This window comes from Hevea brasiliensis, chromosome 11 (assembly GCF_030052815.1).
Source record: "Hevea brasiliensis isolate MT/VB/25A 57/8 chromosome 11, ASM3005281v1, whole genome shotgun sequence".
Taxonomy (NCBI): domain Eukaryota; kingdom Viridiplantae; phylum Streptophyta; class Magnoliopsida; order Malpighiales; family Euphorbiaceae; genus Hevea; species Hevea brasiliensis.
The window spans coordinates 75,225,098-75,297,186 of record NC_079503.1 but is presented as its reverse complement, the minus strand read 5'-3'; the positions used below and the strand labels follow the sequence as shown (position 1 = coordinate 75,297,186).

Below are 72,089 nucleotides of genomic sequence, written 5' to 3'. Positions count from 1 at the left end.
AATTGAAGTAAACAGTGAAATTTCTTGTTTCTGTCCTTTGACGGCATTCCTTTTCTAAACATAAATATTGTGGCAAATTATTTGACAGTCTCGGTCTAATGTGGCCATTGATTTGGGCTTTTCACTCCTTTGTTAATTAAGTCAATTCCTTAAAGTTAAAATCAAATAAAATTTATTACAATTTAAGATGTTATATTGATGCATACATATTATGTAAGATACAATGGTGTGAAAATTAAAATTTATATAGATTTTTTAAATTATTTATAAAAAATTATTTATATTTTAAATTATATAAAATTGAGAATTAAGATGAAAGAATATTAGAATTAAATAAGATAATTTCTTTTGATTTATTTATAATGGATGTTAGAATTTTATTGAAATATAACAGATGTAAATTAAGATATAAATAAGGTTTGTTCAATTTCTTATAAATGAAATTATTTTATGGATTGTGTTTTTAATTAATTAATGGATGGCCAATTTTTAATAATTATTAGATATCTGGATACGACATTATTTTATTAAAAATGAATTTTTCATTTTTTATTTGTAATTTTATTGAAGTTAAATTTTTTGAAGAATGTTATTCAAAATTCATAACTGAATTAGAATTGAAGCTTGACCAGAACTATCTTAAAGCGTAAGACCGAGGCTTAATTGGAACTGTACCCATCAAAAATTAAAACTAGAACCGCTTCAAAACCATACCGGAACCATCCTAAGACCATAATTAAATGGGAACCAATTTGAACTATCTAAATCCGAGTCGGTTCCAACTTAAATCTCCAAGGATCAAGGAATCATAAGTTTTGCTCTGAAACTAGACTAGAACCTGCCCTTGGCTAATACTAATCAAAATTCAAATATCAATTACGAAAATTTCCTTCAAAGTCTATTTGTGAATCGAATTTTTAATTAATTGAATTGTCAACTGACTTTAAAATTATTAACCAAACCAAAATTAAGAGAAAATAAATTAACTAAAATTGAAAATATTCAATAAGTTATAGTTATAACGGAAGTAATAAAAAAATTATATATATATTATCAATTAATTAATTAAATATTGAAAAATATATTTATAATTTTTTATTTGAGAAAATATGATTTAATATTAATAAAATAATAATTATAAATTAAATATTATTATAAAATAATAAAAATATAATTATAAATAATACATTATTAATAAAATTCTAATTAATATATTAATTAATAAAAATTTATTTATTTTGATTAATTTAATTATGGAAACAAAGGTAAAAAAATTTTTATTATTACTAATCAAAAATCAACAAAATTTACTATTTCACTAAAATAATCAAATTTTACCATTCAATTATATTATTCAATTATAATCAAATAATGTAAACCATATTCATCATGAGTGTTTAAATTAATATACGCTTAAGTAATTTTCTTTTTTTTACGTGCACAACGTTACACTGTTTATTTATTTTCATATTTTATAACTTTATTCAAAAAAAAATTTCATACATTATTTTCTATTAATTATTACTTATATATATATATATATATATATAAAAGGGAGATTGAGGTGGTTTGAACATGTGAAACGTAGACATATAGAGACTCTAGCTAGATAAGTAGAGCACATTAGATTAGATGATGGAAAGAAAAGAAGCGATAAATCTAAACTGACTTGGAAGAGAGTAGTACAACATAACACATTCCGGAGGGCTTAAATTAAAATCGTTTAAAGTGAAAAAAGATAATCATATAATCTATTTCAAATGTTTGAGGTAAAAGTTTAATTGAGTCCCATAAGACTTAGTTGGGTTGAGTTTATTACTTTATATATATATACACATATATATAATTAAATTTAAAATTTAAATCTCGCAGCATAGCGTGGGCAGTTACCCAAAAATAAAATAATTTCAAGACAAATCCTCCAAATCCTAATAACATATTTATAAGTTTACAACTATTAAAATTTTGAAATAAGTAATTACATGAATAAAACTAAGCAACACACAGTCTTCAATCTTCTCCGCACCTTCAAGCATCATCACCATCACCTTTGAAATCATCTTCGTTCTACCTGGTAATCGTTTGTGAGGAGAAAAGCGAGATTAAGCTATCACATCCTTTGTAAGTTAAATCTAACATCAAGCATAATTTTCACTTAATCCACTACCTATCATATTATTACAAATATTTGAATAAAAGTTTGAACAAAAACTTCCTTACTATTATTCATGTTACAAAGAAAGTGTATCAGAGTCCACTTACTTTTTCTTGCTTCTAAACAATCTAAGAGAATTCAAAACCAAGTTTAGAGACCTAAACAGTAAGCATAGCATAAATTAAAATGGATTATAAGAATTATTTCAACAAATCAGTACGCAATTGAGAGAACATGAGCTTTACCCACTATCCTCTCTGGAAGTCTCCGACAATATGGCTATGCATGTTGGGCATTTTGAGGTCCAGTGGCTACCTGGGTTTAAAGCTCCAGACGGTGTTTTAGCAAAGCTTGTTGGCTCTTGTAGCTGTGGAAGCATCCGTTGTCTTCTTTCATAGTTACCATTCCAGCTTCGGCTATTAGGAGGTCCCGCGGCGCTGCATGTTTTTGGTATCTGTGTTATTTCGGTTTCCTTGGGCTACCTCTGTTATGGGGATAGGGTTTTCTTGTTTGGGCAGGACATCTCGGCCTCAAAGCCTTTCCTATTATTTGCAAAGATCCAGTGTAATGTTGCCCATTGGACCTTCTAATGCATTAATGAAAGAAAAAAAAAAAAATCAGTAGCCATGCACGGCCCACTATTAAATAACTATAACCCTCTATGCAACACTTGAATTTTTTATCCGATTGCACCCAAAGAAATTGGACTCGACCACCCTTCTATCGATATATTTGAATTTGGAAACTGTTTGTTGCATTAGAAAATAGTTTTAACAAGCTTTCAAATGTGATAGAATACTCATGCAAAAATTTAGACTTGGACACAATTTGGTTCAAATCATGAATTGGATTGAAATTAGCCTGAGTCGAATCCGGAACTAAATTAGGTTAACAATCTTGATACTTGAACCAAATTTAAACTAGTCTAGGGAGGCCATTTATGTAATACCCTTTACCCGTCTACAGTGTAGTCGAGTAAGGTGTATCACATTCGATGTTGGAGCATCCTATTTTGTCTTGTTATGTATATTATTAATTTAATGTTAATTGATTTATATTATCCTATGTGTAGAAAATATCTTTTTTTTTTATATGGAGACCCAAACAGAGTCTCCTCTGTTTTATTAATGAATGGCGGGTTTCACTATACACATGTTAAAACCATTTATATCAATTTCAAATGTCTATATATCACATCATTGTTCATATCAATTTCCTATACATCATATCATACCATTGCTTATATAATTTTCAAGAAAACATATTTCATTCATTCATATAAAATTTATATACAATGATTTACAAATTATGTATAATCTCAAATTTTAATTACATGTCTCAAAATGATTTACATCATTTACTTATATACAATTATCAAAATACAAAATCTAAATATACATGAGCCCTACCAAAATGGACTGCTGAGGTGACACCAACACTATAGCAGATCTGATCAACTCTCTATCTGTGCACTACCGCTACTGTTGCTGCTGGTGGTCTCCAGTACCTACGTAATGAAACAATCCATTGACTAAGCATTTATGCTTAGTGGTGTAATAATTTGAAATAAAAATAACTAAATAATTTAAATAATTATTCCACGTATAACTTTATAAAGAAATATAGTTTTCATAAATTTGAAGTCTTTTACATGTTTATAAAACTTTGGGAGCAATTAAGTTAATCAGGATATTTTCTGTTCATTTATTCCATGTTCAGTCTTATTATTCATATCTGTGATATCTTCATGTGATTATTTAAATTTAAGGCTTATTACTCATATCTGTGCCCAAATAACCTATGACAGACTATAGAAACTGGATACACGGGAGTATACAAGTTAGACATCTATATGTCTATCATATATACATCGGTCATGTCAGGCACAAGGCCAGCGGGCAGCTATGAAGCCAGAAATCATATCAGGCACAATGGCCAACGGCAGGCATGAAGCCCGAAGAACAATCATATCAGAGATATGTTGTCTATCAATGATCATTCCTGTGGCCAGTACTATAATCTGTAGTCCCTAATTGGTATACCAATCGATCCAAGCTATATACATAAGTCTAGGTATACTTTGGGCAAATTAGTATTATTAAGCACTTATAGTTTTATTATTTCATGCTATATATTATTAAGGGTTCATAATATGTTATTATTTCACTTCATGTACCATCTATGCTTTATACCATTTTCATGTCATTAAATGGGAACATAGGTCCCAAGTACATATTTATGTCATTTATAATGGGAATGTGAGTCCCAAGTATATTCATGTCATTTATCACTCTCATTATTTTATGTCATGTACTATACATATTTATATTATTGTCATTTTATGTATGATGGAAACATAGGTTCCAAGCATATTTTCATATGACTTGTGCATTTAGCAAACCATTTAGGTAAGTTACATTTTATGTATCAATGATTTCATGAACCTTTCTTTAGGTTCAAAACTAGTGCCTTAAATTTACCTATCAAATTGGCCAAGATGTAGTTACTGTGTGGCCACACTTCCTTCATGTAAGTTGTTCTTCTATATCTTATCTTTATTTTCCTTTTTGAATCATGTCATTTGGAGTTTCAGAACTCAAGTTATGGTCAAATTACCAAAACTGGTTCACTCAAGTTAGAACTCAAGCATGCTACAATCATTTTTAAGTCTAATGTCCTTCATATAAGTTGTTACTCTATGTCTTAGGGTCACTCTGGTTCAAGAATTACATTTTTTCAGGTTATGTAGAATGAGTTATGGCTAATTAACTGACTTGGACTCATAAGCCCTATGCCTTCAGGATTTCAGGTTCAAATCAGTGTCTTCAGTTCCCATTTTAGGGTTCTTACACTCAAAATTTGAGAAAGGTTCCTAAATCAAAGTTGGAGCCCTGTCTCTTATGTTTCTAGAACAGTTTGGCTCATCCCATTTGGAGTTTCCTAGTGGGAGATATAATATAAACACTGTTATGGGGTCAAGTGACTATTTGGTTAAATTTCAGGTTTTGGTATGCTGACATGTCCTAGTTATTGACCTAGTTCCATTGGGTTCTGGGTTTTGGTCAAAACATCAAAATTATAGTTTTAGGTTTTATAGAAAATTTGGCTTTGGTTTCACTGCATTTTCAGTTTTGTGGACTAAGTTATGACATTTTTGCCAAAACTAGTCAAGTAGGTCTAAGTCCAGAATTTTAGGTCAATTTTGGTTCTGGTCAGAATTGTTGACCTAATTTGTTCTAGCAAATTGGTTGGATTAAAGTTAGAACTGGGTTCTGTGTTCTTCATGAAAAATGTGCTCTTATGTCTAGCCTTTCTAATGGTTCAAGAATCAGGTCATTCTGACCTTCCTAGAGTGAGTTATGGCCATTTGAACATTTACTGTTCATATGGTCATTTTTCTAGGTCCAGCAATTGGTAACCCAGATTTAAGCCAATTTTAGGCCAAGTTAGGGTCAGTTTTTGGGCATGGTCTCTGCATGAAAAATGTGGCAAATTGTCCTAGGTTTCATCTCTAATTGGCCTCACATCAATTAGAGCAACATATTTCTACTTATGGCCTAAAAACCACACTGGACTCATAGGTCCGAAAATCCTGCATAGAAAATCAGCACTCCCAATATCAATTCCACCCAACTCCCAAACTTCAATTCAAATTTATAGTACTTCTAATAGTTAACAATTGATCTCAACATCATCAATTTTAAGTCATACACAAAATTCTCAAAATTAGGTCAAAACCCTAACTTCAATTTTCATAACTCATGCATAACACATGAAATTCACAATCTAACTTAAGTACACTCATCACACACCATCACTAACAAATTTAGAACAATTAAAATCATCAAATTCCCCTTATTCCCATGGCTGCTGAAAATTAGGGTCCTAATTACTCATGGTATTCTTTTCAATTTCATGAAATTTTAACTTAATTTTTACATGCTAATCATACTTAGAATAAGAAGAAAGCATAATTAGTGCACTAACCTCTTGTGACCCAAGTTGGACTTGCTAAAACTTCAATTCTTTCCCTTCTTGTTGCTACCACTAGCTTCCTCAAGGTGTGGGATTAATTTTTTTGTGAAGGGGTTTAGGGATTTTAGGGTGAGAATAGGAGAAAATTCAAGCTTAAAAAGCTTGAAAATGGAAGAAGTTTTCTCCCATGGTAAATCGGCCAAATAGAAAGAACAAGGGAGAAGAAGACCAAATTTGATAAGAATGCATTTATTAGACTTGTCTTGTGTATATCTATATGTCTTAATTTAATTGGGCTTTAAATTTTAATTATGTCATGCTTACATCATAAATGAGATTTTATTTCCTTTTCTTTCTTTTCTTTTTTTTTTCTTTTCTATTACACAAATTCAAAATTTTCATTTATTTTATGTATTTTAATCTCTCTCATTTTAATTGACATTTAGGTCAAAATCCAACCCTGAGGGTGAAATGACCAAAATGTCATTCGATGAACTTATCAAATTATAATTTCCTTTACCGATTGGTTAAATTTTCTTATATTTTCTTTGGCATTTTTTTGTCATTTAGACCTCATAAATTCCCCAGTTAAGTCCTAATATTTATCTTACAGGGTTTTTCCACGAGTCTGGGGTCGGCAACTGTGTTTACAATTGCTTCCCGTTAGGGTCACCCATCGCCGTGGCCTCCGGCTCATTTAACCGACTTGCACTTCAATTTTTTTATTTTTTCTTATTTTTTTTTGTCTTTATTTAGTCAATTTATGTCTCCTCACTTTAGTTTGAGTGTAGTTCCAAACATTCTGACCATCTGAACAGACGTTAATCATCGGAACAATAGAGTGTACGGACTACCTAAAGTGAGGGTGTTACAATTTATGATCCCCCTCGCTTGAACCAAAACTGGAACTAGCTAGATTTAATTAAATTTTATTTTTTTTTAATATTTTTCCTAAATTTTATAGATGATTTTGAGCATTTTTAATTCTTAAACCACACTAAAATAAGGTACACAATAATTTCTATGAATTTTTTAATTTAATTAGCATATTTAGATGTTTAAGTCTGATTTGAAATTTTTAATATATATATATATATATATATATATATATATATATATATATATATATATATATATATATATATATATATCTAGATTATGTGGATGATTTTGAGTGTCTTTAATTTTTGGACCATTCTTAAACCAGATACACAATTTTATGAATTTTTGAATTAATTAACATTTTTTTTTATTTTTAGTTTTATTAGAGTTTAATGATTTAAAAAAATATGCCTCGGGTGCTTAGTTTTATTTTATTTCGCTAAATGATTTGGTTCAGTTGGTTTTGGACATTAAATGGGCTTCTTATTTGGATCTGATTTCACTTTATTTGAACTTGATTTTTACATTTATTTAGACCTGATTTTTATCTTATTTGGACCTGATTTCACATTAATCAATAAAATTAAATATATAATAACATATAATCTCTATAACAATAAAACAATTTGAAGATGAATATCCATCACAAAGCAAATGTAGAAGTCCTTAATGGTCCAAAATACAATAAAATGAAAGGCCTTGCCCTATTCTAATACAATTAAAAAAAAAAAAAAATATATCCTTGTTCGGTTCACATTAACCAACCTCTCTCCATACAACAAACATAAGAGCCATACAATTACAAGTTAAAATATTACAACATTTTCATCACTTTGTGTCCAACTTGCAACTCTGAATACTACAAATACCAACCAATGGATATGCCACTATAAGAAAAACGTGAATTAGCAACGGATTTTTGTAACGGACTGTAATCTGTTGTTAATAACAACGGATTCTGCAACCAATTTTTGATTTCGTTGCAATTTTGAAATAAAATTATACAGAGCAATACTTTAACAACAAAAATAACATTTTGTTTCTAAATCCGTTACTATTAGAAATGGATTTATATTCATTGCTAAAATTTATTGCAAATGGACATTGTAAAAATATTTGAATATAAATTTAGCAAAGGATTTAAAAATTTGTTGCTAATAGCAACAAAGTATCTAATCTGTTGCTATTTTTCGTGAAATTAAAAAAAATAATTATACAAATTTTTTCAACAATTGTTTGTACAAAAATATTTGAATATAAATTTTACAACGGATTTTCAAATCCGTTGCTAATAGCAACGGAGCATTTAATTTGTTGCCATTTTCGTGAATTAAAAAAATAATTATATAAATTTTGTTAACAATTATTTGTAAAAATATTTGAATGTAAATTTAGCAACGGATTTGAAAATCCATTGCTAAAAGCAACAGATTCTAAAATCTGTTGCTAATTTTAAGAGGGAAAGATCTCACCATTAAAATTTTGAAAATGTATGTAATTATAATTAGTAACGGATTACAAATCCGTTGCTAATTAGCAATGGATTATAAATTTTGTAATCTGTTACTATTTTTTGGAGGAAAAAATAAATTTCAATGTTTAAATTTAGCAACAGATTATGAAGCTGTTACTAAATCCGTTGCTAATTCGCGTATATATTTCTTCATACACTTCATTTCCCTTCTTCATATCACTCATTCACTTTTTTTTTTCTTCTCTCCATTACAATTTTTTCTTTTCTCTTCTTTCATTTTCTTCCCAATTCTATAATTTTTTTTCTTCTTTTTCTTTCATTCTATTCACTTTATATTGATTTTCTATTATCAATTTCTTCCCTTTTATTTTATTTTTTTTCCATATCTCAAATTTTTCTCCATCTTCTTTTATTTTCTTCCCAAATCTCTAATTATCTTTCTTCCTTTTCTTTCATTTTCTTCCTTTTTATTTCATTTTCTATCATTAATTTCTTCCCTTTTCTTTCTAATTCTCTCATCATTTTCTCACTTTTCCTCTCATTTTCTTCCATTTTCTAATATCATTTTCTTCTATCATTTCTCTCATTTTCTCACTTTTCCTATGACTTTCTTCACTTTTATTATTTATTTTTATTTTTCACTTTCATTAATATAATTTTCCCTCAATTCATTATTTCACCGTAAATTTTTTTTAATGATACATTTTGCTCTCATTATAATGTATCTATAATAACTATTAATGACAATTTGTGTATCAATTAGAATTTACAAACCAGTTATAATATTAAAATTTTAAATTTAAATTTAAATATTAAAATTAAAAATTTATAATATTAAATAACAGTCAAATTTGCAACGGATTATAATCAATTGCAATTAACAACGGAATTCCGTTGCTAAATCAGTGGCAAATAGTAACGATTTTTTTTTTGCATTTTTCTATTTTTTAAAATTAATTAAATTAGCAACAAAAAACATTGTCTATTGCTATTAGCAACGGATTATCCGTTGCTGAATCCATTGCTAATTGCAACGGAAGTTAAAATCCATTGCTAAGTGAATTAGCAACAAGCCTCACTGTAACAGACAAAAATCGGTTGCAAATCCATTGCTAAATCATTTAGTAAGAGATTTTTTGGGATTAGAAACGGAAAAAATCCATCTCTAATCCTCGTTTTTCTTGTAGTGTGCAAACATAAAAAGTATTAGAATTGATAAAAGAAAATTAAAAAAATAAATAATAACAACTCTAAACAATTATAGCAATATTTGACTATAATATCAACTATCTAGATTCATAGTGTTTTCATTGGTGCTACTTATTTCATAAAGCGCAAATACTTCAAAATAAATAAAAAATAATTTAGCAAATAAAATAGAAACAAATAAAAGCAAATTAATTAAATTAATACATACACTCTTCAAGCTTTCCAATGTCAGCAATTTTTTCTTCAATAAATTTGCGAAAATGGGATTTTCGCAGCCAATCTTGCTCGCATATTAAGACTTCAACTATGTTAAGAGTTAAAGAACTCCTAAAAAGATCAAGTACTCTACCTCTAGCACTAAAGGTTGATTCTAAAGTAATTATAGATATAAGCACCGCCAATATATCTCTTGCCATTATTGAAAGGATGGAAAACCTACTAAATTAAGTTGCCACCACTTTAATATATTAAATTCTTAATTTTTATCCACCACTTTCATGCCCTCATTCAAATAGCAATATAAGTCAAACTTACTATTTGCTTCTATAGTTTCTATTTTATGCTTCAAAAATTGATCCCCCAAATTCAACCTTGATTTCTTTTTTACTCCTTCACTTTCATTGTTTTCACTTATATTTCTAGTTACTGTGCTATCACATCCATGTTCAGCTTGAAATATTTTCTTGTATTCATAAAAAAAACTCATATACAACCAATTTAATTTTCGTTATCAATTCCATACCCTCTTCTTTCCCATACACAGCTAAAAAAGCAAATTCAATAAATTTTAACTTATATCGAGGATCAACCACCATTGCAATGTAAATGATTTTATTCATCTTATCAAGATCTCCCTAATATTTATCAAATTTCACCTTCATCCTATCACCCATACATGCCAATCCTATGTCATTACTCCCTTGCCACTCTTGCAATAAACATTCAACTGAACTAATCTCATTAAAAAATATATTAGAATTGACATATCTAGATCTTGATATTCTCAAGGTTAGATCTTAAAAATGGCTAAAAAAAATCTGCAACTCTCCTAACATGTTCCCAATCCAAACTATCTGGCAGACCATCATCTGATTGAAGATCAAGTTTAAAGCATATATCTATAGTAGCATATCTATCAAACGCATTCCCAAACTTTTATGCAGTATTTAACATCAAAGGAATTTCACCTAGTGCACATCTAAGTATAAAGAACTTTTATTTTCAATCACCTCTATCTCACAACATGATTTAAACTTTTGCAACCTAGCAGGAGATTGCCTAACATATCTCACTAATTTCCTAACCCTTTTTACTGGAACATTGATTTCCTTCAATCCATCAATAACAACCAAGTTAATTATATGTGCAATGCATCTCATGTGAAGGTACTTGCAATTTAAAATGCTAAACCCGCAACTAACTATTTTCTTTATCAAATAGGCAATAGCAATATCATTTGAATTTCCATTATCAACAGTTACTGTAAACACTCTCTTAATTACAAACGAACTCATTTTTTGTAGGTAATATTAAGAAGAAAATAAAAAATAAAGTTTTAAAATAAATGCCTACGAAAATTTTATATCGATAATTACTAACGGACTATATTTAGTCCGTAATACTAAGAAAAAATAGAAAAGAAAAATTAATTTTACCTATGAAAATTTTTTGTCGGTAACTACCAACGAACTCGTTTGTTGTAGGTAATATTAAAAAGAAAATAAAAAATAAAAAATAAAATTTTAAAATAAATATCTACAAAAACTTTTCATCATTTATTAGCAACAAACCATATTTAGTTGGTAATACTGAGAATAAAATTAAAAAAAAATTTAAAAATTTTACTTATGAAATTTTTTTGTCAGAAATTACTAACGAACTGATTTTTTGTAGGTAATGTTAAGAAGAAAATAAAAAAAAAATAAAATAAATACCTACAAACATTTTGTATCGGTAATTACCAATGAACCATGTTTAGTCAGTAATACTAAAAAGAAAATAGAAAAGAAAAATTTTAAAAAGTTTAAAAAATTTTACCGATGAAATTTTTTCATCGATAATTACCAACAAACTCATTTTTTATAGGTAATATTAAGATGAAAATAAAAAATAAATATCTATGAAAATTTTTTATCGGTAATTACCAATTAACCATATTTAGTCGGTAATACTAAGAAGAAAATAAAAAATAAAATTTTTAAAATAAATTACCTACGAAAATCTATTGTCAGCAATTACCAACAAATTATATCTGGTCAATAATATTAAGAAAAAAATAAAAAAAAAATTAAAAGCTTACCTACGAAAATTTTTCTTTAATAATTACCAACGAACCATATTTATTTAGTAATATTAAGAAGAAAGTAGGAAAATAAATTTTAAAAATCTTAAAAAATTGTCTATGAAACTTTTTCATTGGTAATTACTAATGAATTATATTTAGTCAGTAATACTAAGAAAAAAAATATAACAAAAAAAGTTAAAAACTTAAAAAATTTTACCTAGAAAAATTATTCATCGGTAATTACCAATAAATATCGATTTCATCAGTAATTCATTGGTAAATCACAAAAAAATATGAAATTCTCATATTGTTTGTGAATAGATAGGAGATGAATTAGTTTCTCTAATAAAAGAAAGACATTCCCCAACATATAGCAATTGTAGCATAGCTACTATGTGGGGCCTACTACGGGCCCCTCTAGCTATTTTTTTTAAGTCATTTAAATATTAAAAAAGTAAAAAAAAAATTACATTTAAATTAAAATAATTAATATTTAATATTAATTAAAAATAATAAAAAATTTTAAAAATTACAAATAAATTAAAAATTAAATTAAAATAAATTAAAATTTTAAATTAAATTAAATTGAAAATTTTAATTAAATTAAAAAGTAAAAAAATTAAATTAAACTTAAAAATTAAATTAAATTGAAAAGTTAATTTAAATTAAAAATTAAATTAAATTAAAAGTAAAAAATTAAATTAAAAATATAGAGTAAAATTAGCTACAAAAAATTGTCGTTAGTAATTGCATACAATAACTTATTGTCATTGGTAATTACCAACAATAATTTGTTATCGTTAGTAATTACTAACAAAATTATTGTAGGTAAATAATCAGTAATTTAGAAGCGTACAATCCCTTATGAAGTTACTTACAAAAAAAATTCTAATTTACCTATGAAATAATTCATTGGTAAATTTAGCGACAACTTTTTTTTTGTCGGTAAAAATTATTTACACTAGAATTTGTGGATGAAAAAATTTCATCGGTAATTTATCAGTAATGCTGATTACTAATGAAATATAGGCATATTTGGTTGGTAATTTTCATAACTATTTTTTTTTTTTAATTTCTTATAGTGCAAATACAATAAAATGAAAGTCATCCAAACTAATAAAAAGAAAGGCCTTGCACAATCCCAAAACAATAAAAAAAAAAAGTCTTTATACAGTTCACATTAAGCAGCCTCTCTCCATACAACAAACACAAAAGCCATTCAATTACAAATTAAAATATTACATCATTTTCATCACTTTCTGTCCAACTAGCAAGTTTGAATATTGCAAATACCAACCAATGGATATGTAAACGAGAAAAGTACTAGAATTGAGAAAAAAAAAATTAACAAAATACACAATAACAATTCTGAACAATTATAATAATCTTTAACGATAATATCAACTATCCAAATTCACAGTGTTCTCATTGGTGCTACTTATTTCACATAGCGCAAATGCTTGAAAATAAATAAAAAATAATTTCGCAAATAAAATATAAACAAATAAAAGCAAATTAATTAAATTAACACATACGCTCTTTAAGCCTTCAAAGTTAGCAATTTATTTTTCAATGAATTTGTAGTAATGGGATTTCTGCAACCAATCTTGTTTGCACATTAATGCTTCAACTATTTTAAGAGTTAAAGAACTCTTAAAAAGATCAAGTATTCTACCTCTAGTACTAAAAGGATGATTCTAAAGTAACTATAAATATAGGCATCACCAATATATCTCTTACCATGATTGAAAGGATGAGAAACCTACTAGAATTAAGTTGCCACCACTTTAATATATCAAATTCTTAATTTTTATCCACCACTTTAGTGCTTTCATTCAAATAGCAATCTAAGTTAAACTTACTATTAGCTTCTATAGTTTCTATTTTATGCTTCAAGAATTGATCCAAATTCAATCTTGATTTCTTTTTTGCTCCTTTACTTTCATTGTTTTCACTTGTATTTCTAGTTACTATGCTATCATATCCATGTTCAACTTGAAATATTTTCTTGTATTCATCAAATAACTCATATACAATCAATTTATTTTTTTTTTTTTACCAATTCCATACCCTCTTCTTTCCCATACACAGCTAAAAGAGCAAATTCCATAAATTCCAACTTATATCGAGGATCAACCACCATTGCAATATAAATTATTTTATTCATCTGATTAGTATCTCCCTAATATTTATCAAATTTCACCTTCATCCTATCACTCATACATGCCAATTCTATGTCATTACTCCCTTGCCACTCTTGCAATGAACAATCAACTGAACTAATCTGATTAAAAAATATATTAGAAGTGACATATCTAGATCCTGATATTCTTAAGATAAGATCATAAAAATGGCTAAAAAAATATGTAACTCTCCTAACATGTTCCCAATTCAAACTATCTGGCAAACAATCACCTGACTAAAGATAAAGTTTAAAGCATGTATCTATAGTAGCATATTTATCAAATGCATTTTCAAACTTTTGTGCAGTATTTAACATTAAAGGTGTCACACCTTACCCCTCTGTAAGGCATAACATGATCCCGTAGAATACCTAATAAACTACCGAACTTCACCTACCGGTAACTCATTAAGTACCCTACAAGGGATTTTAAACAATTTTCTTACTTTTGACAAGTGGTGAGCATTTTTTAATAGGTATTTAAAACATGTAATTAAGTTGAAAGCTAGTTGAAAATTTTAGCCTATTTTATTTTTCCGCAAATTTTATAAAAATTTTGACAGAGTTCCCTCTATATTTTGAGAAAACAGTTCTTCAATTACCTGTAAAAAAGCACTTCTAAAAATTTTTCTCAACAACTGCTTCAATTCATACTCAATCTCCATTAATTCCTCAGTACATTTATCAACTTTCAAATTTCAAATCCACTATCCAATGATCATCAAAATACTAGCAATCCATTTCATTCACATTAAATAAAATAGTTCCATTTGTATTTCATTAGAGATAAAACAATTTATATATACATCATTACAAAATTTACATCAAAGGAAGTTCAAACTAAATTTTTATTATAAACTTCATACAAACTTTGTACAAGCTGCTCAAGACCCATTTACATGTCCATACATTTATATGCAATGCATACATCAAAATAAATATTTACAGGCAGGGTATAAATTATACCCGAAGACTTCAAGCTGATAGCTCCTCACACCTCAAGACTACCATCGCTCCTCTAGTCTCTCAGATCTGACAAAGAATAGAAGCTATCGCTGAGTACTAGGACTCAGTGGTGCACAACATACTAAAATAATCTTTATGCAGGACTTAAATCACATTTATTTGAAAATTTAACTGAACATGAGAATTAAATACAAATCATGCATTATGAGATTTTAATCCCAAACAATTTCATTTTGAAGTATCAAATCACATTTCATAAAACCCACAGTTAGATCATGCCATTCGAAACAAATAGAATCTCAATAGCCAGAGGCTAAAGAGAAATCACATCACAAGGCTAGCTAGCTCAAATATATGGATATCCATTCACATCCTCTTCTACTGTCACACCTCAACACTTCTCCAGAGAAGGAATCAAAATTCGAAACTAATTACCCCCACTAGTCATGCTAGTGAGGTGTTCAAATATATGGTCATGACACTGTGGTTTCAAAACTTATCTTAACAATTTGCTAAACATTGTCATTTCAAATGTAAACAATTAACTTTCCACAATTTAAATCAAAACATCATAAAAATATAAAAATTGTCATAATTCACTGATTCAAATTATTCAAAACAATATGCAGAAATAATTTACAAAAGTTATGCGTTGTGCACAAACCTCAAGCGAGTCTTCTCTTGGCCTCGACCCGGTTCCTCGGGTTCCTTCCCGGTATTCTTTTTAACTGAAACACACAATTTTACAATGTTTCAGTACTAGAACTTAACATAAACCCAAAATAAATTTAGCTTCACTTTTACCTAGCTCTAACGTGCTAAATTCAACGTTCTCGAAATTTTTGTGTTTCGAGTTACTATTCACTATACTATTCAAGTCAAATAGTTGACTTTATAAGGCTTAATAGGTATGGGAACTCCAACTTCACCCACATACCACATTTTGGTCACTAAACTTGTTGGTTTTGGTCATTTTCTCAAAACTTAGGTCTTTTAGGCAAAATTGCCAATTTTTCAATTTTGGTGTCCCTAATTGTACTGTTTCATTGGTCAGTTTACTGTTGGAATTTGGCAAAACTTTCTTCATAGAAAATGTTCCTTATTGTCTTAAGTTTATTCTCCTTTTTGAATCACTCCAATTGAAGTTTTTTAGCTCAAGTTATAAGCAAATTATGTTTACTGTTCATGCTGCAGAATTTGGTTTTGCAGATTTGTTGATCCAACTTCGTTCAGCAATTTGATCAAGTTAAGTCCATAATTTGGTCTAACTTTCTCCATATGAAATGTTCTACTATGCCATAGGTTTCCATCGGTTCAAGAATCACCTAAATCAGAGTTTTCTAGAGAGAGTTATAGCCATTGAAACTTTACTGTTCAAATAGCAAATCTGCAGTCTGCAGATTCAGTGACCCAATTTGGCTCAGTAATTTGATTGGGTTAATGGCATAATTTGGGTTGGTGTTCTTCATGAAAGTTTTAGGTCTATATCTCATCTAATCACTGGTAAAATTTCAGGTCATTTTGACCTGCCTAGCTCGAGTTATGACCAATATTGTTCATTTGGTCATGTTGTGCAGGGCAGCCTACAATTTCTCAACTTCGGTCACTTTGTTCGCTAGGTTTTAGTCACTTTTTGGGCAGGCTTCCTAAATGAAAATTGTGTCATTTAGTGCCTATTTTCATCTCCAATTGGTCCCATATCCATTGGACTTGTAAAATTTAATTTTTGGTCCCTCAAAGGAAATTTTGGTCATGCTGCCAGCACATGACCTTATCCAATCCGAATTGGCTTTTAATTCCAACACTTCTAACACACCTCATTTGGTCACAAATGACCATTTTTCACTTCACATTAGGTCAAATATATCATTTACCAATTTCTCACAATTTTGCCTCCCAAACCCTAGGTCCAAACCCTAACTTTCATATCTTACTCACTTGTTGAATTCTAAATGCATTTTTAGTACTCATACCCTCACTTACACTTAACCACTTCATTATTTGTATCAAAATTACCCATTTCAACATTAGTTTGCTGCTGGCCAAAATTTCTTGGGTTCTAGATAGGCATGATTTTGCATGTTTTCATGTATTTCTAACCACTTTCATCTTACTTCTATACTTATAATTCAATCAAAATTAAGGAAGAGAGCTTACCTCAAATGGAGCTTTCCAACTTCTTGATTCTTCAAGCTTTTTAAAATTTTTCTCTTCCCAATCTTCTTAACAAGACTCAACTACAAGTTTTAATTAAGAAACTTATAAATTTTATGGCTCAAATCTTGGGTTTAAGAAGCTTTTTAGTGAGCTTCAATGGAGGAGGTTAAGAAAATGAGAGAGATGAGAGAGATGAGAGAGGAGATGAGAGTTGACGGAAATGAAAAAAAGAAACCAATTTTTTTTTCTTTTTATTTTGTCTTTTAATTATTAAGATTTATCCCCAAATTTTCAATTATTTAAATATTAGGTTTATTGCATCATGCATGATGTCATGCATGATGTAATAACCTTTTTCCAACCTTTTTTTTTTCTTTCCATTTTTTTTTATTTTTTTTCTATTAGTTCTTTAATTTAATTCCTGACTCTGAAATTTTCTTTTCTTCGATTTTATTTAATAGTTAGGTCAGGAGTCAGCTCTCGGGGTCAATTGACCAAATTGCCCCTCGCCGGTTCATCCCGGTTTGCAATTAATTCCATATTTCTTCCAGTTTCCTAACCTAATTATTTGACTGGCTTAACAGTTCTTTTTCGTGATTTTCTTTTTTCCACTGTGTTCATAAGGGTCCTAAGGACCGCGGCGTCATATTTTACGGTTCGAAATTTGAGTTTAAAATGACTTCGCAGTCGTTCCCGAGAAGGTCACCCATCGCTGTGACTCTCGGCTCGTTTAACTTCTTATGTTCTATTTTTCTTGTTTATACTTAACTAATTAAACATTACTAATTATTTGTATTTATGGCTTCTCTAGTTGTCTTAAGTGTGGTTCTAATCCCCTTAATTGTCCAGACCGACACTGGTCACCGGAACAGTGAAGTATACCAGGCTATGCAAACGGGGGTGTTACAAAAGGAATTTCACCTAGTGCACACATCTAAGCATAAAGAACTTTTATTTTTCAATCCCCTCCATCTCACAACATGATTTAAACTTTTGCAACCTAGCAGGAGATTGCCTAATATATCTCACCGCTTTCCTAACCCTTTTTACTGGAACATTGGTTTCCTTCAATCCATCAATAACAACCAAGTTAATTATATGTGCAACGCATCTCATGTGAAGGTACTTGTGATTTAAAATGCTAAACTCCTAACTAACTATTTTCATTATCAAATAGGCAATAGCAACATCATTTTAACTTACATTATCAATAGTTACTATAAACACACTCTTAATTCCCCAATTTAGCAAACTATTAAATGCCAAGCTAATATCATCACCCTTATAACTAGTAATTGGACAAAAATTAAGATTTTTTTTTTGTGCAATGTCCAATTATCATTAAACACTCTCTTAATTCCCCAATTTAGCAAACTATTAAATGCCACGCTAATATCATCACCCTTATAACTAGTAATTAGACAAAAATTAAGAAATTTTCTTGTGCAATGTCCAATTATCATCAACATAATGTGAAGTGATACACATATAATTGTTCTTTTGTAATGAATTCCATATATCTATGGTAATGCAAACCCTTTAATTAGACTTTTGAAAGTAATTCTTCAATTTTTTTCCTCTTCTCCATGTACAAGTCTTAACAATCCCTTGAAACTATTCAGTGCGAAGGAATTCGAAACCTAGGTTGTGTAGAGTCCATAAATTCCTTAAAACCCTTCCCCTTCCACAAAAATAAATGGGAGCTCATTAACGATTATAATTTTAGCTAGGTTCCATTTTGACCTCTCTTGATCAAAACTCCAAATATTTAGTGTACCAAAATGACCATCCCTTGCCTCTTGTGTACTAGAAAGTGGTTGTAAAGACAATTGTGATTGTCTAGTAGTCATACTATGTGCATTCTTTATGCATAAAAACATGTGATTTCAAAGTGCAATATTACCATTTTTTTTTGGGTTGACAACATAATTCTTTGTAACAGTAATTGCACTTGCCTTTTTGTGGATCATTATCATCAATAAACTTTAAAAAGTGATCTCGAACAACTGATCTTGGCTTCATGCCCTTCCTATTCATTTTGAAAGTTGCTTCGCTGACTTTGATTTGGCTTGAAGTAATTAGAAGTGGATGAGAAGGTGCCATAGGAGGATAATTTGTTGTTCCTTGTTGTGCCATCTTGGCAGTTTAAAAATTAACTTGCGTATGAAATAAAAATATACAACTACATATATATACAATATCAGAAATCAACTTATGATGTTTGCAATTGTTCCTCCAAAACTTAGCTTCAATCTAGAACTAAAAACATCTAAAAGGTTTCTACTTCTCTATCTTCACTTTCTATTTACAATTCAGAAATTTATCCTAATAGAATCACATTATACAGATTTCAGTACTATTTATCAAATTATGCAATTGATCTTGCCTACACCACCATTTATTAGCACTTTCACAAGTTCTTTTTCTACTTTCAGGATCAGGAAGCTACAAATATAGTTAATTATCTTCCAAGGTAGAGTAATTACACACACACACACACATATATTCTATAAAAGCCTTTTTCTTTTGAAAAAAATATACACTTATTTTTGTAACACCCCTATGTTCGGTAGTGCATTCTACTGTTCCTGTGACCAGTGTTGTCCGGACAGCTAGAATGCCTAGAACTGCACTTCGTTATGAGTGAGAAGACATAAAATAATGAAATACAAGAAAAGAGAATACAAGAAAAACAAAGAAAAAATAATAGTAAAGAAATGCCACCAAGTTAAGCAAGCCGAAAACCCTGGCGATGGATGACCGCACCGGGAATCACGGCGTGGACCGTTGACTAGCCCTGGACTGCAGGGAACTCTGGAAAACATTTTTAAGACTTATAGAGACATCAATTGAAGTATAAATGCCATTATAAATATCAAAGAAAAATTAATTAATTAGTACAAAGAAAAGTGAGAAATCAAAAAACGGACAAAACCCGGTGTTACCGAAAAATCGGGAATGCAACCCGAACAGGGGTATTGTGGTCATTTGACATCCCGAGTTGTCTTTTGACCTAAATGTCCATTAAAAATAAATGATATTACACTTGGAAAATGTCATAAAAAAATAAATTAGTGGTACCTAATGTAAATAGCAAAAATGGAGAGTTAAAGGTGGGAAAATGAAAGTTAAGATTAAATTAATATTAGATTAAGGTTAGTGCTCCACTCACCCATCAAAGTGGACCATTATCTCTTTATTTGGACAGCAGATCACCTTCTTCCTCTCTTCTTAAAATTTCAGCCGAAATTCTCTTCCATGGAAGCATCCATGGCGTCCACCATGCAAGGGCAAAAACACCACCTTCAAGCCATGATCTTCACAAGTTGTCTTCATTAAAGTTGCTCTACATAGCTTGGGCAATAGATAGGCAGCAAGAAGACCAAGTTTTGGAGAGGTTTTGAAGAGTTTCCAAAGTGGTAAGTAGGTATTTTTGATGCTTGCTTCATTAAAGATTGTGTGGATGTTATGGGTACTTGAATTGTGGAAAGAATTTTGGAGTTTGATGTTCTAAGGGAGATGTTTATTTTTGGCAGCCATGGAAACTCATTGAAGACAGTTTATTTTTGCTTGTAAATGGTAGATTAAAGGATTGATTAAATGTATATGTGTGTAGGAAATTATTTGGGTGATGTATACTTAGTATTTGTGGATGTGTATTTGAAATTTGAAGCTTGGGAATTAATGGAATGTAAATGCATGAATCGGCAGCCTGGTTTAGTGAACCATAAGGATGTCATTTCATGTTTAGTTTATGGAATATTAATGTTGAATTGTGTTAGTCGTTATGGCAGTTTGGGTATATGTATGATGGTGTGAAGTTGGACATGTAAATGAGCATGAATAGGTAGTTAAATTGTTGTAATTGAGTTTGACAAATTCTGCACTTTGTGGTGTATGTTGAATGTGATTGTAAGCTGCCAAAATGATCAACAATATGTGGTAAAATATGTTTACGTTATGGTACAAACCAGATTGGGTAAGAATATGTGAATTGGTAAATGCTAAAAGTGATCTTTGATGAGTAATAAAGAAAGTGCAATAGGGCAGTATGCATTTTGGCCTAGAACTTTAATTGTGTGGCTCCAATTGGTATGAGACCAATTGGAGATGAAACTAGGCACAAAATGTGCCAACTTTCATGAAGGAAGCTTGCCAAAATTCTGCTTGTAAGGTAGCTTGAAAAATGACCAAATCCGGATTAGTGCAATTAAGGCCTGAAAATTGATTATTTGGGCAGCAGTTAGTGTTTTGGCCATAACTTACTCAAAACAGGTCCAATTGACCTAAAAGTTTGACCATGAATAGTTAAGACCCATATCTACAAGTCTTATGAAAACATCAAAGCCCAAAAATGACCATAAGCAAGTCAAACAGCTTGCACAATTTCGGGTCCAAAAACTGGCCGAACCTAAATTGACCTAAAATGACCTAAAGTGATCAATTTTGATGCAATTTGACCAGCAATAGTAAAATGACCATAACTTGGTCTACATAACTCAGAATAACCTGAAATTTTTCCCTGCGTGCAATAAGACATAGATCTACAAGTTTGTAGTTTTGACCGAAACCCGAAAACCGAGGAAACTAGGTCTTCCGGCTAGGTCAAACTAGTATCCCGGAATCCAGCAAATTGCAAGAAAATACAAGATACATGGAAATGAATTTGGTAACATGTACCAACCCTAAAAGACTATCGAATGTGACATATTAGTAACATTAAAACCTAATTTACCTAGAATGCATCGAGGGTCGACATATTAGGTTGACTAAGCAAATAATAGAATTCAGTGAATTATTTATCAAGCATTATCGTTAGAGACAGTTTAATTAAGTACTGAAACACTTCAAATTGTGTTTCTCAGTTAGCAAAGACTCAGGGAAAGGGAAGGAAACACTGAGTCAAGGCCAGGAGACAGTTATCAGAGGTTTGTGCACAATAGCTATTTCTTTTGAATTTTTCAATTGAAATAAATTATGATTATTTGTATGTTATGTTTTAAATTGTGTTTGTGCATAATAGTTATTTCTTTTGAATTTTTCAATTGAAATAAATTACGATTATTTATATGTTATTATTTTAAATTGTATTTGTGCACAATAATTTTGACTTCTCATTTTCTACTTAAAAATTTAATTCAACATTATAGTTTTAAATTGTGTCCGTGCACAATACTTTTATATTTACTGCTTTTACTAGCAAATTTATTTGGAGAAATGAGTTATGAATAATTTTTTATTGCTTTGGTTTTGGGAATATTATTTGGAACTTATTGTGTTGCCAACTTTGCAAATGGAAACTTTGAGATAAAATGTGATTTATGGTTTGAATGAAATATTGTGATTTGAAATTGTTTTGATTCACACTTGGCATGACACTGTTACTATGCTCCTCCTCCATTTATGGGGTGAGTGTGATATATTCCTCCCTCTTTGACTTATCAGTCTGGGGTGAGTGTGATTATGTTCCTCCCTCTTTGACTTTCCAGTCTGAGGTGAGTGTGGATGAGTACTCATTATATAGCTAGCTTCCTCCCTCATTGATTTTGATTATTGGGGTGAGTGTGTCTTGTCGTGGTGTACAACACGGCATGTGTGAAAAAAATTTTGTCATGGCCTAAATTGTGATATTGATCGGCAACACTGTATTATTCAATTATTTGATCAAATTGTATTATTGATTGGCAAAACTGTATTATTCAGTTACTTGATCAAATTGTGTTATTGATTGGCAAAACTGTATTATTCAGTTACTTGATCAAATTGTGTTATTGATTGGCAAAACTGTATTATTCAGTTACTTGATCAAATTATGTTATTGATGGGCAAAACTGTATTATCCAGTTATTTGATCAAATTTGTATTATATGAACTTTGTAAATTTTGTGAACTATTTGATTTGTGAATTGTCAATAAAAGATTTATATATCGCATTTCAAATTGTTACTGTGCACCACTGAGTAAATTTTACTCAGCGATAGCTTTTCATTGCTGTCGCAGTGTACAGATCGCGTAGCAGCAGACTAGGCTGCTAGTACTACATTGAGAGATCGTCGGGTATATTGAGTATACCACATTTTGCATTTTGTACTGTAATGTATGTTCACTGTATGTATATATTGTTCTTGATTTTGAGCAGTTGTAAATTAAACTTGTACATTGAAGTTGTAAAATAAATTATGAGTTATTTTGGCTTGTAAAATTTGTACTGTATTTCTTTTATTTTAGTATTTGAAAAACTATTGTAGATTTGAGTTAAGAAAGGTATTGTGTTGTTTAACTGTTGGAGTGGAGATTGAGAATTATATTAAAGTGTTTTTACAGGTTTTCTGAAGAACTGTTTTATCCAAAATACAGATGGCACTCTGCCAAAATTTTTACAGAAGTCACTAATAGTCCAAATGTGTTAGCTGTTTCACTTCAGTTCAAAAAGGTTTTTAACACCTGTAAATTGTGCTCACCACTGTAAAAAGAAGTAAGAAAAGTATTAAAATCCCTTGTAGTGTATTTAATGGGTTATTAGTAGACGAAGTTGGTAATTCATTAGGTATACTACGGGATCATGTTATGCCTTATAGAGGGGTAGGGTGTGACATGTTTTAGTGGTATCAGAGCTAGTTTTTAAATTCTATTTTCACATGTTATTTGAATATTCTTTCTTCATAGTACAACTGCTCAATATCATTGTTTGATACATACAGTACATTACATTATAAATATGCACTAACGGGAGGAAATTTCTTTGTGTTATTTGTTCAGGAGGTCTAAGATCCTCGCATTGACTATGGAAGAGGGTGATCGTTCAGTCGATCAATCTATAGAGGCTGAGGTGCAAGGGGATGCCCCAGCCTTACATAATGTCAGTGGTTCAAAGACCACCCAGCATCGCAGCTTTCTGCTCGATTCGCTCAGATGGCTGCAATGTTCCAACAAATGGCTGGTAATGTGCCTACTCAAGTCCCAATACAGACACCAGCGGTACAACCACAGTCTTCTGCTAGACAGTATGACAAATTGATGAAATATGGGGCTACAGAGTTCAAGGGGACAGTAGATCCTCTAGAGGCAAAATAGTGGTTAGAGAGGATGGATAGGGTATTCAAGAAACTGCACTGCACAGAGGAGTTTAGATTTGGATACTCAGTGTCTTTTCTACAGGGGGATGCTTATGACTGGTGGAAAACCATTCCCCATAGTCTGGTAGAACCTGCAGTGTTAACATGGAATGACTTTCTCAGGGAATTCAGACAAAAATATGTCGCCGATGCTTATGTTGACCAGAAGCTGCAAGAGTTCCTAAGTCTGAAACAGGGGAGTAGATCAGTGGCTGAATATGAAAGGGAATTTTTTCGCCTAAGCCATTATGCAGTAAGTCTACTTTCTACCAGTAGGGAGAGATGTAAGAGATTTGAAACCGGCTTAAAGCCTAGTATCAGATTACAAGTGGTCGGATTCAAACATAACAACTTCTCTGAACTTATTTCTCAAGCACTAGAATTAGAAAGAATTGAATCTGAAGCGGCTCCTGAGAAAAAGAAATCAGAGAAGATAGAAAAAGAGGGAAAGTCAGTAGAACAGAGTTCTAGTGGTCCTACTGGAAAGAGGAAAAACTTTGGTGGATACAACAGAGGTAGTAAGAAGTCCGATAGAGATAGATCTTCTGGACAGGAACCACCTCGATCCGATCAGCAAACTCAACAGAAACCCAGAAATGCACTATCAGATCGACTTTGTGAAATTTGTGGTAAACCACATAGTGGGGTATGTTATAGAGCCGTAGGAGCATGTTTTAATTATGGGGAGACTGGTCATTTTGCTAAGGATTGTGTAAATCCATGTCGTTCTGGATCATTTACTACACCAAAGGGATCAACCCAAGTTTCTACCCCAAAGAGTTCACCATCAGTTAGTAGGGGCAGAGGTAGAGGTAGGGGTAGTACACCTAGAAGTCAGAGTACTGTGAATCAGCCAGAATAAGGTGATGCTTCAGCTGGAGTATACGCTATACGGCAGGGAGAAGAGGCTGAGAGTTTTGACATTGTTACTGGTACTTTCTCAATTAGTAACTAAGATATATATATGTATTGTTTGACCTGGAGTTTGCATACTTTTATATTAGTGTTAGAACTATATGTTCTGTTGTTATTCCTTTACAGGGGAATAAATTTTTATGCATTAGTGATTAGTCCTTTAAGATAAGGATTGTGATAATAAGTGAAATTAGTTTTGAAAGAGTTTATTGGCGAAAAGTATTTTCTAACACACCGTAAATTATAAAGCTAATTGGCGAGCCTACTTAATGTAAGGCAAGAGGACGTAAAAGTAAGATGCAGTAATGGAATTGCTCTAGATGAGGGCAAGGATGTTACTGTTAGTAATTGCTAATGGATATTGTAATCAGAATAAGATTTGAATATCAGTAAATTCGAAAAGGATAAAATATCATAAAATTTGATCTATTGGGATGTATCGTAGTAACTATGCAATGTTCTTGATGTTTATACTGTAAGCTGCAGATTACAGTACTGACTTGAGATTATTGTATAGAGCTACGTACTACCCAATAGTACACCTAGATGAGAATAGTTGCCAACGGCATCTGTTTTGGTATAGTTATGCCAGGACAGAATTTAATTGTTAGAAATAAGTTTGAAAATCCTACTTAGGGATCTAAAACTCAAAAGTTAGAATATCGAAAGGTTATAGTTTAGTACAAAAGGGAAGTAAGTTATAGAATATTGACAGATAAAAAGAGTTATGGAAGTAAAAATTTGAACAGTTGGTTCCGATATAACAAAAAAAAAATGTTACGAATGTGAGGAAGACTATTGACTAGAATGGTCAGAGGACTAATGACTAGATAAATGATTCTAGCATGACCTCAAGGGTCATTCAAGAATGAACATGAACTGAAATATTAGACAGTACAATAGTAAGAGAAGATTGGTGTTAAACAAACAAATTAAACGTTGTATTAGATTATTAAAAGTCTTATACAATTTGAGGAAAAGAAGATTATACGATCATATAGAAAGGAGAAAATAAATGTATGACTATTGTATGATAGCTATTGGGTAAAATTTCGTGGATGAAATTTATTTTAAGGGGGGGAGAATTGTAACACCCTTATGTTCGGTAGTGCGTTCTACTGTTCCTGTGACCAGTGTTGTCCGGACAGCTAGAATGCCTAGAACTACACTTCGTTATGAGTGAGAAGACATAAAATAATGAAATACAAGAAAAGTGAATACAAGAAAAACAAAGGAAAAATAATAGTAAAGAAATGCCACCAAGTTAAGCGAGCCGAAAATCCTGGCGATGGATGACTGCACCGGGAAGTCACGGCGTGGACCGTTGACTAGCCCTGGACTGCGAGGAACTCTGGAAAACATTTTTAAGACTTATAGAGACATCAATTGAAGTATAAATGCCATTATAAATATCAAAGAAAAATTAATTAATTAGTACAAAGAAAATTGAGAAATCGAAAAACGGATAAAACCCGGTGTTACCGAAAAATCGGGAATGCAACCCGAACAGGGGCATTGTGGTCATTTGACATACCGAGTTGTCTTTTGACCTAAATGTCCATTAAAAATAAATGATATTACACTTGGAAAATGTCATAAAAAAATAAATTAGTGGTACCTAATGTAAATAGCAAAAATGGAGAGTTAAAGGTGGGAAAATGAAAGTTAAGATTAAATTAATATTAGATTAAGGTTAGTGCTCCACTCACCCATCAAAGTGGACCATTATCTCTTTATTTGGACAGCAGATCACCTTCTTCCTCACTTCTTAAAATTTCAGCCAAAATTCTCTTCCATGGAAGCATCCATGGCGTCCACCATGCAAGGGCAAAAACACCACCTTCAAGCCATGATCTTCACAAGTTGTCTTCATTAAAGTTGCTCTACATAGCTTGGGCAGTAGATAGGCAGCAAGAAGACCAAGTTTTGGAGAGGTTTTGAAGAGTTTCCAAAGTGGTAAGTAGGTATTTTTGATGCTTGCTTCATTAAAGATTGTGTGGATGTTATGGGTACTTGAATTGTGGAAAGAATTTTGGAGTTTGATGTTCTAAGGGAGATGTTTTTTTTGGCAGCCATGGAAACTCCTTGAAGACAGTTTATTTTTGCTTGATGGTAGATTAAAGGATTGATTAAATGTATATGTGTGTAGGAAATTATTTGGGTGATGTATACTTAGTATTTGTGGATGTGTATTTGAAATTTGAAGCTTGGGAATTAATAGAATGTAAATGCATGAATCGGCAGCCTGGTTTAGTGAACCATGAGGATGTTATTTCATGTTTGGTTTATGGAATATTAATGTTGAATTGTGTTAGTCGTTATGGCAGTTTGGGTATATGTATGATGGTGTGAAGTTGGACATGTAAATGAGCATGAATAGGTAGTTAAATTATTGTAATTGAGTTTGACAAATTCTGCACTTTGTGGTGTATGTTGAATGTGATTGTAAGCTGCCAAAATGATCAACAATATGTGGTAAAATATGTTTACGTTATGGTACAAACCAGATTGGGTAAGAATATGTGAATTGGTAAATGCTAAAAGTGATCTTTGATGAGTAATAAAGAAAGTGCAATAGGGCAGTATTCATTTTGGCCTAGAACTTTAATTGTGTGGCTCCAATTGGTATGAGACCAATTGGAGGTGAAACTAGGCACAAAATGTGCCAACTTTCATGAAGGAAGCTTGCCAAAATTCTGCTTGTAAGGTAGCTTGAAAAATGACCAAATCCGGATTAGTCCAATTAAGGCCTGAAAATTGACCATTTGGGCAGCAGTTAGTGTTTTGGCCATAACTCACTCAAAACAGGTCCAATTGACCTGAAATTTTGACCATGAATAGTTAAGACCCATATCTACAAGTCTTATGAAGACACCAAAGCCCAGAAATGACCATAAGCAAGTCAAACAGCTTGCATAAGTTCGGGTCCAAAAACTGGCCGAACCTAAAATGACCTAAAGTGACCAATTTTGATGCAATTTGACCAGCAATAGTAAAATGACCATAACTTGGTCTACATAACTCAGAATGACCTGAAATTTTGCCTCGCATGCAATAAGACATAGATCTACAAGTTTATGGTTTTGTCCGAAACCCGAAAATCGAGGGAACTAGGTCGTCCGGCTAGGTCAAACTAGTATCCTGGAATCCAGCAAATTGCAAGAAAATGCAAGATACATGGAAATGAATTTGGTAACATGTACCAACCCTAAAAGACTATCGAATGTGACATATTAGTAACATTAAAACCTAATTTACCTAGAATGCATTGAGGGTCGACATATTAGGTTGACTAAGCAAATAATAGAATTCAGTGAATTATTTATCAAGCTTTATCATTAGAGACAGTTTAATTAAGTACTGAAACACTTCAAATTGTGTTTCTCAGTTAGCAAAGACTCAGGGAAAGGGAAGGAAACACTGAGTCAAGGCCAGGAGACAGTTATCAGAGGTTTGTGCACAATAGCTATTTCTTTTGAATTTTTCAATTGAAATAAATTATGATTATTTGTATGTTATTGTTTTAAATTGTGTTTGTGCACAATAGTTATTTCTTTTGAATTTTTCAATTGAAATAAATTACGATTATTTATATGTTATTGTTTTAAATTGTGTTTGTGCACAATAATTTTGACTTCTCATTTTCTACTTAAAAATTTAATTCAACATTATAGTTTTAAATTGTGTCCGTGCACAATACTTTTATATTCACTGCTTTTACTAGCAAATTTATTTGGAGAAATGAGTTATGAATAATTTTTTATTGCTTTGGTTTTGGGAATATTATTTGGAACTTATTGTGTTGCCAACTTTGCAAATGGAAACTTTGAGATAAAATGTGATTTATGGTTTAAATGAAATATTGTGATTTGAAATTGTTTTGATTCACACTTGGCATGACACTATGACTATATTCCTCCTCCATTTATGGGGTGAGTGTGATATATTCCTCCCTCTTTGACTTATCAGTCTGGGGTGAGTGTGATTATGTTCCTCCCTCTTTGACTTCCCAATCTGAAATGAGTGTGGATGAGTACTCATTATATAGCTAGCTTCCTCCCTCATTGATTTCGATTATTGGGGTGAGTGTGTCTTGCCGTGGTGTACAACACGGCATGTGTGAAAAAAATTTTATCATGGCCTAAATTGTGATATTGATCGGCAACACTGTATTATTCAATTATTTGATCAAATTGTGTTATTGATTGGCAAAACTGTATTATTCAGTTACTTGATCAAATAAACTGTATTATTCAGTTACTTGATCAAATTGTGTTATTGATTGGCAAAACTGTATTATTCAGTTACTTGATCAAATTATGTTATTGATGGGCAAAACTGTATTATCCAGTTATTTGATCAAATTTGTATTATATGAACTTTGTAAATTTTGTGAACTATTTGATTTGTGAATTGTCAATAAAAGATTTATATATCGCATTTCAAATTATTATTGTGCACCACTAAGTAAATTTTACTCAGCAATAGCTTGTCATTACTGTCGCAGGTAGACAGACTGACAGGGCAGCAGACTAGGCTGCTAGTATTAGATTGAGAGATTGTCGGGTATATTGAGTATACCACATTTTGCATTTTGTACTGTAATGTATGTTCACTGTATGTATATATTGTTCTTGGTTTTGAGCAGTTGTAAATTAAACTTGTACATTGAAGTTGTAAAATAAATTATGAGTTATTTTGGCTTATAAAATTTGTACTGTATTTCTTTTATTTCAGTCTTTGAAAAATTATTGTAGATTTAAGTTGAGAAAGGTATTGTGTTGTTTAACTGTTGGAGTGGAGATTGAGAATTATATTGAAATGTTTTTACAGGTTTTCTGAAGAACTGTTTTATCCAAAATACAGATGGCACTCTGCCAAAATTTTTACAGAAGTCACTAATAGTCCAAATGTGTTAGCTGTTTTACTTCAGTTCAAAAAGGTTTTTAACACCTGTAAATTGTGCTCACCACTGTAAAAAGAAGTAAGAAAAGTTTTAAAATCCCTTGTAGTGTATTTAATGGGTTATCAGTAGACGAAGTTGGTAATTCATTAGGTATACTACGGGATCATGTTATGCCTTACAGAGGGGTAGGGTGTGACAATTTTTCTTCCAGTAATTGATTTCACTCTTTCCATTACTAAATAATTAATTGTTTAAAAATTTTTTCCTTCAAAAAATTTAATTTGGTCAGTTTGAAACTAAAATTAAACTGAACCTAACTCAAAATTTAAACTACTCTTAAACCAAAATCATAATCAAATCCAAACTGAACCAGAATTGAGATTGTGATCGCCAACCTAATCCCTACCATGGAAATAAACTGTAGCCAATAGTTTGGCCAACTAGCTAGGAATCAAACTAGGTTGAACCAAAAACTGAAACTAAAAAAGGAACCAAGTTGAATCGAGACCAATGGAAACCCTCTAATCGCTTGAAATTTGCTCAAATGATGTCCTCTAACTTGTCATTTGAAATTCATAAATATATGAGTCTCATTCTTTTATAAATAAGAAGAAATTAAAATTTTGCATTATTTTTAGTTCTTTCGATGTGTGCTATAATTTTCTTAATTTTCAATAAGTTCAAGCTACATTTGGTAATATGTAATAAAATATTTATTGAAATTCAACAGAATATATATATTTAAAAAAAAAAGGAATATATCTTGGTATCATATTTTTCATTAACCATATAGGGATGTTGATGAAGGCAAATCTTGTGTTATGTAAATATCATTTTCTTTATTATGTTGATAAATTTAAAGACTCAAATTTAAAATTGTCTTTTTCTTTTTAAAGAGTATTAAAACATCACTTTTTAAATTTTATTGGTTGATGCTTATATGTTGAACTTAGGCTCCGTTTGTTAGAAGGAAAATGTTTTCCTGGAAAATATTTTCTTTATTTTCTAATGTTTAGGGGTATTTAAGAAATTTGATTAAAGAAAAATAAGTTGTTGGTCAAAAGAAAATAACCTCAAAAAAAGAGAAAATGACTTCCCATTTTTAAAACCAGAAGTCATTTTCCTAACCTCTTTTTTTCAACTTTCACAATACTTGGCATGGTAGATTTCGTGAATAATCAAATAACAAAAAATATTTTTATAAAAAATATTTTTTATGAAAAATATTTTTCATAGAAAATATTTTTTACATACAAATTATTTTTTGCAAAACAAACGGAGTCTTTGTTATCAATCAATATGGAAATTTGACAAGAAATTAATTCCTTGAAACTTTACATTGGGCATTGACAATTCAAAGTAGTTAAATTATAGTAAATTTTGTGGTTGTCAATTGAAGAATATAAATTATTTGCCCTAAAGCTGGATATCATTCTAATTTCCAACCATTAATATTGACTCCATTGATCGATTATTCAACTATTACCTGTTTCTCAAATCAGCAAAGAGTGCAAAATAATAATAATAAATCGTATTGCTCATCAAAAATAATAATAAAATCGTATTGAACAGTAGTTGGACTGTGTAAATTATAATGTATATAATCATGATCACACAATTTGTAGATTAATGCAAAATCCTATCGCTTAGAGCTTCTTTGCGTGGAATTTATTATCATATTTTGAACACAACAAATGTTGTTACCTTTATTAAGGAATTATATAACTTCTTATTAAAACAAGGGATCAATCCACCCTATTTTTAACTTATATTTAGTCAAAATATTATCTCTTTTATTTATATTATTTGGTGTGTAGATCTAAAATGCTGCCAACATGAGAGCATAATATTTATACTAGTATCTAGAGGTTGAGAGAGTAATTTATAAAAATTTATCCCTCTTAACTTTTAAAAGTTGATGAAATATTTTGACTAAGATTAACAAGATGATACCATTATTTTACATTAACAATTAATTTAATAATTATTTTTACTATACACTTCTGCTTTCAATTATTATATAAATAGTTAATCACTAACAGTTAATATCTAATAGTTAGTAAAATAGCTAAAGGTTATAAAAATAGTTAATAACTATTAGAACAATTAATATTACCGACTAAAGCCTCAATCTCTATTAATGGGGTTTGATTATGCCAAAGATTGTTTTTTTTTTTAAGAATTTGATAAGGTAAAAAAGGGATAAAAAAAATAAATCTTACGAGATAAAAAGTCATAATATTAAATTTTTTTACCATTATTTTATTTAGGTACATGTAATATAAATTTGATATTTAGTAATATAAGTTTCTAACTTACCCCTTTTATTTTTATTTTTATTTTTTTTTTTTTCAAATACAAATGTTTGGAAAATGTCAGAGAGATAGACTGCACTTTATCTATGCATCCATATATTTATGCGTTTCCAAATGGACTTTGACTTTACTAGTCTTTTAAAATGCCAAAATGATTAACATAGACCTATTTTATGGAGTATGGGGATAAGAATTCCAAATTTGTGAAAAATGAAGTCCCTTTTTTTTTCTCTCTCTCTTATAATGATATTAATCTCTTGCTGACTATTCATGCCCCTCGGGGGAGAAAAAAAAAATGGACCAATGTTATTTATAAAATTATTTTAGAAATTTTATAAAAAAATATTTTGAAAAGGGGTAAATTACACTTATTCTTTATATAATGAATCAATCAAATATTATATATTCAATTCCCCTCTCTCAATCACTATTAAAAAAATTGAAAATGTCAATGCTATAAAAATTTATTAAATATATGTAAAAGATAAAGAATTCTAATATGTCATATTGTCTATATCAACATAAAATAATAAAAATTACTTTGCAGGCAATAATTAAAATAAAATAGGAGTATATATATATATATATATATATATATATATATATATATATATATATATATATATATATATATATATATATATATATATATATATATATATATATATATTTTAGAAGGGTTGGTTCCCACCCTTCCAAATGGACTTGACTTTCGAAGTATTTTAATCCCAAATGCCAAAATTGTTAAAATAGTAGCCATTGTAGACCTATTCTACGGAGATAAAGAATTCCAAATTTATGGAAAATGTCTTGTCAGAAAAAATTATGGAAAATTAAATCTTTTTTATCAATTTTTTTATGTGGATAATTGATCTCAGACTTCTTGTAACTCATAAACTCATGGCTATTTGGGCCTCCAAAGCTGTTGTGCCGTTTCTCGCCATCTTATTTCTTGCATCCTTGCAACTCATAAACTCATGGCTATCTGGAGGAATAAGAAAGCTGTTACGCTGTTTATCATCGTCATCGTCATCATCTTACTTCCTATGTTTTTCGTAGCAGGACCCACAGCCTCCATAATGGTTGGAGCCTTCATTGTTGTGGGTCCGGTCACTGGCTTCTGTTATGTGGCTTTAAGGAACAAAAGGGATGAAGAGGAATGTATGGAAGATAATTTTCTATCAGGAATGCCCATGAGATTCACTTACCAAGAATTGAGAGTAGCCACTGGAGATTTCCAGAAAAAGCTTGGAGGAGGAGGGTTTGGATTAGTTTTTGAAGGCACTCTTCAAAACGGAGATAAAAATGTAGTCAAGCGCCTTGATGCTATGGGCCAAGGAAGAAAGAATTCTTGTAAAGCATCCACAAGTTAACCTTGTGAAGCTAATTGGCTTTTGTGCAGAAAAATTGCACAGGCTTCTTGTATATGATTTCATGTGTGATGGGTCTTTAGACAAATGGATTTTCTGTAGAGAATCGCGAGCTCCTCTAGACTGGCAAACTAGGACAATTGTCCTGGACATAGCAAAGGGGCTGGCCTATCTCGATGAAGAATGTAGACAGGGAATAGTACATTTAGATATCAAACCCCAAAATGTACTATTGGATGAAAAATTTCGTGCCAAGATATCAGATTTTGGCTTGTGTAAATTGATTGATAGGGATCAAAGCCAAGTGGTAACCACGATGAGAGGAACTCCTGGCTATTTGGCCCCTAAATATTTGAGCTCAGCAGTCACTGAGAAGGCAGATGTTTATAGCTTTGGCACTGTAGTCATGGAAGTAGTTTGCGGAGTGAAAAATTTAGACTGGTCACAGCCTGAGGAATGCGTGCATTTGCTCCCAATTTTCATGAGAAAAGTAGAGGAGGATCAATTGGTGGATATGGTTGACGGACGCAATCAGGATATGCAACTTGATAACTCAGAAGCTGTACAGGAGATGAAGGCTGCAATTTGGTGTCTGCAAAGTGATTACAGAAGGAGGCCTTCCATGTCAGACGTGGTTAAAGCCCTAGAAGGTAATTTGGATGTGGAAGCTGACCTAGACTACACCATGCAGAATCCAACAACAGTAGCAGCAACAAGATGAGAGGCAGGGCAGGGAACCACAACTCCATTATTGCCATCTCTTCTATCGGGACCAAGATGAGGAATGATGATTTTGTTAGAAATCATGGTTTTTATTTCTTATTACTTATCTTAGTTTTTGTGCTTTATATATATATATATATATATATATATATATATATATATATATATATATATATATGTATGTATATTTCAATCTGTTTGATTCTACTAATAAAGCAGCATAGCTTTAGATGCTATTTGTGTTAGTTCTCTTGTGTTTGTTGTGACTGAATTATAATAAACAATTGTATGCACATATAATCTAGCATAGCGGTTGAACTTGTGTTTCTTATTATATTTCGAATTTATGTATTATTTTCAATTTTCATATTAAATTTAATTACAAAAATTAAAATCATCAATTGACATAATTAGTTCAAAATTTTTTTCACTCATTATCAATTTTAGCTAATCATTTTAACTTTGTTAACTTATTCAATAAACAAACTTTATATTAATAGAAAAATATAATAATTAATCAATATATCTAATATTGTGATCTTAATTTTTAATTTTGTTCTCATTCCCTTTTTATTTATACTTTTAATTTACATATTCTTCATCATTTTATGTCAATTTTAAAGCTAACAAAAGAAAATTTTTAGATATTTAAATTTAAAATATGTATAAATAATCTACCAAAAAAATGTATAAATAATATAATAGAAAGAAATGTACAACTTCCATACTTATACACACATATAAAGAAAGAGGGGAGATAAATTAATTAAAATAATATTTTATTTGATTAATTAAAGTAATATTTTTTTTATCCATTTGAGAATACTTGCTAAAATTAATAAAAAAATAAGTATTAAAAGGATTGGCTAATGTTGATTACGTAAAGCAAATATTTGAATTATTTTTGTTAATTGAATCATTCAATTAAGTTAATTGTCCAAAAATGAAACTAACTTAAAAATTTAAGAATTAAATTGATAAAATTAAAAAGGTTTAACTAAAATTAAAAAATTTAAAAAAAAAAACTTTCATTTCACCGGTTATAAAATAATTGAAAGAATATAAATATATATGTTTAGGCAAGTCAAATATTTAATTTATTTCGTGTGGTAGAACTTTCATTTTATATATCGTAAATAAATTATAATTAAAATTAAATTTAAATGTTTATAATTTTAAAATTTTTGAAAATATATAAATTTAATATTATATGTTTTGTCAAACGGTTTTATATTTTAATATGCATTATTGTTATAGACAATATTTTTTAAAATGTTATATTTCAATATATATATATTTTATAATATTAATTATAATTATATAATAATGTAAGAATGTTTATGAGATTAGAATTAAAATTTTATTAAAATTATAATTTTTTAAAAAATTAAAATTTCTATTGAAAATGCTTTTCAAATTTTTTAAATAAAACTCAAATGGTAGTTTTTATTCTTTTAATTTCCTTTTTTAAAAAATTAATCTACTTAATTTCCTTTTATAAAATTTTGTATAGAAGACTTCTGCTACTTGGATTATAGAAGACTTCTGTTTTTAGTCACGTCAATCATTATTGTAAGTTTAATTAAAAATAATTAAATAGTAGTAATTTTATAATTCGATTACAGCTTCTATTTATTTTTTCAAACTTTGATTATTTAGTTATTTTAATTTATTTAAAATTGAACTGATGAAATGCACAACCCGGTTCATATTCCCTTCTAATTTGATCCACTTGCAAAAAAAAAAAAAAAATGCAGAGGCCAACAATGACCCATTACCTCTCTAAATTTATGGTAACCTTTGGCTTGTGAAAAAAAAAAGAAAAAAAAAAGAGGAAAGTGGCTAACAAATTTTGTTTTTAATACAAGTGGACAAATTTCCAAGATTCCCTCCCTCAAAATAAAGAAATTTATTCTAATATTTAAAGTCCAATATATGTATGTCATTTAATGAGTAATTTTGATATAGAGTAATTTAATTTCAAGACTTTAATTCTTTAATTAATTTTTTATTGTCAATTTATAGAGCATAGATATTTCAAAAATGTTATACATAAATATATTATCCGTAAAAATTTTATTAATTATATGACATAAGCCTTAAAATTTATATATATATATATATAATTTAGTTATATATATTTTTTTTAATAATGATTTGAACTCTCGAAGTTTTAATTCTATGTCCATCTCTACCCGTAGCCCCCTCTCCCCTTGCGGCCCACTCTCGTCGACCCACTCTTTTGTTGTTGACACTCATCCATACCCACCTATCGCCGTTGTAAGCCATCCCTTACTGTTGCTTCCTCTCCTGTCTCGCTACTGCCCTTTTGAAAATATACTTTATTTTTTATTGTTGTGCCCAGTAAATTGCAGTCGAGTTTGATTTGGAAGCTACTGTGGTCTCGTCACTTTCGAAAAATGACGTAATTTTTTGAAAAAAAATTTTAAAAAATAAAATTTCGTATTTACATATACTAATTTTTCATTTGAAAAATTGAAATAATAATTAAAATTTGAAAAAATAACTTTTCAATATTTTTCTTTACAAGAAAGATTCAATTTTTCAACAGTTTTTCAAATAAAAACCATAACTTTTTAATAATCAAAGTCATATGCTATAATTTTTTTATTTTTAGAAAAATTGGGAAAACACATTAAACCAAATCAGAAAGTAACAAAGTTTCGATAGATCTCGGAAGCTCATTCCAAATAGTAGGGTTGGCAACATGAAAAGCGTCCCTAGCTAAAGCGTGGGCAACAACATATGCCGTCCTGCAAATCCAGTGTAATGAAAGGCTATTGCCGCGGTCCAGAAAATTGTTGCAGTCGGACAGGATAGAGTGCCATTCATCGAGACCAGAATTAGAAGAGTGAACGCCCTGCCAACTGTTGAAACAATTGGGAAAGTAATCAAGAGGACAACACAATTATTTAACTCTTTTTGTGGTGATGATCTTTAACACTGACCAAGCACCATTTTTATATATGAAAACTCAACAAACAAAACTAGAAAATAGGAAGCCTTTGGCAACGTGCTCCCATATTTCCGCCAGTACAATTAAATGGTCAACAATTAGAAAAAGACTCCTAATAATGCTCTAACAGAAAAAAAAGAAAAATTCTGCAGATTACTTATTTTCCTATTTACAAAATATAAGAAAATTTAACAATAATTAAAGCTAACGGTAACAAGTTTAAATTGCCAACAATCACTCCTCTAAACTTGTTACCCAAATTTTGAGATGTCTTCCACTCCAATCTTCTTACGCAGTTCTGCAAACCTCTGTCTTGCGAGTGGTTTTGTTAACATATCTGCAAGCTGCAATTCTGTCTTCACATGCTCCACTTTAATGTCTCCATTCTGTAAGCATTCTCGAATAAAATGATAACGGGTTTCGATATGCTTGCTTCTGTCGTGATAAACGGGATTCCTTGCTAGTGCTATTGCAGATTTGTTGTCGACTTTCATTGTGGCAGTCACCTTCTCTTTACTGATATTACTCAGTACTCGTCCAAGCCAAACTCCTTGACAAGTTCCTGCTGTAGCTGCTATATATTCAGCTTCACAAGATGAAAGAGCCACTATTTTTTGCTTTTGAGAAACCCATGTTATGGGATTATTTCCTAAGAAATAAATTACTCCAGTAGTGCTCTTTCTATCGTCGATGTCGCCTGCCATATCACTATCGCTGAAACCAACAAGCTCTAGGCTCGACTGTCCTTTCTGATAAACACAACCATAATTCAAAGTTCCCCTCACATACCTGAGAATTTGCTTTACTGCAGTCAAGTGTGATGTGTTTGGAGCTTCCATATATCTGCTCATGACTCCAACTGAATATGCGAGATCAGGCCGGGTATGCACCAAATATCTGAGACTCCCAATGACACTTCTATACTGCGTTTCATCAACTGAAGGCTCTCCATTTCCAAACTTACTCATTTTGGTTCTCGGTTCCATTGGAATTTGGCAAGGGTTGCACTCCCCCATTCCAAGCTTTTCTAGGATTTTCTTAGCATATGCAGTTTGACAAAGAGTGATTTCTCTTTGATTTTGTTTTACCTCGATGCCAAGGTAGTAGCTAAGTAAACCCAAGTCACTCATCTCGAACTTGCATTGCATATCTTGCTTAAATTGATTAATGACAAGCTGATTAGAACTCACAAGATCAAATCATCAACATAAACACCAACTATCATAGCATTATCACCTTGATCTTTACGATACAATGCATGTTCTTGAGGACATTTTGTAAAACCAAGAGATTTGGACATGTGTCGAGTTGGGAGTACCATGCCCTCGGTGCTTGTTTTAATCCGTATAAAGCCTTGTGAAGTTTTAAGACTTTGTACGGATATTCTTCACTGCTGAAACCTTCAGGCTGTGTTACATATACTTCCTCTTCAATTTCACCGTTCAAGAAAGCTGTTTTGACGTCCATATGGTGAATTTCCCACATCTTGTTGGCAGCAAAAGCTATCACCAATTTCACTGTTTCAAGTCGAGCCACAGGTGCAAACACCTCACTATAATCGATTCCAAACTTCTGCGCATACCCTTTTGCTACGAGCCTCGCTTTGTGCTTTACTATTTCACCTTTTGGATTCTTCTTTAGTTTGTAAATCCACTTCAAACCAATTGCTTTGTGACCCGACGGTAAATCTGCTAGCTCCCAGGTTCTGTTCTGCACTATGGATTGTATTTCTTGTTGCATTGCCAATCTCCAATTCACATTTCTGGCAGCATCTTCATAGGAGGCTGGTTCTTCGATGGAGAGAAAACAAAGCCCAACCTCCTCTCTTGTTTCATCATAGATTTCTTGTAGAGATCTATATTTTCTTGGAGTCGAGAAATCTGAGGATGATGTCGTGGCTGGAGTTGAAGGAGTTGATGGTGAATTTTGTCCGGGATTGTCTTGATTTTCGTTGATACTGGGAACATTATCCCTTGCGTTAGAATGATGTACAGTGAAAATTTTCCCAGTATCAACGTCATGTTGTCTTTCTGTCCAGCACCAGCTCTTATCTTCCTCGAACACTACATCTCGACTCACGATGATTTTGTTCTTCAAAGGATCCAGCAACCTGTACGCCTTGGAATCTTCCTCATAACCAAGCAAGATTGTCTTCACACTCCTATCGGCTAATTTGAGAGGATGTGGAAAATTTTTTGCGTGTGCAATGCAACCAAAAACCCTCATATGCTGTACTTTTGGAATTCTTTCGAACCACAGCTGATATGGTGTTGAATTTTCAGTGCTCCTTGTTGGTGCTCTGTTCAGGATGTACACCGCTGTTTTAACTGCTTCTCCCCAAAAATTTGCTGGCATCTCCTTGCTCTTAAGCATGCTTCTGGCCATTTCAATAACTGTTTGATTTCGTCGCTCCACCACACCATTTTGTTGTGGTGAATATGGTCGTGAGGTGTCTTTGTAATCCTTCATTTTCGCAGAATTCTTTGAAAGCAATAGACATGAATTCTCCTCCGCGATCTGTTCTGAAAACCTTCAATTTTCTTTCTTTTTCAGTCTCAATTCTCAATTTGAACTTCTTAAACAATGGTAGAGCCTCATCCTTACTCTTCAACATATAAACCCACATAAATCGTGAGAAATCATCAACTAACAACATAAAATATTTGTTACCTCCGCATGTGGGTGGTGAAATCGGTCCACACAGATCTCCATGGATGAGTTCAAGTGGCTCCTTTGCTCTAAAAGTAGCTTTCTGTGGAAATGGTGATCTATGAACCTTACCGATTATGCACCCATCACAGATTTGAGCAGATTGATTGATTTTGGGCATTCCATCTACCATTCCCTTGCTGGACAGCTTCTTTAAGGAGTGAAAATTGAGGTGACCATATCTGGCGTGCCATAGCCATCCTTGTTCTTCCAGCTTTGTCATGAGACAAATTTCTTTAGCAAGTCGAAGTTTGCCCACATATAATCTATTTTTTTTTTTTTCAACTCTAACAATCAGATTCTTCAATCTGTCATAGACTTTCATGAAACCACCTTCAATTATGATTTTGCAACCATTTTCGTCAAGTTGTCCAAGACTCAGAATATTGCTTTTAAGTTTTGGAATATAGTATACTTCGGACAGAATCAAATGCTCTTCATTTTTGCATTTGAAAAGTATTGATCCTCGTCCATAGATTTCAATAACTGAGCCATCCCCAAATTTTACTCTTCCTGTAATTGAAGTATCTAATTCTTGAAAGCAAAATTTATCACCTGACATGTGGTTGCTGCCTCCGGTATCAAAATACCAAGTGGTCTCTTCGCCGTCTTTGGGTGGTCTTTGTTTCACGACTTCATTTACCATTGCAATTTCGCTCCATTTGTTGTATCACCTCGAGCTCACACGTTTCCAGCATCAACAAAAAGGACTCCACTTCCTTCACTTCCTTTTGAGATGAATTGAGGGTTACTGTTTCCATTAACAGCAAGGAGGTTTCCTCTTCTTCTTCTTGTGTTAAATTGGCCTTCTCTTCCCATTCTTCCGATGGGCATTCTACAAAGATAATGTCCCATTTGGCCGCAACTATAACACCTGATTTTGCTTTTGTCTTTCTTCTGTGGCTTCGTCTCATCATCACCGGTTCTTCTTGAATCACTGTTACTCCTTCCTCTACCACGGCCGCGTCCTCGGCCTCGACCTCTGCCTCCTCTTTCACCATTATCATTTTGAGCTTTCTTGGAAGAGCTTCCCTCCTCTCTGGCCTTCCATTCAGCTCTAGTGAGAAGAACTGTTTCAGCCGAATTGCCTCCACAACCAAGCAATCGTTCTTCATGAGCTTTTAGTGATCCAATTACCTCCTCTACTGATTTGGTTTTCAGATCACTAAATTCCTCTATAGCGGAAACTATCTGCAGAAATTTTAAGGAAGAAGAACGTAACAACTTCTTAATCACCTTCTCATCTTCAACTATATTACCAAGACTTCTTAATTTATTGACAATAATGGTGAGTTTTCCAGAGAAATCATCTATTGTCTCTGAATCACTCATCCCCAGTGCCTCGAACTCTCTCCATAAGGTTTGAGTTCTAACCTCCTTCACCTTTTCTGCGCCTTGGTTCTTAATTTTGAGCATATTCCATGCCTCCTTAGCTGTCTTCTTGGCCCCTAGTTGAAGCAAGGTATCCTCACCTATACCTTGATAGATGGCCGCCAATGCCATCTTGTCCTTTCGTTGATCAACTGGACCTTCAGACTCAATTGGCTCCCAGACACCTTGAGCCATCATAAATACTTCCATTTTAATAGCCCATGCTGCATAATTGCTCTTTGTCAACATGGGATATTTTAGCGTAATCGAGCCCTCCTTCTCTTGACTCGACACGCTTTCTCTATTTGAAGCATTGCTGGCGGCATCCTCTCTTTCTTTCAGCTCTCTCTCTCTCCTTGCTCTCTCAATCTCAAGATGAGACATGTTTCAGGCCTTGATCAACCAGGCTCTGATACCAAATGTTGAAACAATTGGGAAAGTAATCAAGAGGACAACACAATTATTTAACTCTTTTTGTGGTGATGATCTTTAACACTGACCAAGCACCATTTTTATATATGAAAACTCAACAAACAAAACTAGAAAATAGGAAGCCTTTGGCAACGTGCTCCCATATTTCCGCCAGTACAATTAAATGGTCAACAACTAGAAAAAGACTCCTAATAATGCTCTAACAGAAAAAAAAGAAAAATTCTGCAGATTACTTATTTTCCTATTTACAAAATATAAGAAAATTTAACAATAATTAAAGCTAACGGTAACAAGTTTAAATTGCCAACACCAACACTCTCTAGAGTTAGTTTCAACGATGAAATTAGCGTAATGCAGCTCAGACAACTAGCGCAAACTTTCATGAATTGCAAATGCTTCTGCCTCACTAGCACAACGACTTACAAGGACGAGACCAGAGAAAGCAGAAATAAAACACCATGTCCATTTCTTATAATTGCACCAAAAGAAGAGGCACTCAAAGAATCTTTAATGGCAACATCTATGTCGCACTTGAGATATCCAAAAGGAGGCTTTTCCCAAGATGACTAAACAGCAGCATCGTTGTCTGGCCTAACATTTGGAGCTGCAAAGGCTAAGGACTTGCCTGCATTCCAGTCATCAAGGAAGAGGGAGCTTCGAGAAATGATCTCTGCGGGCGAAGATATTTTATTGTTACACACATAATTGTCTCTCCCTAACTGGGCACCAAGGAAATCCCCCTGAGGATAATATTTAGGTTTCAAGACATTGTGAAGAATAAAAGTTTGATTTGTTAGCAAACGCCAACCTTGCTTACCAATCATTGCTAAATTAAAACTGTAAAGATGGCAAAAACCTAAGCCACCCTTGTCTTTGGGCACTGGGAGCCAATCCCAAGAGAGCCAGTGCATATTACACTGCCCATTCTCTTTCATACCCCACCAAAAGTGGTTTATCATGCGCTGTAACTCCTCACAGAAAGACACAGGCAACAAAAAAGTGCTCATACAGTAAGAGGGAATTGCTTGCCCGACAACTTTGATGAAAATTTCTTTGCCTGCCTTCGAAAGAAATTTTCTTTCCCAGGATTGAAACTTCGACCACAGCCTATCACGGAGAAAGGAAAAAACAAGGCGTTTGTTGCAATCGACAAGCAAGGGAAAAGCCTAAATACTTACCACGATTAAGCGGCAAGGAAACAAACAAAGTATTAGATATATCTAATCTCATCTGAGCTGACACATTTGGAGTGTAAAAAATCCCCGACTTCTAATAATTAGCTGCTTGGCCCGAAGCTAGCTCATTGACAGGAAGAAGACGTTTAATATGGGCACTTTTAGTGGAAGTAGCTCAGAAAAATTAGAAGCTATCATCAGCAAAGAAAAGATGGGAGATACTCGGCGCACCGCTGCTAACTCTACAACCATGAATTAGATCGCTCGCCTCTGACGAATTAAGAATAACGGTCAGGCCTTCAGCATAAATAATATAAAGATAAGGAGATTGTGGATCGTCTTGCTGTAGACCACCAGAAGGGAAGATAGGACCAGTAACTTCACCATTAAAGGTAACTGAATAGCAAAATAAAGTAACACATCATAATCCAATTGATCCATTGGTCAGAGAAGCCCAATTTAGCCATTATACCTTGCAAGAAAACCCAGCTAACTTTATCAAAAGCCTTACTAATGTGAACTTTCATCATTCACCTCACCACTAGATTTAGACTTCTTTTTCATAGAATGGAGAAGTTCAAAAGCTACCATAACATTGGTAGTGATCAAACGCCCAGGGACAAATGCTGATTGAGTATAAGAGACAACATGGTCAGACACTCTTTTCATGTGGTTGGAAAGAACCTTAGCAACAATTTTATAAATGATCTTGCAAAGAGAAATAAGACAAAGATCATGCATGCAGACTGGATTAACTAACTTAGGAATTAAAACAATGCTTGTATCAAATAACTCAGGGGGAAGAGTACCTAAAGATAGCCAACTTTAACAACTGCTTACTATGTCACCACTGATAATATTCCAAGCTTTTGAAAGAAACTAGGGTTAATGCTGTCAGGTCCAGGACATTTATCTGGATGCATTTGGAAGACTATACAATGAAACTCTTTCAACTGCAAAAAAGACAGTGAAGGCTGCATTACCAGCATCTGTAACCTTCCTGGAGACATAATTCAAAACAAGATCCATAAACTGTGAAGAGCTAGTAAATAGATTGGAAAAATAAGATGTGATCACACTACGAATGTCATCTACATTATCAACCCAAGAGCCATCATCCTTTTAAAGCTCTGCAATTGTGTTTTTCTGCTTTCGACTAGAAGCCGAAGCCTGAAAATATTGAGTGTTCAAATCACCATAACAAAGCCAAAAAAATTCTTTGCACGTTGGTGCCAATAAGAATCTTCTTGCAATAAAAGCGCATTTAGAGAGTGCCAAAGTTGATTTAACTCAACATCCTCAACTTCAGCATTATTAACTTTGGCAAGAGAAATAGCACACTTCATTGAAGAAATTCTACTTCGAAAATTACCCGAAATGCCATCACCAAGGTCAATATTCATGTCTATAAAATTCTAAGCAAAAGCAGTAATGGAAACATAAGAAGCTTTATGCCAAAGGACCGCAAGAACTCTTTTTCTTCCATGTCTGTCTACTGAAAAACAGCAACCAAAGCCAAGTTTAATTCTTATTTCTTTAATTTTTTGAAAAATAACAAGCGTCTCAATTAAAAATACAATATCAAGCTTAGAAGAACGGACAAGCTCATGAAGAGCGAGAACCGCACGAGGGTTGCCAAGCCCTCGGTAGTTCCAACTGAGGCAGCTCATTGTTGTCGACAAGCTTGCAACATAGGCTCTGCCGATAAAAAAAGTTCGTGCTCTGAAGACTGAGGTAACTTGTCATTATGTTGAATAATTCCACCATATAAAATACGATCATCCAATAAAGAATAGGAAGAGGAGCTAGATTCAATTCTGGGCCTCTTTTTTTTTATCCGATGCAATAGAACCCTGCCTAGTAACAAAGCAGAATTTGGCCCAATAGTAGAAGAGTTGAGTCCAGTAGCCGAATTAAAAAAAACAATTTGTAATTGCGAATAAGCGCTGGTTGTCTGTGGGACCAGATTCACACTTGAAATATTTAAATTAAAAGCATTTGTACTCCTGCCTCTAGTATCAACATTAGTTGGAGATTGATTTTCCATAAGAGGTTCTTCCATCTCTGCTGATGAATCTGACGAGGAGCATTATAGTTATTTAACTTTATTTTATTTTAATAGGAATATTTATTAGTCATCGAATTTTAATTAGGATTAGTTATCTTACTATTCTATCTAGATTTCCTATTATTTTTATGTTTATCTACAAAATTTTCTATTGTATTTATGTTTATCTAAAACTCCCATATAATAGTTATGTTATTCTAATTAGTTCAGGACTATCAAACCCTATAAATACCCCTTATTATATTTAAATTTTGTAACTTTGTTTATTTCTTCAACTTTCAATAAAGTTTATTTGCTCACTTTTATCTCTTTCTTTAAACTTTTGTTGTTCTTTGGAGATTTTTCTTGTGACAATCTCTACACATTACATGCTGCGTCAAGTGGTATTAGAGTAGGGATTTTACCCTAATTACGATGGCCAATACTAGTGGTAGTTGTGACTATCAACCTCATGATGGAGATTAGGGGTTATCAGCTATTTGGTGAGCAGTTAAAGAGCAGCAAAACTCTATAACACAAATTATGCAATAATTGCAAGAGATCCAAGAGCAATTGCGCACTAGGGTGAATGTTTGTGAAAATAAGAATCAAGAACCTATTTAAGCAAGTGGAGCTAACCCCGGTAGAGCTGAATTTAATCATGATCTTGTCAATTCAAGGAGAAGAGCCATGATGGATGATGATACAAGCAATGATGAGGAGATAGACTTGGGGTATGGTGCACACCAAGGACAAAGGAGAGCTGGTCGAAATTTCCAACAAAATTATAGGAGGGATGATGAGTTCAAATTGAAGATGGATATCCCTACCTTTAATGGAGATCTTGATATTGAAGGTTTTCTTGATTAGTTAACCAAAGTAGATTGTTTTTTCCAATATGTTGAAATTCTGGAGGAACGAAAGGTCAAACTAGTGGCCTATCGACTAAAGGGTGGAGCTTCCGTATGGTGGGATTGATTGGAGGAAGCTAGACGATAAGAAGGGCACAATCCGATCACTTCATGGAGGAGAATGCAATAATTGATAAGGGGAAGGTTCCTACCTCCTAATTATGAGCAATACTCTTTGAATCTTACCAAAATTGCTCACAAGGAACCTATAGTGTTAACGAGTACACTACAAGATGTTTGAGGTTGGTAGCAAGAAATCACTTAGCTGAGAATGATAGCCAATAAGCTGCAAGATATTTAAGGGGTTTAAAGCCTTTATTACGTGATAAAATTGGCATCTAGATGGTGATAAGTGTTCAAGAGGCTAGAAACTCAGCTTTGAAAGCTGAGATGTTGATAAAGTAAGAGCCTTTTAGAAAGGATGGAGATAATAAATTTGCAACTGAAAAGGAGAAAGGGAAAATAACACAAAGAGCCTCTGGTTCGTGTGGCACCAATACAGAGAAGAGCAACAATAAAGCACCAATAATTGGAGGTAGCAAAGGTACCAATTCTAATGCACCTAAAGTTTCTAATCCTTGCATAAAACCTGCTGCTATTAAGTGCTATAGGTGCAATAAGATTGGGCATTGTTCTAATGAATGTCTTAAGAGGACATCGGTTAATATAGTGGAAAGGGAGCTTGAAGAGGAGGAAGAAAAATTTTGTGGACCTGATGAGGATGATATTGAGAGGAAAAATATGAGCAAGTGGAAAGAGTTTATGTGATGAGAAAATTAATGCTTTCACCCAAAGTAGAAGATAATACACAAAGACAAAAACTCTTTCGCACTCAATACATAGTGAATGAGAAAATTTTTGAGTTAATCATTGATGGTGGGAGTCAAAAAATAATCATCAGTCAAAGAGGTGTCCAAAAATTCTCCTTGACACCCAAGGCACATCCATACCTTAACAATGGATCAACGAAGTTAGAGGAATTAAAGTGAACAAGCACTGCAAAGTTTCCTTCTCCATTGGTAAGTATGTTGATGAAGCTTATTGTGATATTGTTGACATATATGCTTGCCATATTTTATTGGGAAGACCTTGGTAGTTTGATGTTGATGCAAAGCACTCTGATTAGAAAAATACATACCTACTGGAAAAGGAAGGAAAAATTTACACTTTTGTACCAACTAGAGAAAAGAAACCTACCAAAGCTTCTAAAGTGAAGGAAAGGATTTTCTCTCAATTATCGATAATCCTTGTGACACCCTTTACTCGTCTACAGTGTAGTCAAGTAAGATATGCCACACAGTGTACCAGAACACCATATTTTATTTTATTCATTTTTATCCTTCCTTATTAATTTTTATCATAGTTATGAAGTACAATTAGTGAAGTATAATTTATTTAAGTCATTTATGAAAAACATCAGTTTATTTGAGGTTCCGCAAGTTTTATAGAAAATCCGATAGAGTACCGGCTAAAAACGGAGAAAACAGTTCTTTGGAATCTGTGAAAAACATTTCCAATATGTTTTCAATCATTCTCAAACTCCATTTGTGTCACATCAATTTACAACAATTTCTTAAAAATTCCTCCATTTGTCATTTATTCATTTCACATCATCATCAGACTTAAATCATAAATAAATTCTCATATGTTATTTATAAATACAAGTTACAAATACTTACATTAATATAAAATTATATTACATTTGTTTCAAATATATATGATAAAATAAGAGTTTAATTACAAAACTTACAAAAATCACAAAATACAAAATGGGACCTAGTGTCCTACCAATGCACTGTAGCCTGTGAAGTGACACGGACACTGTGCAGAACTGTGAGCGGCCTTACCCAATCTGTGGTCTACTGGGCTCTCTGTCCAAATCTTCAGTACCTACACATTGCAAAAGCGACGCGCTAAGCATAAAGCTTAGTGGTGTCAATAATACAAGAAAATATAATATGCAAGTAAAAATAATAATTTCCTAGTTATTGTGTTCATAAGAAATGAATAATTACTAACTTATTATTTAGTCGAAGGCTAATTATATTTTATTATATTAACTCCTTCTAGCATTTTGTTAATCGTTTTCTTGATGATTTTGAACTTCTTTATTTTATTGTAATCATTCTTAATCTTTATCTTGATTTTTAAGTTCCTTAATTTCTTTAATAATCAATTCAATTACAATTATACTTTTCCATGCCCAAGTAACTTATACAAATTGACCGGACTGGATAAACGGGTAAACTAGCACTGGGTACCAGGTACCTCGGGCCGTCACACCATCGGTCACAATGTGTCTCCCGGTGTGCAAACAGAATGGCTAATAAGCCATAAAAACAATAAGGCATAAAGCCAAGTATAACATCATAATCAGTATAACCATAAGCTATCATCACAGAATGGAAATGAAGCCATACATCATACGCAGTACTGCTATCAGAACTCTATTTGCATGCCAACCTATCCAAACCAATCACATTAGGCCTACTAGGGCATATTACAAAGTCATTTCTTGAATATTTGTACTTTATGTGTAAGGTTATTATTCATTTCATTAGTCAACTAAAATGTTGACTTTTTCATAGATAATAGGTATATTGGTTCAAATATCACTAACATACCACATTTTGCATTCTAAAGTTGTTGGCATTGGTTGCCAATTTCATTTCAAATCTTAGTGTTAGTTATTCACAATTTTCAGATTTCAAGCACTAAGTTTACTGTTCAATTGGTCATTTGTACAGTAGGAATTTGATAAAATTATCTTTATGAAAGTTGTTCTTTATTATATCTAGTTATATTTTTTTTTGAATCACTCCATTTAGAGTTTTTTAGCTCAAGTTATGGCCTGAATACCATAATTGGCCGGATTGCAAATTTTCCAGATTTTCTGGACAGAACCAAATCTACAATGTTTTATATACTAACTGCAGGTCAGTTTTTGAACATGTTATAATCAAAATTTGGCTTTGGTTTCTTCATGAAAGTTGTAGGTCTATGTCTCAGCTTTCTGTTGGAAAAATTTCAGGTCAATTGGACCTTTCTACACTGAGTTATGGCCAAATAAATAAATACTTTTTGTTTGGTCATTTTGCAAGTCACCCGGATTAGGGCAATTTTTAGGTCAATTTGGTTTGGTTTTCTGGGCAGGGTTTCTTCACCAAAGTTATGCCATTATGTGTCTAGTTTCATGTCCAATTAGCCTTGCACCAATTGAACCTATACAACTCCATTTATGGCTGCCCAAACCTGCTGAACTCACATCTAGACCTGTAGGGCACTCAAGGGCAGCATACATAACCTCAATTCCCATGGCACAAATCACTTCATTTCCTAATCAAACATAGCCAAATGGTCACTAATTGACTATTACAACTTTAGTTTATGTCCATTTTCATCCACCACCAAATTAAATTTCAAAACCCTAACCCTAATTAACCAAGCCTCCAATTCAAGCATCTTACTCCTAATTTGCTATAGTAATCATATAATTTATACTAGGGGCAGCTAATATGTCACTTTAAATCAAAGAAATCTCCTAACTCTAACTCATTTCAAGGCTGCCAAAATTTCATGGAACATAATCATGCCTCATTAATTCAATTTTTATCAAATTTTCAACTTAACTTAGCTCAAATTTATATTTAGAAAAATGTAAAAGCAAAGAATATGGCACTAACCTCTTTGGTGATTTTCTAAGCTTGTTCACACCTCACTTTCTTCCACTTTCTCTTCTTCTAATTGCTGCCCAAGTCTTGCTCTAGTGGTAAGGGAAATTTTTAGTGAAGGGAGGATAAGGTTTTGAGGTGGTTTGGTAGAGATTTGGAAGCTTTGGTGAAGTTTTTAATGGTAGAAGGGTGTGGGAAGTGAGTTACTGCTGGAAGGAGGAAGAAGAAGCAGATTGTTTCTTCAATTTTTCTATCCATTTTACTCATTTTAAGTGGTTTATGGACATGTGTCATAATGTGATTGGGTGAGAGTGCTTAGTGACATAAGCATGAGGTCAAATTTGAAATTTTAATTCATTTTCTTTTCTTTTCTTTGCTACTCATTTTTAATTCAATTTTTAACAATATTATTCATATTTTAGATCATAATAATTATTTAATTAACTGGACAAGTCAGTCAAAAATCATCTCTGAAGACAAAATGACCAAAATGCCCTTCGTTTGGCTTATTGAGCCAAAATTGTCTGTACCGATCGAAAAAATTTTCTAAGCCTTTTCTTGGCATTCTAATACCATAGAAACCTCAATGACTCTTCTCTGGAGTCTCAAAAATTATTTTATGAATTTTCTCCAGGGTTTAGGGCTCCTAGTTGCGAGGACCGCAACTTCCCACTGTGTTACCCATCGCTAGGGCATCGGCTCATTTAACTTGGTTGTATTTTATTTCTAAAATTTTTTCTACATTTTTCTTGTTAATATTTGAGTTAATTATGACTCCTCACTTTGGTTTAAATATTTTTCCAAATGTTCTAGCTGTCTGAACTGACACTGGTCACCGAAACAGTAGAATGTACGGAATGGTTACAATGAGGGTGTTACAACTCTTCCCCTCTAATTTAAATTTTTTCCTCGAAATTTACCTGACTTAAGTAATCGTGGAGTTGCTACCTCTTTGCTTCTTCACTTCCTTGTATCGCCTCATCAATGTCTGGGTTTGGTTTCTCCTGAGCTTCCATAGCATATACCTGTGGTGCCACCCTGATTTCGAGCCTTTCAACTGTCTCAAAAATAATCTTCTGTGAAATGTCAGCTGTTTCTACTCTACCTGATCTTTTACCCCTTTGAACTGTGGGGGCAAGTCTATCAACTTGTACCGGAGCTATTGAACCACTCCTCTGACGGCAATCTCTTATGAAATGATCCATAGCCCCACATTTGAAACACTCTCCAGTTAACAGTCAATACTCCCCTCTATGTCTCCTGCTACAGTGCATACATTCAGGCACTGGGGCTGAGCTCCTTGTTATTGTGCCCGGGGTGCTAGCTATAGATATTCCAATTTGGCCTCTTTGGCCTTGTGTCTGATCTTGTGAACCAGAACCCTTAAGCTTCTTACTATCAGTCGGTATACTTGACTGCCCTGGTCCAAATTCCCTCTTACGCTGCCTATCTTTCCTATTCTGTTCACTTACTCTAACCCTTTCCACTTTCAGTGTGGCTTCAACTAATTTTGTGAAGTTCGTAATCCCCAAGGCAGTGATCATTATTTTGATATTGTCATTTAGCCCCTCTTCAAACCTTCTGCACCTCTGTGCTTCTGTGGGGACTATCTCTCTTCCATAACGGCTTAGTCTGATAAACTCCTTCTCATACTCCACTACTGATAGCTATCTCTGCCTCAGGTTAATGAATTTTCTCCTCCTGTCTTCTAGGTACACACTTTCCACATACTTTTTCTTAAATTCAACGATGAAGAAATCCCAAGTTGCCAGTTCTGGCTGGACTTCACTAGATATAGTGTCCCACCACTGATAGGCATCATCTTGAAGTAGGGACACAGCACCCTCCAAGTCCTGCTCTGGGGTGCAATGCAATTGCTTCAATACCCTTATGGTACAGTCTAGCCAATTCTCAGCCACCACCGAGTCATCTTCTGTCTTACCAATGAAGTCCACAGCCCTAAATTTTCTCAGTTTTTATAGATGGGATTTCTGCTGTAGAGGTGGTGGTGGTGGCATAACCCCAGCCATCTGTCTGAAGAATTCAGCCATTTGTTGAAACATAGTTGGTGGAGGCTGTGCAGGCACTGCTGGTGCTGGTGGAGCAAGTTCTTCCTGGCCCCCAGTCTCAGTTGCAGGTGGAGCACGACTCTCCACTTCCTCATCTACTACTCTCTGTGACATAGGGTCCATATCCTAATCAAAATAAGAAAGACAAATAGATCTGCATTAGTGTCACCTCGACTCTTACAAAAGCAATGCATGGTATGGACTCTATCTAGACCCAGAAACGCCTAAACCGTACTCTGATACCACTAAATGTGACACACTTTACCCGTCTACAGTGTAGCCGAGTAAGATATGCCACACAGTATACCGGAACACCATATTTTATTTTATTCATTTTTATCCTTCCTTATTGATTTTTATCATAGTTATGAAGTACAATTAGTGAAGTATAATTTATTTAAGTCATTTATGGAAAACATCAGTTTATTTGAGGTTCCGCAAGTTTTATAGAAAATCCGGCAGAGTACCGGCTAAAAACGGAGAAAACAGTTCTTCGGAACCTATGAAAAACACTTCCAATATATTTTCAATCATTCTCAAACTCCATTTGTATCACATCAATTTACAATAACTTCTTAATAATTCCTCCATTTGTCATTCATTCATTTCACATCATCATCAGGCTCAAATCATAAATAAATTCTCATATGTTATTTATAAACATAAGTTACAAATACTTATATTAATGCAAAATTATATTACATTTGTTTCAAATATACATGATAAAATAAGAGTTTAATTACAAAACTTACAAACATCACAAAATACAAAATGGGACCTAGTGTCCTACCAATGCACTGTAGCCTGTGAGGTGACACGGATACTATGCAGAACTGTGAGCGGCCTTACCCAGTCTGTGGTCTACTGGGCTCTCTGTCCAAATCTTCAGTACCTACGCGTTGCAAAAGCGATGCGCTAAGCATAAAGCTTAGTGGTGCCAATAATATAAGAAAATATAATATGCAAGTAAAAATAATAATTTCCTAGTTATTGTGTTCATAAGAAATGAAAAATTACTAACTTATTGTTTTGTTGAAGGCTAATTACATTTTATTATATTAACTCCTTCTAGCATTTTGTTAATCATTTTCTTGATAATTTTGAACTTCTTTATTTTATTGTAATCATTCTTAATCTTTATCTTGATTTTTAAATTCCTTAATTTTTTTAATAATCAATTCAATTACAATTATATTTTTCCATGCCCAAGTAACCTATACAAATTGACCGGACTGGATAAAAGGGTAAACTAGCACTGGGTACCAGGTACCTCAGGCTGTCACACCATCGGTCACAATGTGACTCTCGGTGTGCAAACAGAATGGCTAATAAGCCATAAAAGCAATAAGGCATAAAGCCAAGTATAACATCATAATCAGTATAGCCATAAGCTATCATCACAGAATGACAATGAAGCCATACATCATACGCAGTGCTGCTATCAGAACTCTATTGGCATACCAACCTATCCAAACCAATCACATTAGGTCTACTAGGGCATATTACAAAATCATTTCTTGAATATTTGTACTTTATGTGTAAGGTTACTATTCATTTCATTAGTCAATTAAAATATTGACTTTTTCATAGATAATAGGTATATTGGTTCAAATATCACCAACATACCACATTTTGCATTCTAAAGTTGTTGGCATTGATTGCCAATTTCATTTCAAAGCTTAGCATTAGTTATTCACAATTTTCAAATTTCAAGCACTAAGTTTACTGTTCCATTGGTCATTTGTACAATAGGAATTTGATAAAATTGTCTTTATAAAAGTTGTTCCTTATTGTATCTAGTTATATTTATTTTTTTGAATCACTCCATTTGGAGTTTTGTTATTCAAGTTATGGCCTAAACACCATAACTGGCCGGATTGCAAATTTTCCAGATTTTCTGGACAGAATCAAATCTACAGTGTTTTATACACTGACTGTAGGTCAGTTTTTGAACATGTTATGATCAAAATTTGGGTTTGGTTTCTTCATAAAAGTTGTAGGTCTATGTCTCAGCTTTCTGATGATAAAATTTCAGGTCAATTGGACCTTTCTACACTGAGTTATGACCAAATGAATAAACATTGTTCGTTTGGTCATTTTGCCCAGGCAGAATGTAAATCACCCAGATTAGGGAAATTTTTAGGTCAACTTAATTTGGTTTTCTGAGCAGGGTTTCTTCATCAAAGTTGTGCTATTATGTGTCTAGTTTCATGTCTAATTGGCTTTGCACCAATTGAACCTATATAACTCCATTTATGGCTGCCCAAACTTGCTGGACTCACATCCAGACCTATAGGGCACTCAAGGGCAGCATACATAACCTCAATTCCCATGGCACAAATCACTTCATTTCCTAATCAAACATAGCCAAATGGTCACTAATTGACCATTACAACCTTAGTTTATGTCCATTTTCATCCACCACCAAATTAAATTTCAAAACCCTAACCCTAATTCCCCAAGCCTCCAATTCATGCATCTTACTCCTAATTTGCTATACTAATCATATAATTTATACTAGGGGCAGCTAATATGTCACTTTAAATCAAAGAATTTTCCTAACTCTAACTCATGTCAAGGCTGCCAAAATTTCATGGAACATAATCATGCCTCATTAATTCAATTTTTATCAAATTTTCAACTTAACTTAGCTTAAATTCATGTTTAGAAAGATGTAAAAGTAAAGAATATGGCACTAATCTCTTTGGTGATTTTCTAAGCTTGTTCACACCTCACTTTCTTCCACTTTGTCTTCTTCTAATTGTTGCCCAAGTCTTGCTCTAGCGGTAAGAGAAATTTTTAGTGAAGGGAGGATAAGGTTTTGAGGTGGTTTGGTAGAGATTTGGAAGCTTGGGTGAAGTTTTTAATGGTGGAAGGGTGTGGGAAGTGAGTTACGGCTGGAAGGAGGAAGAAGAAGCAGATTGTTTCTTCAATTTTTCTATCCATTTTACTCATTTTAAGTGGTTTATGGACATGTGTGACAATGTGATTGGGTGAGAGTGCTTAGTGACATAAGCATGAGGTCAAAATTGAAATTTTAATTCATTTTCTTTTCTTTTCTTTGCTACTCATTTCAATTCAATTTTTAATAATATTTATTCATATTTTAGATCATAATAATTATTTACTTAACTGGACAAGTCGGTCAAAAATCATCTCTGAAGATGAAATGACCAAAATGTCCTCCATTTGGCTTATTGAGCCAAAATCATCTGTACCGATCGAAAAAAATTTTTAAGCCTTTTCTTGGAATTCAATGCCATAGAAACTTCAATGACTCTTCTCTGGAGTCTCAAAAATTATTTTATGAATTTTCTCCCGAGTTTAGGGCTCCTAGTTGCGAGGACCGTAACTTCCTATTGGGTTACCCATCGCTAGGGCACCGGCTCATTTAACTTGGTTGTATTTTATTTCTAAAATTTTCTCTACATTTTTCTTGTTAATATTTGAGTTAATTACAACTCCTCACTTTGGTTTAAATATTTTTTCAAACGTTCTAGCTATCCGGACCGACACCGATCACCGGAACAGTAGAATGTACGAAATGATTACAGTGAGGGTGTTACAATCCTTCTAAATTTGCAGCCAAGTGCAAGGACACTAAATAGGTGCATCTTTTGGTGATGAAGGGCGAGGAAGGAAAGAAAGAGGAGGAGCCAAGACAATTGCCAATGGAGGTGAAAAGCCTATTGCAGGAATTTTATAATGTGGTTTTCGATGAATTACCCAATGAGTTGCCATCCATAAGGGATATACAACACCATATTAATTTGGTGCCTAGCACAAGCTTATCAAATCTACCTCATTACAGATTGAGTCCTAGAGAAAGTGAAATCGTAAGGGAGAAGGTAAATGAGCTATTGTAAAAGGGACACATCCAAGCTAGCATAAGTCCATGTGTAGTGCCGGCATTACTAACACCAAAGAAGGATGGGAGTTAGAGGATGTACATTAATAGCCAAGCTATTAACAAAATTACTATTGGGTACAAATTCCTAATCTCTCTGTTGGAAGACATGCTTGATCAATTGGAGGGATCAGTCATCTTCACCAAGATTGATCTAAGGACTAGCTATCATCAAATTAGAATTTGTCTTAGAGGTGAGTGGAAAACAACTTTCAAGATAAGAGATGGATTGTATGAATGCTTAGTCATGCCTTTTGAGTTAACCAACGCACCAAGCACATTTATGAGACTAATGAACTCGGTACTTAGACCTTTCATTAGTAAATTTATAGTAGTGTATTTTGATGATATTCTTATCTTTAGTAAGTCCCTTAATGAGCATATGGGGCATATTAGAGAGATACTTAAGGTGTTAAGGGAAAACAAGCTATATGCTAATTTGAAAAAGTGAATTTTTATAACTAGTAGCTTGTTATTTTTAGGATTTATGGTGAGTAAGGATGGGACGAACAGAAGGTAAGGCTATTAGAGAGTAGCCTACCCCCAAAATAGTGAGCAAAGTGAGGAGTTTCCATGGCCTAGCCACCTTTTATAGGAGATTTATTAAGCATTTTGGTAGCATTGTTGCACTTATTACTGAATGTTTGAAGAAGGGGAATTTTGAATGGTGTGAGGAGCAAGAAAAGAGTTTTGCCTTGATTAAAGAGAAGTTATGTATAGCACCTGTGTTAGCTTTTCCTAACTTTGAGAAATTATTTGAAGTTAAATGTGATGCTAGTGGTATGGGAACTGACACTGTGCTTTCCCAAGAAAAAAGATCAATAGCCTTCTTTAGTGAGAAGTTGAGTGAACCTAAGAGAAAATGGCCTACTTATGATAAAGAATTTTATTTGTCAATTCTCGTTAATCAATTTTATTGAAGAGTAATATTGTGATGAATTTCAAAATTGAAATTAAAAGTGTAAGTCCTTTTTTTTTTAAAAAAAACTTATTTAATAAAGGTATAATGAGTCATATAATAATTAATGGGCAACTACGAACACTTAAAATTCAAGACCTCAAAATTTTTATATTTTAAAAGTGAAAAAAAAAATCAAATTTTTAAAAATTGAGGCACTAAGTTATTATTATTATTATTATTTGATGAGCAACCAAGCTGTGTTCTTTGAGCATTACCCAAGCTAAAATTTTAATAATATATAATGTATTTTTAATTTTTAAAAATGAACATTATAATAAATGCTATTATTAGCGAGAGAAAAAATTATTGTTAGTATAAAATTTTAGATTTAAAAAATAAATTTAACAATTTTTTATTTCAAATGTTATATGATTAATTTTAAATAAAAATTATTAATCAAATACATAAATTAATATTTATATATTTTGATTTAAAAATTCAATGACATTCTAAATTTCTTTTTTTTTTAAACACCTTTTTTTTTTTTAATGTTTATTAAAGATGTAAGTCAAGCAACTGTGAATGCGCGTGAGACACGTTCGATGACTTGTGGAAAAAAACAACGCGTGGATGACTTTTACTTGATGTGTATTTATCAGACTTAAGGCTAATATATTTTATTTTTAAAATTAAAAATAAAAATCTTTGCTCATATTTGACAGTTGCAAAAAAAAAAAAAAAAAATCTTTCATAAGACTAATTTTTGGAGTAATTATATATATATCTCATTCTTTGGTAAATAAAAAAAATTAAAATTTTGTATTAAGCGAACACCACTTTTAATGGTCATGATGTATGCTATAATTTTCTTAATTTTCAATAAGTTAGGTTATGTTTAGTAGTGGTGCAATATATTTTATGGTCAATTGATTTTATTTTAAAACAAAATTATTTTGTTATAAAAAATAAAATGATTTAAAAAATTTTGCAATTAATTTAATCAGATTTTTGTAAAATAATTTTTTTTCATAAAATAGTTAATTATAAAAATATTATTAATTTGATAAATTTCAAATTTGTGAAAAAAATAGAAAAGGAAAGAGAAATTCATATGAGAGAGATGGAGAGAGAGAGGAAGAAGCGGAGGAGATAGGAGGAGAAAGACATTTAAAAAAAAAAAAAGAAAATCATTAATGTTATTTTTTCATTCATAAAATTGTGATGAATTTCAAAATTAAAATAAAAAATGTAAGCATTTTTTTTTAAACTTATTTAATAAAGGTATAATGAGTCATATAATAATTAATAAATAAATATGGATAAATAAATTTAAGACCTCAAACTTCTTATATTTTAAAAGTGAAAAAAAAAATTGATCAAATTATTTTTTTGGTGACATTTAAAAAAAATTGAGGCTTTAAGTTATTATTATTATTTGATGAGAAACCAAGCTTAGTTCTTTGAACATTAGCCAAGCTAAATTTTTCAAAATATATAATATATTTTTAATTGCTAAAGATTAACGTTATAATAAATGTTGTTATTAGCGAGATAAAAAGAATTATTTTTATCATAAATTTTAGATTTAAAAAATAAATTTAACAATTTTTATTTCAAATGTTATATGGTTAATTTTAAACAAAAATTATTAATCAAATACATAAATTATTATTTATATATTTCAGTTTAAAAATTCAATGACATTCTAAATTTCTTTTTTTTTTTAATATTTATTAAAGATGTAAGTCAAGAACTGAAAATGTGTTTGGGACGCGTTCGATGACTTGTGGGTGATGACTTTTTAAGCTGATGTGTATTTTATCAGACAAACAAAAACAAAAACATATTCGCTTATATTTGACAGCTGCCATTTTTTTGTATTTTTTCGAACCAAAGAAAAACTTAACCTCCAGAAGACTAATTTTTGGAGTAATTATTCAGTGTTGTTCTTGAAGTATACACCCCATTTTGTAAATATAAGAGTCTCACTCTTTCATAAATTAAATAAAAATCACATTTATTTATATTTAAAAATAGAGAAGGAAAGAGAAATGCCTATGAGAGATGGAGAGAAAGAGAGAGATGAAGAGGTGGAAGAGAGTGAAGGGGAAAGACTTTAAAAAAAAAATTAATGTCATTTTTTTATTTGTAAACTCTAGTTAATCAGTTTCATAGAAGAGTAAAATTATGATGAATTTCAAAATTGGAATTAAAAGTGTAAGTTATTTAAAAAAAATTATTTAATAGACGTATAATAAATTAGGTAATAACTAATAACTAGGTGTGAACACTCGAATTCAAAAATCTTAAATTTTTTATATATTAAAATGAAAAGAAAACTAATCAGATTATATTTAATTTACATTTTAAAAAGATAAATTAAGATATTAAGTTATTATTATTATTTGATGAGCAATCAAATTGAGTTCTTTGAGCATTAGCCAAGCTAAATTTTTAATAATATATAATATATTATTAATTGTTAAAAATGAACATTATAATAAATGTTATTATTAGTGAGATAAATAAATTATTTTTATTATAAAATTTTAGATTTAAAAATTAAATTTAATAATTTTTGTTTCAAATTTTATGTGATTAATTTTAAACAAAAATTATTAATCAAATACATAAATTAGTATTTATATATTTTGGTTTAAAAATTGAAGGAAGGACATTCTAAATTTTTTTTAAACACCTTTTTTTTTAATGTTTATTAAAGATGTAATTAAGTCAAGCAACTGAAAATGCGTTTGAGACACGTTCGATGACTTGTGGACCAAATAAAAAACAATGCGTGGATGACTTTGTCAATTTGATAGGTATTTATCAGCCTTGAAGCTAATATATTTTATTTTTAAAATTAAAAAAAAAAAAAAAGTAAAAACAAAAACATCTTTGCCTATATTTGACAGTTGACAAAAAAAAAAAAAAAATCGCAAGATCAACTTTTGAAGTAATTATTCAGTGTTCTTGAACTATATATTCCCATTTTATAAATATATGAGAGTCTCACTCTTTTATGAATAGAGAAAAAATTAATTTTAGAAAAAATTAAAATTTCGCAAGATCAAATTTTAGAAAAAATTAAATATTGGGCTTTCAAAGCTGTTGTGCCTTTTCTCACCATCTTATTTCTTGCATCCTTGTAGCTCATAAACTCATGGCTATCCGGAGGAATAAGACAGCTGTTACGCTGTTTATCATCATCATCGGCATCATCATCTTACTTACCATATTTTTTGCAGGACTCACAACAGCCGCCATAATAGTTGCAGGCTTCCTTGTTGTGGCTCTGGCCATGGGCTTCTGGTATGTGTTTTTAAGGAAGAAAAGGGATGAAGAGGAATGTATAGAAGATAATTTTCTATCAGGAATGCCCATGAGATTCACTTACCAAGAATTGAAAGTAGCCACTGGAGATTTCAAGAAAAAGCTTGGAGGAGGAGGGTTTGGATCAGTTTTTGAAGGCACTCTTCAAAACGGAGATAAAATTGCAGTCAAGCGCCTTGATGCTATGGGCCAAGGGACGAAAGAATTCTTGGCTGAGGTCAAGACTATAGGAAGCATCCACCATGTTAACCTTGTGAAGCTAATTGGCTTCTGCGCAGAAAAATTGCAAAGGCTTCTGGTATATGAGTACATGTGTAATGGGTCTTTAGACAAATGGATTTTCTGTAAAGAATCGCTAGCTTCTTTAGACTGGCAAATTAGAAGGACAATTGTCCTGGACATAGCAAAGGGGCTGGCCTATCTCCATGAAGAATGTAGACAGAGAATAGTACATTTAGATATCAAACCCCAAAATATACTATTGGATGAAAAACTTCGTGCGAAGATATCAGATTTTGGCTTGTGTAAGTTGATTGATAGGGATCAAAGCCAAGTGGTAACCACGATGAGAGGAACTCCCGGCTATTTGGCCCCTGAATTTTTGAGCTCAGCAATCACAGAGAAGGCAGATGTTTATAGCTTTGGGATCTTAGTCATGGAAGTAGTTTGTGGAAAGAAAAATTTAGAAAGGTCACAGCCTGAGGAATTCGTGCATTTGCTCCCAATTTTCATGAGAAAAGCAGAGGAGGATCAATTGGTGGTTATGGTTGACGGAAGCAGTCAGGATATGCAACTGCATAACTCAGAAGCTGTTCAGGTGATGAAGGTTGCAATTTGGTGTCTGCAAAGTGATTACAAAAGGAGGCCTTCCATGTCAGATGTGGTTAAAGTCCTAGAAGGTAATTTGGACGTGGAAGCTGATCTAGACTACACCTTGCATAATCCAACAACAATAGCAGCAACGATAAGAGAGGCTGAGCAGGGAACCACAACTTTAATATTGCCATCTTTTCTATCGGGACCAAGGTGATGAATGATGATTTTGCTTGAAATCATGTTTTTCTATTTCTTATTACTTATTTTAGTTGTTGTGCTTTATATTGTTTCTCCAATCTGTCCACTGTTATATATGTAAATCTGCTTGGTTCTATTGTTTTACATGTTATTAATTATAAAGCAGCATAGCTTTAGAGGTTATTTGGCTTAGTTCTCTTGCGTTTATTGCTGTGACTGATAATTCGTAATAGAAATAGTGGCGTGCCTTTAGTCAAAATAATCCAAGTAAATATCATTTAAACCTTATCATCTTGAATAAGTATGTTCAATCTTATTACAACGATATTGGTGGCTCCACTTTTGGTTTCATAAAATACCAGAATATGATTGCAGCAGTTTAGGTTGGTTAATGTCTAATGATTGCGCTGCGAAGAAGTTCGGAAACTTGGTGAATTGCAACCACATAATTCACTTATCGATTCAGTGAAAATGGAAATTGAAAACAAATTGGATAGTTTAAGCTTTGGAAAGAATCACAGTCATAGCATCTGCTAGGCAACAGCCTAGTCATTAAAATGGTTGGAATCCAAGTGCATATTGAATTAGGATTTGGAAGTTAAATTAAATAGGAAGATTCGTTTTAAAAAAAATGGATAAAGAAGTCCAACTTAAATTTGAATTTGTAGAAGAAAACAGAAGTCCGAAATTGGACTCGTTCTCATGGCCTATAAAAGAGAGGTGCTGTGAGTGCATGTGTTGGTATCGTGGGAGTTAAGCCAAAAATTGGAAAGAGCGTGGCTCGGTGGGACAGCATTTTAAGGCCACCAAATAGAATTCTGCGAGTGTGAGAGCCGTGTAGTGTTGTGCGATCGTGTACCAAACCATTTGCGAGTGATAAGGGAGAAAAATAATTAGTGGTAATAGTAAATTTGTTGTGGAGTAGGTTTATAGGTGTGATTTTCATAATAAATACAAATCAATCAATTAGTCTATATAATCTATAATTCTTTCCCCTTTCTTTTTGTTCTCTCTCTTATCTCCTCTGTTTTCTCCCTCAATTTTCACTTCTTTCTCTCGGGGTCCATGGTTCATAGTTCCCAATCACACCACAAGTATACCATTCCAAGGCAGGCCCTACTCTGAGCCTTGCCAAGGATTGGCTTAGGCCTATAATCGGACCAAATCAGCTTGATCAAACATGGGCAATCACTTACATGTAATTTTTTTAAAATATTATTTTTTTATTTTATTTTTTCTATAAAAACCTTAGTAAAAATATACACTTAATTTTTCTTTCAATAATGACTTCACACCTTTCATTACTAAATAATTAATTATTTAACGTCAATTTTCCAAAAAAAATAATAATAATTTGACTAGTTCGAAACTGAAATCAAATGAGTCCTAAGTCAAACCATGATTCAAAATAAAAATTGAATCCAAACTAAATTAAAATTGAAATTGTGATCACTGGCTTATTCCCTGCCAAACCTAAAATGGAAATGGACTGTAACCAGTAGTTTGGCATGCCACCTAGGAACCGGAACGTTAAACCAAAAACCAAAACTAAGAAAAGAACCAAGTTGAACTAATCAGAAAATCAAAACCAACATTGGATTTGGGTTTAATTAGAAACAAACAGAGTAGGAACCACAATCGAAACCTAGTTGAATTATAAATTAACCTAGTGGGAACTGATACTAAATCTAAAATACAAAATTGAAACTGAAATTAGATTGAACTAAAAATCAAAACAAAACTAAATGTGAATTGAAATTGAAATCAGACTAGAATTAAAATAAAAAACCAAAATCAAATTGGATTAAACTAGAACTAATTCAAGTGGGAATTAAAATTAAAATCCAAAATTGTAATCAAAACCAGTGGGAGCCAAGTTGAACAGAGACCGATGAAAACAACTCAAATGATGCCCCTCTAACTTGTCATTTGAAATTCATCATTCCTAAATTTTAAATTTATATGCAAATTTGTGTGAAATTCAAATTCATTTATTTTATTATAATTTACTATACAATCCTTGAGTTTACTATTATTGATATTTTGATTTTTATGTTTTAGAAAATAAAATATTTACTTCGATAAAGTATACATATTATTCATTCCATTCATATTTTGAGGTTTTTGTCCTTAATGAAAAGTGAAAATACTTTTATACTTTATTTAAAAAAAAAAGTATGCCTTTCCCTATAATAAATTTCATTGGTTGTCTCTGAACTTCAGAGTTTTATAATAGTACAGTCCTTAAACTTTAATTTATAATATAAAACTATTTTAAAATTAATTTAGTTAACATAAAACCCTTTTGATTTATAATAACCAGCTTCCCAATTATAACATACCAAAATGACTTAAATGCCCCTAAAAAAGAAAAGAAAAGAACTTAAATATCTCTACATAATCGTCTCTTTGTATGTCTACCTCTCTCCTTAGTCACTCTCTCTCTCTCTCTCTCTCTCTCTCTCATGCACTTGGTATCTCTGTGTGTGTATGTGTGTGTGTGTCATTCTCTTTCCCACACTCTCTCTATCTCTTTACCCTCTCTCTTTTTCTCTCTCCCTCTAACATTCTCTATCACTTCCTCTTGACTCTCTCACACTTTTCTTCTTTTACACTTTGTCATTTCTTTGTTTAATCATCCCAACAATAATATATCACAAATAAAAATAATTCAAAATTCAAATTCAATCCAAAATAATATAAACAATTAACAAGCCAAATTCAAAATCATTCAGCAAAATCAATTCCAAATCTACTATCACATAATCTCAAAACTCATAATTTCAAAATAGATTGAATCAATTTACAATGACAATCAGAATCAATTTACAATCTCAGAAACATGCTGCTGATGATGAAGGTCTACCGCATCAAGCATAAGTCCCTTTACCCATAGCATATATGAAACTCTTGTCTCTCTCTCGGCCAACACAAAACTCCCCAAACCCATTTTCCCTCATAATATCTCTCAGCCATCATAGAACTCCACAGTCTTCTACACAACCACTAGCCCAATCCTTTTCCCTCACTTGTAGACATGATGTTCAAGACATGCTCGCTTCCCAAATCCATAGATTCCTATTAAACCCCTTGCCCTTCTCCCTCACACAACCCTCTACCCACTCCTTCTCCAAACCCCATTTTCCCACGTTTGCTCACTCCCCAACTCCATAGAATCTAGATCCCCACACCATCAACCTAACTCTAATCACGCACCCCATGACATAAATACTAGCTGGGTCCAACTCCAAGCCTCCTTTTGTCCATATGACATAAACACTAGTACCCAAAATCACCCTATTGCTTGCATCAAACAGCCATCAACCTAGCCCCGTCACACCTCCATTTTCGCCCCTTAGCAATCATGAGATCTCCATACCACTTGCATATAGCCTCCTTCACAACACTTGACCAACCTTGTGATCAAAGCCTTCTAGGATCATCATTGCTTGAAACCTTGAATTCAGATTATGTGGAGTTTGGTTATTGAATTTCAGTGAGGGTCTAAAAGAGGGAGAGAGGTGAGAGAGAAAGCGATGGATTGGGTGGATAAAAAAGAGACACAAATAATGGGTAGGTGAACATGAAATAAAGGAATAGGGTTGTCGCAAGGGTTTTGCAGTCGCCGGATGATTCTCACTGAAGTGGAAAAGTGAGGAGTCGCTACTTTAATTTTGAGAGAAATTAAAGAAAATCGCTTGTTATTTTGTAAAGAATTTGACCACTTCTAAAATAGAGATTCTAGGTTCAGGGTCAGTATACTTGTGGGGAAGGTGTTAGACACCCCACATTATCCCTGTAATGCCCTTACTTTAGGTAGTCCGTACATTCTACTATTCCGGTGATTGACGTCTGTCCGGATAGCCAGAATGTCTGGAACTATATTTAAACTAGAGTGAGGAGTCATAAATAACCTAAATAATGACTAAGAAAAATTAAGAAAAAATTTAAGAAATGAAATGCAAGAAGGTTAAACGAGCTGGAGCTACGGCGATGGGTAACCTAACGGGAAGTGACTGTGAAGACAGTTGCCGATCCTAGACCCGTAGAAAACCTTGTGAAATAATTATTTGGGACTTAAGTGAAGGATTATTGAGGTTTAGATGACAATATAATGCCAAGAAAATACAAAAAAAAATCATGTCAATCGATACAGATAATTTTAACTTGGTAAACAAAATGAAGGGCATTTTGGCATTTCACCCTCAGAGATGATTTTTGACCAACTTGTCCATTTAAGTAGGTGAGATTATGCCATAAAATATAAATAAATATTGATGAAAAATAAAAAAAAATGAGTAAAAGAAAGAAGAAAGAAAAATCAAACAAAAATGAAATTAAAATTAGAATTATTACCTAAGCATGATGCAATTAAAAACCTCTACCCAATTAAAACTTAACAAGAACTCATAAAAGGATAAAAAGAGATTAATAAAAATAAAATTTAGCTCATCTTCTTCCTAGAACCACATATGGCCGAACCACTCTCTCACAAGAACCTTCCTCCATTTCTCTTCCTTCTCACTACAAATTTCATATAAACACACCATAAAATCACTAGATTTCTTCATAAATATTTGCTTGAGCACCTTGAAGTGATTGGCTGCCAAGGATTGAAGAGAAAGTAAAGTTTAGACAAACTCCCAATTGTGGAAAGTGAGGTAAGTGCCATTAAACTTTAAATTTGTTGTTTAATTTTTACAAGTGAGTTGATTGGAGTTGAAATTGCACATAAAATGAAAGAAATGCATGCTTATGGAGAGGAAAGAAAATTCGGTTCACTTGAGAGGGTTAGGGTTTTGTTGGTTTGGATGCAATTAAACTTGTGTACTAATGCTAATTGATGTGTATACATGAATTAGAGTAGAAGTTGTATGAGTTTGCATGAGATTCAGATTATGACCAATTAGAGTTTGATGAAATTAGGGATTTGGTACTATGATGCACAATTAGTGATATTAATGTCAATTATGACCAATTTATGTGTGCTGATGAAGAATTGAGGTTGTTGGTTGAGTTTTACAGAATTAGATGTGCTGGAAATTTTAGACTTTGAGTCCAGTGGGTTTGGGCAGCCATAAGTTGAATTGTATAGCTTCAATTGGCATAAGACCAATTAAAGGTGAAACTAGGGACATAATGCCATATTTTCCATGAAGAGACCCTGTCCAGAAAACCAACACAAAGTGACCTAAAATTTACTTGAATCTGGGTAACTAAAATATGGACCTGGAAAAATGACCATATGAACAGTGATTGTTCAAATGGCCATTATAGAGAGGTCCAAATGACCTGATTCTTGAACCCATGGAAAGCTCAGACATAGTAGAATAACTTTCATGAAGAATAGAAGCTCGAATTCTGATCATAACCTAATCAAATTGCTAACCAAAGTTAGCTCATCAAAACTACCAAAATCAAAATTTGCCCAGAAATTCTGGACATGGACCAATCCGGCCAGTTATGGTAAAAATGCCATAACTTGAGGTACAAAACTCCAATTAGAGTGATTCAAAAAAGGGAATTAAAGTATAGACATTAAGGAACAACTTTGATGAAGAAAGTTTAGCCAAAATCTCAGTGTAGATTGGTCCAATGGAATAGTAAACTTAGGTGACAAAAATTGAAAATTTGAAATTTCTTCTAGGAAGCTTTTAATTGCAATTGGCAACTAATGCCAACAAATTTATAACCCAAAATGTGATACTAGCATGAAATTAGAATTTGTATATCTATTATTTATGAAAAAGTAAAAAATTTAAATGAATAGTAATATGAATAGTAACCACCATAACATCAAATGCAAAGAACCAAAACCTAACTTTGCTAATATGCCCTTGTATGCCTAGTATGATTGGTTTGGATAGGTTGGCATGCCAATAGGGTTTTGATTGCCATAATGCCTATAGCTTCGTGCCATTTCGTAATTTATGACTCTTATTGCCATTTTGTGATATTATGGCCTTTGGCCATTTTGCGATCCTTTGACATACACGGCTTTATGCCCGACTGATTTTATGGCTTGTTAGCCATTTTGTTGCTCACCTGGCAGACACTATGTGACCGATGTCACACCCTACTCCCCCGTAAGATGTAACATGATCCCGTAGTACACCTAATGAATTACCGTACTTCGCCTACCGATAACCCATTAGATATACTACAAGGGATTTTAAAACAATTTTCGTGAAATTTAAATCATCGATTAAAATCAGGTTATAAAATTTTTTTCAAAATTTCGGCAAAGTGCCGGCTGTATTTTGAGAAAACAGTTCTTCAATCCTGCAAAAGAAAATGCTCCCAATATGTTTTCTCAAATACAACTCCAATAACTTCATTTCAATTCACAATTCAAATCTCAATAAACAATCAATTCATTTTCAAACTAATCTCATCATAAAGAAACATTTCATTGATTACAAGACTCAAAATTTATATTATAAAACTATTCAAGTAAATGAAATCTCAAATTTACATTTACAATAATTTACATTTAATTACATGCCAAAATATTTTACAAGAGTTTTTATACAACTGCTCAAATAATTTACATACATATTATTACATGCATACATCAAAACCTATGTACATGGGTATACCTATGATATACCTGGAGCTAATCTGAATGTGTCTTCAAAGAAGCTTACTCAATTGCTCTATGCTCTTTTCACTTGCGACAGCATACAAAGCTATCGCTGAGTGGTGAACTCAGTGGTGCACAACTATAATTTAAAACATAGTACAATATACCTTAACAAAAATTACAGCAATTAATTTGGAAATCTGGATACTCATCAAGTTCCAAAACTCAAAATATTCATTGCCAATAATATAAATCATTTGTATAAAATGACTTTGATCACGAAATTCAATTTATCAAATCACAACCAAACATTTAAGATAATTTCAACAAAATCAATTATACATAAATCATAATTGAAATCACAATTCTTTACTATTCAAAAACCATTCTTTATCTCAAAAGCCATTCTTTATTTCAAAAACTATTCTTTATCTCACTAACTATGCAAGACTAATCCGAAAGGGCCATCTTCAGGGTGATTCTAACTCCCTATGGTCTGGGAGGTCGAATAAGATTCTAACTCCCTATGGTCGGGGAGGTCGAATCATCGTGCACAGTACACATCACAATAATGAATCTTCCGAAAGGGCCATAACATAAAAAAAACTTAGATCTAACCTCTAATAAGAGGAGAATCTAAGCATGTGCACGTACCATGGTAATCATAACACAACTAATTCCATTGTCTTCTCAACAAATGAGAGAGACGGGTAATAACCTAGTCAAGCATCTATAGTGAGATATAAAACAATATCACAATCCTTTTAGTGAGCATAAATCACAATACAATTCGATTCAAAGTCAATTCCAATATCCAATAATTTTTTTATGCTCATCACAATACAATTCATAAATTTGCATTTTTCCATGCAAATTGCCCATCACAATTCAAAACATGTTCTATCACAATTTTCCAAAACATAATTTATTCAATTCACAACAATGCTTAATGCTTGTGGAAATACCATTTCCCAAAGCTAAATTCATACATAAGAAAAATATGTTATTTAATCATATGAAATATTCAGAACAAAATCAGTTAAAAACTAGTTGTGCACAAACCTCTGATAAATGTCTCTTGGTCCTGACTCAGTGTTTCCTTCCTCTTTCCTGAGTCTTTGCTAACTGAAACACATAATTTGAAGTGTTTCAGTACTCATTTAAACTGTCTCTAACAATAAGGCTTAATAATTAATTTATTGAATTCTATTATTTTCCTTAGTCAACCTAAAATGTTGACTCTCGATGCACTCTAGGTGAATTAGATTTAATGTTACCAATATGTCACATTTTATAGCTTTTTAGTATTGGTATATGTTACCAAATTCATTTTTATGTATATTGCATTTTATTGCAATTTGCCGGATTTCGGTATACTAATTTGACCTAACCGGATGACCTAGTTCCCTCAGTTTTTGGGTTTCGGTCCAAACTACAAACTTGTAGGTCTATGTCTTATTGCATGCAGGGAAAAATTTCAGGTCATTCTGAGTTGTGTAGACCAAGATATGGTCAATTTACCAATGCTGGACAGAATGTACCAAAATGGTAACTTTAGGTCATTTTTAGGTCACTTTTGGTTCAGCCAGTTTTGGTACCTGAAATTATGCAAGCTATTTGGCTTGGTTCTGGCCATTTCTGGGCTTTGGTGTCTTCATAAGAATTGTAGATCTATGTCTAAACTATTCATGGTAAAAATTTCAGGTCAATTGGACCTATTTTGAGTGAGTTATGGCCAAAACACTAATTACTGTCCAAATAGTCAATTTTCAGGCTTTTAAGTCACTAATCCGGATTTAGTCATTTTTCAAGTCACCTTCTAGGCAGAATTTTGATAAGCTTCCTTCATGAAAGTTGGCATATTTTGTGCCTAGTTTCACCTCCAATTGGTCTCATACCAATTGGAGTCACACACTTAAGGTTCTAAGCCAAAACACACACTGCCCTACTACACATTATTCATCCTTACCAATTACACATTCAACACTTACCAAGTTAACTCTTCCATGCCAATTCTATTTGTACCATACCATTAACACATTTTACTTCATATTTTTGGTCATTTTGGTAGCTTGTAACCACTCTCAACATACATACTATAATACAGAATTTTCCAAAGTCCCATTTACAACAATTCAACCACATGAACATACCTCATTTCCATGTCCAAATTCAAATAATTATTTATATACACATGCTGCCATCAATGACAACATAATTCAATAATATTTCATGAACTCAAACATTTCAATCTTCTGCATGAGTCTGCCACAAGTTTACACATACCCATTAACCTCCATTTGAAATTTTTAAGCTTACAAATCAAACCTTACTTATGGAATTCAGCTACAATACAATCAAACATTTAAATCATCATTCAAACCATTATTTACATGCAAGAACAAACTGTTCATAGTGAAGTTCCATGGCTGCCAAAATGTACATCTTCATTAAAACATCAAACTTCAAAAATTCTTCCATAAATCAACTACCCACAACCTTTGTTACACTTTTAATGAAACAAGAATTGAAAACACTCACTTACTACTTTTGAAGTTCTTCAAAACCTCACCAAAACTTAACTTTCTTGCTGCCTATCTACTGCCCATGGTGTGAGGATCACTTTTAAGGAAGGGACTTACATGAATTTATGGCTTGAAAGTGAGGATTGGAGCTTGCATGCAATTCGGCCATGGAGGTTTCTTTCACCAAGGTTTCGGCTGGTTCTTCCCAAGGTTGAAGATGAAGTTATCTTCTATCCATATGTTGATTAAATGTCCACTTAAGTGGAGTTAGTGGAGCACTAAGGTAAAGGTTTAATATTTGTTTAGTTAAAGTTTCATAATTTAGTTTTTATCCCCCATTTCTTTCACTATTCTTATAATGTGTCACAATTTAATTTTTCATGACATTTCTAAAGTGTAATATCATTTATTTTTAATGGAAATTTAGGTCAAAAGACAACGCAGGGTGTCAAATGACCACAATGCCCCTGTTCGGGTTGCATTCCCGATTTTTCGGTAACACCTAGTTTTGTCATTTTCTCGATTTCTCGTTTTTCTTTGTACTAATTAATTAATTTTTCTTTGATATTTCTAATGATATTTATACTTCAATAAGTCTTTAATTATGTCTTAAAAAATATTTTCCAGGGTTCCCCGCGGTCCAGGGCTAGTCAACGGTCCATGCCGTAACTTTCCGGTGCGGTCACCCATCGCTATGGTTCTCGGCTCGTTTAACTTGGTTACATTTCATTGCTATTATTTTTCCTTTATTTTTCTTGTATTTTCTTTTCTTGTATTTCATTATTTTATGTCTCCTCACTAATATTTAAGTGTAGTTCTAGGCATCCTAGCTGTCCAGACAATACTGGTCACCGGAGCAGTAGAACGTACTACCAAACATAGGGGTGTTACAACCGATGGTGTGACGGCCTGAGTATTTGGTACCCAGTGCTAGTTTACCCATTTATTTAGTCTAGTCAACTGGTATATGTTACTTGGGCAATTAAATAAGTCTCAAAATTTTAAAACTAAATAATGAATATAAAAACCATTAAATTAAATATATTATAAATAATAAAAAAATACAGTATGTGAAAAGTAATAGCATAATTTCTTTATATTTATTTATTTTGTTTATTTTTATATTATATTGGCACCACTAAGCTTTATACTTAGCGCGTCGCTTTTTGTTACGTGTAGGTATTGGAGATACAGAGAGAGAGCCCAATAGACCATAGACTGGGAGATAGAGTTTTGATCTGCATTAGGTCCGAGTGTCACCTCATCCAGCAGTGCATATTTTGGATAGACTCTACTAGTCTTGTATTTTATTTTTTTGGACTTTGTACTTAAATTTTGGACATGTAATGTAACTTATATATGTTTGTACATTAATTTTGTATATGATGTAAATTAATAATATTTGAAAATTTTCTTTTTGAATTATTCATGGATGAATGTGATTAGATGATATTCTGTGTTCAGAATGTGAATAGAGATGAAATAATTGATTGAAAATTTTAGAGATGACATTTATGAAAAATCTATATGTTTGGAATTATATTATTGAGACTTTTAACAGGTGGGAAAATGTCAAAATATTTACAAATTAGGGGAAACTTCGTCATTTTCTCCGATTAATAAATTGACCCTAAATTAATAAAATAAAATGTGTGTAACAAGAAATGTAATAAGTTAAGTTAAGACGCTCCGGCACCGAGCGTGACATGCCTTGCTCGGCTACACTATAGACGGGTGAGGGGTGTCACAGTCCCTCAATGAGGGCAAATAGATTTAAACGATGTGCTCTTTATAACTTAAGACCGATAACCTTTGGGGTTAGAATTACGATGTTGA

General features: G+C 32.2%; 2 protein-coding genes, 1 long non-coding RNA gene and 1 pseudogene across 4 annotated transcripts; 2 read left to right on the top strand and 2 right to left on the bottom strand.

Moving 5' to 3' along the window:
- Positions 1-1,886: 1,886 nt before the first annotated feature.
- Positions 1,887-2,690, bottom strand: LOC110664547 (uncharacterized). Of its 2 annotated transcripts, XR_009141411.1 has the most exons (3): positions 2,401-2,681; positions 2,263-2,313; positions 1,887-2,071 (listed from the first exon to the last, which is right to left on the bottom strand). It is a non-coding gene; the product is annotated as an uncharacterized LOC110664547 (long non-coding RNA). The 2 variants fall into 2 exon arrangements; XR_002496693.2 differs by lacking the exon at positions 2,263-2,313 and having other exon boundaries at positions 2,401-2,690.
- Positions 2,691-33,478: 30,788 nt separating this feature from the next.
- Positions 33,479-34,702, top strand: LOC131169066 (G-type lectin S-receptor-like serine/threonine-protein kinase SD2-5; annotated as a pseudogene).
- Positions 34,703-40,995: 6,293 nt separating this feature from the next.
- LOC131170285 (uncharacterized) lies at positions 40,996-42,069 on the bottom strand. The gene has a single exon (XM_058129345.1). It carries the CDS (start codon positions 42,067-42,069, stop codon positions 40,996-40,998), a length of 1,074 nt encoding a protein of 357 aa, XP_057985328.1.
- A 17,741-nt stretch (positions 42,070-59,810) lies between these two features.
- LOC131170642 (G-type lectin S-receptor-like serine/threonine-protein kinase SD2-5) lies at positions 59,811-71,703 on the top strand. The gene is made up of 2 exons (XM_058130180.1): positions 59,811-61,157; positions 71,433-71,703. Exons 1-2 carry the CDS (start codon positions 59,962-59,964, stop codon positions 71,461-71,463), a joined length of 1,227 nt encoding a protein of 408 aa, XP_057986163.1. The 5' UTR covers positions 59,811-59,961; the 3' UTR covers positions 71,464-71,703.
- Positions 71,704-72,089: the final 386 nt, after the last annotated feature.

Coding starts and splice junctions, on each gene's coding strand:
- LOC131170285 (XM_058129345.1), bottom strand. CDS start 42,069: ATGTCTCATCTTGAGATTGAGAGAGCAAGGAGAGAGAGAGAGCTGAAA.
- LOC131170642 (XM_058130180.1), top strand. CDS start 59,962: ATGGCTATCCGGAGGAATAAGACAGCTGTTACGCTGTTTATCATCATC. Junction 61,158..71,432: donor TCTTTTCTATCGGGACCAAG/GTGATGAATGAT, acceptor TGTTACGTGTAG/GTATTGGAGATACAGAGAGA.